This window comes from Psittacula echo, assembly GCF_963264785.1.
Source record: "Psittacula echo genome assembly, chromosome: 4".
NCBI classification, from domain to species: Eukaryota; Metazoa; Chordata; class Aves; order Psittaciformes; family Psittacidae; genus Psittacula; species Psittacula echo.
In genome coordinates, this window is record NC_137738.1 from 17699048 (window position 1) to 17771136 (window position 72089).

Genomic DNA, 72089 nt, shown 5'->3' on the forward strand with positions numbered 1-72089 from the left:
ATTTCAACAGTTCATGATCTTTACTTCAAAAATGTTTAATTTGGCTTTTCCTTGTTGCAGTCTGGGATTTTTTATTTGTCTTCTATTTGTGACTGAATGAGGTTTCCTCTCAGTGTCAGACATGTTGCATGTCTCCCTTCAGTCTGCTTATTTCTGGTTTGACAGGATTCAGCTCATTCCATGCTTCTCATAGGCCATGATAACTAAGCCTCTAAACACCCTTACTGCATGCCTATGAAATCTCTCCAGCCTGTAGGTTTTCTCAAATGAGGTAACATGAGTTGTCAGACACCTTAGCTGTCCCTAAGACAGGAAGAGGGACAATCCCACTGTCTTTACTGTTTTGTTTTGCCATTAAAGTGCATTTCCTTGAGGCAGAAGGACACCAGGGAATTTGAACCTCACCACCACATTTAGTTCAAGTAAAACCCAATCCATACCAATTTAATCTTCTTCTTTGCTTATATGTCTGTGTAGGTCTTTCCTTCAAAGACCAATTCACAGCTGGTGAAAGAAAAACAAAGATGGAGATAAAAAAAAGCAAAGGAGCTTATAAATATTGTTTCTGGATGGTTTATGTTGGATAAATTCCTTGATAAATAATCAAACCTTATGATCTTGATCCTTTGATAATTATTTATGAATGTGATTTGTTGACATTAGTTGTTTGAGCATTGCTGTTTGAAATGCTGGCTCAGGCTGCTGCTCAATGAGCCAGTTGTAAGAATTTGAGACTACAAGCTGTGCTCCCAAATATGTTCCCAAATTTGCTGAGACAAAAGAGCATTATTTGATTCACATTTATGTATTTCATATATGTTTCCCTCTGAGTCTGTACTGCAAACGACAAGGCCTCTGAAGACTATTAAGAGATGTGATGGAACTGGAAGTCAGATAATTAATTGTCCACTTGAACAGTTTGCTGCCATCTGAATTAAACAGTTTGTTTAATCCCAGTGAGAAAGAAAGAGTAAAGTATGAACTGATGGCAGAATGCTTGCAACAGCAAGCAAGGTCTGGTCAATGCTGTATGATCCAAGCTCTGTTTTAGGCTGCAACACTGACTTAACTCACCATACCATGTAAGGCCTCTCTTCTTCTGCTATCCCCCCCGTAGAAGATAAAAATAATACACTACTTCAATGAGTCACAATCCATCAACTCTACCAGCGAATGCAACTTTCCCCAACATTTGGGAATGCATTAAGACACAGAACTGTCAACTAAAACTACAAATTCTGTCATGGAAGGAAGAAATCTATACAGCCATAAAAAGTAAAGCTGGAAAAGGTAACAAAAGGTCCTCCAGTCTGTCTTACTTTCCTGAGGATGGCTTAATACCTATTTAAACTGTTCCTGGCATGTGTTTGTCTAGGCTGTTCTTAAAATATTTGAGGACACAGACACTGCTATCTCCTTCTGCAGTTTGTTTAGGATTTTGCTTGAATTTTGCATTTTGGAATTTGTCTTAATATTGTGAATAAACTCCTCCTTCCTCCAATTTAATCCTTTTTATTCTCATCCTATGCATGGCCACCAGAAGTAATTTATGTCATGTGATAGCATATATGGTCATTGCACATGAGAAAATAAAATACCATTTTGCAATAATAAGTGAATTCACATGTATACTTAGGAATGATTTACTGTAGGTTTCTGCTTTAACTGTAGTCTTGTTTGTGAAAAAAGTTATATATAAAAGATTATAATTTAGGGGCAATGCAATGGCTGCTGAAATCAGTGGAGATGTTTTACACTGATATTCCTTTTGCCATGCAGCTGAAATATGAGTTAACTTTCAAATTAAGAGGTGATTTAATCCTCTCTTCTACCATGAAAGTCTACCTCTACCCTTTCACTTGGGAATTATGTCTTGTGTTTTCTAGGTGCTTTTCTAAGTCAGAATTGGCCTTCCTTTTCATCAAAGGGAGAAGGAAGTCTTCCATTGATTTAAACCAAAATCAATACTTTGATATTAATTTTCCTGAAATCAATAGGTCATTTCTGAATGAAAATGTTATTTGTCATGAAAATATAGGCCTGGATGTACATAATGGACCTACTCTTCATGGCCCTTGGGTTTCATGGAAGTGTGACATCACTGATATTTTTCTTGCTCTAGAGTGTGTAAGTAGAGCAAAGACATGTATCTCCTTATCCCTGCCCTTGAGAATCCCAGATGTTAGGTTCACCATACAAGGAGCAAATAATCAGAGAAGTCCAATGTAAAAGCCACACATGCAGGTAAATTTTTTCTGACCTTACAGACTAGAAATAAAACATCTGTGGCTCAAACAACATTTTTACACTTAGCCACTTGTGGGAAGAATGAGTGCAGTCAGTTGATATGTATCATCTTCTCTCATAGCTGGAGTTTCAAAATCAGAATGAGACTAGAAACAAACATGAACAAATCAGCAGTACCAGTTAATGTACTGGTGTTTTCTGCTTTCTCACTGTTGTGGTTTAAGCCCAGCCGGCAACCCAGAACCACGCAGCCTCTCTCACTCCCCCCTCTTCCTCCACCAGCTCCCAGAGGGATGGGGAGGAGAATCGAAAGAATGTCACTCTCACGGGTTGAGATAAGAACAGTCCAGTAACTAAGGTATAACACAAATCACTACTGCTACCACCAATAATAATAATGATAAGGGAAATAACAAGGGAAGAGAGTACAACCGCTCACCACCCGCTGGCCGATACCGAGCCCAACCTGAGCAGAGATCTAGCTAGCTCTTCTGGGTAACTGCCCCCAGTTTATATACTGAGCATGATGTGCTGTGATATGGAATACCTCTTCGGCTAGTTTGGGTCAGGTGTCCTGTCGCTGCTTCCTCCCGGCTTTGCCATCTCCCTGGCAGAGCCTGAGACTCAGAAAGTCCTTGGTCAGAGTAAACATTACTGAGCACCAACTAAAAACGTTGGTGTTATCAGTGTTCCCAGGCTGAAAGTCAAAAACACAGCGCTGCACCAGTTACTAAGAAGGAGAAAAATGACTGCTACTGCTGAACCCAGGACACCCACAGCAGAGATGTAAGTTATAAAAAGAGATTCTGTTAACTGAAATGATCTCAGTACAACTTGGGCAAACCCAATTTCAGGTGAGTGCTGTTGGTACCGTTGCGAGTGATCACAATTACCACAGATCACAACAATTTCAGTTTCTATATCCCTATGTACATGGATTGTATCCAGGGTATTACTTCCCAAATATCCATGCCAGGGGAAAGATGTAGACAGCTTCTTCTGTGCTGTGCTTCACAATTCTTTCTTAGATACTCTACCCCTCAGTCTTCTGCCACTGTAAGTTGTGGATCTTACTCTCTGATCTGCCCTCACTCAAAATGACATTTTTGTGCTTCTGTATAAGTGCATGAGAGGTGTGTGTCACAACTCCCAAACCAACTTCCTGTGATTCTGAAGAGTGTATTTAAAGTGCAGTACCCAAATTTATTTTCCAGAGACTTTGTGTTAAACATCCTTGAAAACATCCTTGCATCCACATGGGAGGATATCTGATCCCTTGGGGAGAAGTCACAAGTCTTTCATGGTCTGCCTTCATCCTTCTCTAGCACAAAATGTTTGGCACTGTCATAGAATCATAGAATAGTTAGGGTTGGAAAGGAACTTAAGATCATCTAGTTCCAAAACCCCTGCCATGGGCAGGGACACCTCACAGTAGCCCATGCCACCCAAGTCCTGCACAACATCCTTGTTTCTAAGTTGGAGAGACATCAATTTGATAGATGGACCACTCAGTGGATAAAGAACTGGCTGGATGGCTGCAGGCAACGAGTTGTGGTCAATGGTTCAATGTCCAGCTGGAGACCAGTAATGAGTGGTGTCCCTCAGGAACCGATGTTGGGACTGGTCTTGTTCAACATCTTTGTTGGTGACATGGACAGTGGGATCGAGTGCACCCTCAGCAAGGGTGAGTTTCCTGATGTCACCAAGCTGTGTGGTTCGATTGATACTCTAGAGGAAAGGGATGCCATCCAGAGGGACCTCGACACGCTTGTGAGGTGAGCTGATGCCATCCTTATGAAGTTTAACCAAGCCAAGTGCAAGGTCCAACGCTTGGGTCAGGGCAATCCCAGGCACAGCTACAGGTTGGGCAGAGAAGAGATTCAGAGCAGCCCCGCAGAGAAGGACTTGGGGGTGTTGGTCAATGAGAAACTGAACATGAGCCAGCAGTCTGCGCTTGCACCAGAAAGCCAGCCATATCCTGGGCTGCCTCAAAAGGAGTGTGACCAGCAGGTCAAAGGAGGTGATCCTGCACCTTTGCTTTCTTGGAGTATTGTGTGCAGTTCTGGTGTCCTCAACATAAAAAGGATGTGGAACTGTTGGAACAAGTCCAGAGGAGGGCTGTGAGGATGATCAGGGGACTGGAGCACTTCCTGTATGCAGACAGGCTGAGAAAGTTGGGGCTGTTCAGCCTGGAGAAGAGAAGGCTGCGTGGAGACCTCATAGCAGCCTTCCAGTATCTGAAGGGGGGCTATAGGGATGCTGGGGAGGGACTCTTCATTAGGGACTGTAGCGATAGGACAAGGGATAACGGGTTAAAACTTAAACAGGGGAAGTTTAGATTGGATATAAGGAAGAAATTCTTTACTGTAAGTATGGCACTGGAATGGGTTGCCCAGGGAGGTTGTGAATGCTCCATCCCTGGCGGTGTTTAAGGCCAGGTTGGACAGAGCCTTGGGTGACATGGTTTAGTGGGACGAGACCCTGCCCATGGCGGGGGGGTTGGAACTAGATGATCTTGAGGTCCTTTCCAGCCCCAATTATTCTACTATTGTATGCACAAAGAAAGTAAACTTCTTAATTCAAGTTATTAGAATCTCTATGTAAAAATGCCAGTGGCAGAACTAATTGTCTACTTGAACGAGAAAAATATAAGGTTGACAAATCAAAATACGTCAATAAAAAGACTTTTAGTTAAATGCTGTAGACTAACAAACACAAAACTAAGGACAGGTTGCTCCCTGAATTCATTTTACAAAAAGTGCATGCTTAATGGCCATCTTTTGGGACCAGAGTATTTCTTGATGGCTCCAGTTTTGTAAAGAAAGATAATTTGAAAAAGACCACTGCACCTACAGGGCACAGAGAGCAGCCTTCATTAGTCTGGAGGGACTGCTCAACTGAATGCATTTTAGCCTTTGTCTCTGGGTTGAGATCTCTTTTCTAAAAATTTGCAATGATCTGCCGAAAGGGATGAGCAGATGACAATTATGGATGAGCATCCTGAAGAGGAGCTGTGAAGAGGAATTTATACAACCACACAACAGAATGAGAAAGGAGGTGACACAAAGATTCACAGATGGAAGCAACCAGTCTGGCACTTTCCCACCATCACTAATTTACCTTTAAACTTTCTAAAACACTAGCTGGTAAGCAGTACATGATGTCTTAAGGGTGCTGAAGAGTGTGTAGCTCTATCAGCTCTAAGGAAGTGCAAATTGCAATAGTTTTCCCTAGTCAAGTTGAAGTTTGGACTTGCTTGAACTCCCTGCTCCATGTCCCACCCTTGGCATGTGCTGTCTTTGCAATGTATAAGTTAAACGTACTTGGGAATTGCAAAGGTTGCCCTCAGATTATCTTGTAATAAGTACTTTTGCTGGTACTGAACATGCATGTCTGATAGCCTATTAGCACAATTTCTGTTTCCTTCCTGTGCAGGCATGCTGAACGCAGACTCTGCTGTTTCTACACTACTTCCCCTTAGGTGTCATGCTCTCTTCTTGTATCTCAAAATGTTAATAACTGTTGTTCAGGAGCTGCTTAGCAATAGTACTACCAAAGCCTCAGATTGGTTTCCAGTATACTGATTCAGGGAGGAAGAAAAACCAAAGAAAGAGTAGAATATTTGTTCAGGATCAGTGAAAAACCGTTGACTCTTCCTAGGCATTAGGTCCACATTCCCAGATGGTTTTAGCACTAATGTAAATCTAAAATCAGTTTGAATTAGGTCTGTTTTTAAATTCAGTCTTTAGAAAGTAAGCACTTCACAGCAGTGATCAGTAGTTTCAGACACCCTAAACTTATGCAGAGTTGCTGCAGGAAGATAACTATAGTTATCGTTGGGGCTGTTACAGAGAAGTTATAAATTAAAAACCTTCTGTCACTGACAGAGCGACAGGGTTCTCTCTTGGTTTCATTAATGTCTCATTTGATTTCATATCAGTCCCAAGAAAGTCAAAACACAAAGATCCATTATGGGTATTTTTTCAGAGACATGAGAGAGCAATAGAAAGGTGGATGTAATCAAAATACCAGACAAGAAAAATAACCCAATTTGTCAGAAGACTAAGCATCTGAAGCCATATAATCAATCAGATGTTTCTGTTGAGATGCCACACATCCAGTAACATTAATTTTCCAGGTTGCAAATTATGTTAAACTCTTTGCATTTCCTTCATTTAGCTCCTGAACTTTAAAAAGCCCTATTGCTGGTTTTGGGAAAAGGCTAGGGCTGAATTCCCAGAGCTGCTATGTTGTTCTGCTGAGTATCGAAGTACCAAATAAACAAAAACTATGGAGAAAAGCCATGTATGAACAGGAAAGTGTTGGTAAGGCTTGGGTCATAAAGTGATACTAGAAATAAACATAAGGCAAAAAAGTATTTGTCACACATTAAATTCAGGATTATTAACTACTACAATGCTGGAGATTGAAGGATTCTTGTCTTCTTACTATTCTGAAGTCCCCAGAAGAAGAGCACTCACATTTTCTCCTCAGTTCTGACCTACTCTGAATGCTAACACTAACACAAAGGCTGGATCTGAAAGAGAATATCTGTTCTTCTCCTCCTTCAGAGATAAAATATTCACAAGATAAAAGGAGACAGCAGAATACGTTCATCTTGTCAAATTACACTTTAACTGGAGTACAACTTCTTAACTGCTTTGTTTGTACAAATTTAGCATATAGAGTGATACTGGCAAGCACACCTGGAAATTTTCTGAGCTCTATCATGTGTGGAATATCTTTATCCTCCCAACATGCTCTTGTGCAATCTTTCTGCAGTAAGAAGCACGACAAAAAGATTTTAACAGCATGGCTTGAGTCTTTAATTTATTACACTGCTGGCTAGAGGTGGCAGGAGTCATAATCAGCCTGCATGTGTTCCATGCAAAGCAAAGTAAGCACCACTGTGCCATATATAATTGCCAAAGAGGCATTTGAAGAAAGGATGGGAGGAGTGGACCTATGGCATGGAGCCTTGGCTGCTTACACATATCAAATCTACTGAAATTGCTGTGAGCTTATTTACACAGATATGTTCTTTATACTATTTAGATCCTAATTCATTTGCAGCCTGTATTCCTAAAGTCATCATGATCACCTTGCAGTATTTTCTATCTCCTTTTTCAACACCCTAGACAACAACACATGGAAATTAAATATAATGGCACAGTATTTCAGACAAAACTTCAGATTAGAGTCAGTGAATACATGCAACCTGTTCTCACTGCATAAGCCTTTATTCCCTCAGGCAATTCCATAAATATCAGCCTGTTTATTTCTCATTTAGCCCAATGTCACTGGAAGTGAATCAGACACTTAATATTGTTCCTTATATTTATTTATGCTGACCACTACACTCACCAGTCTGACTTTCAGAGAAAGACAGACAGGATCTTTCTTACTGCCAGAGCTATAACATGAGAAACGTAGAGTCAGGAGGACATGTTATTACGAAGACTTGGCATTCACATAGCCTTCTTCTTGAAATGAATCTTGTGGTATTTGTAAACTTTACATGTCTTTGTAACACACTGTATAGTAGATTGACTCACCATTTTAACTGAGGTATATAGTCTGCATAGTCTGTTGGCACAAGCCATGTCATACACTTGTTTAGAATTATATCAAAGCAGCTAATTGTTTATTATCAACTCTATAATGTGGACACCCCAGCAAACCTACACAGCAGCAGCAAATAAGATGCCAAACAGAAACAGACCCCTAAATGTTTGTGGTTGAAAGGTAGCAGTGTCCTGTGTGAACCATGAGAGCAGATTGCTGCTTCTTCTTTTAGCTCTAACAAAAAAAAAAAAAAAACAACCACAAACCCAAACCTCTTGTGTCAGAGCTTCACAGCGTAGTGTACAACCCAAACTACCTGTATACATGACAACAAATGTGTTTTTTCCCTAATAAGCTTCAGTCTTTGCTTAGCACAGCCTTTTATAAGAGGCAGAGAGCTGTACTTTGATAGCTTTGGCCTGCTAAAAGTTTCACAAGGTAAGGCATTGCTGAAGAAATAAAATGTTAAATCTAATGCTCTACAGTCCTTAAAAGGGTTCAAAAACCAAGTGTTGTATAAGGAAAGGGTTGCAGACTTTGAAAAGCAACATACCTGAAAACCAAGACTGTGATACCGGAGGCTGCTGCTCCTGAGGATTGTTTTTGGCAAAGACGTGTGCAGATGCAGAGCTTGAATAACCTGAGTGATACAGAGCAACGTAGAGACACTTGCTTCAGCAAGACACACTAAATTTTGAACTCATTTCAGACAAAACTCAATAGATTGCTGCATACTACACACACAGAGACATGTGCACACAGAATATTGATGGCTCTGCCTAAATCTGTATATGTCTATAGCTACCTCTGTCACATATCCACCGTATAACCATTCTCCCAGTTAATGCCCTACTTTCTCACAATGTCTATAAAAGGAATGAAATATCTTGGATGTCTGTCAGTATTTTGCTTTATTTATTCACACATACAGAATTTCCCATGCTTTAAACTCACTGATTCAAAAATATGAGAACTTGTTCTCTTCTGATCATTTATTGAAATGGTTCTTCAAAATTCTTGCAGTATTTTGCTTCTCTTTGTAACAAGGTAATGACATGACAGGAAGTTTTATTTCAGAAAGGCCATCTTAAAAGAAAAGATGCTCTTTCCCTAGGCAAATAAAATATGTTTGTTCTATGACTATTCTAGAAGTCAGTAAAAATGAAAGAGGTGGACCAGGCCTATTGGCTTAAACACTCCTCTTATTCAGGAGATATTTCACTAAATAAATTATGCAGTGGTTCTGAAGATGTTCTTTCCTCTGCCTCTTTCTCCAACACGATTTATCAGACACTTTGGCTATGGCTGAGGTTTTGGGGAAGTGGGTCATATTGCAGTTCACTTATTTATTCAGAACAAAGTCTTTTGTTTAGCTTTAATAAAATACAATTATTACACTGTCCTTGTGATTAGTTCAGACAATGTTTACAGACAAGGTGCTCAGCAAATCTCTGGTGTTATTGCTGTCCAATGAATTAAACCATGTTCTTCTGCTAGTTGTAATTACAGATCCATATCTTATCTCTCTCTTCTCTTCTTCCTTCTAGTTTGTCTGCATTACCCCAAACAGATTTTAAACATGATTCCTAATGGTGTGGCGTTGTCTTTGCTTGCAGAAAAATTGTCTCCAGCATCAGTTCATCTGTGCTATGAACTGAATTCAAGAAGCTCATCTGCAGTGCATAACAATTACAGCATTATTGAATCTATGAATATAGGAACAATGGCACATTTTATACTCGAAGATGGCATTCCTTGTATTAAATGCGTTTTAAGTACACCCCTTTATATATCTCTGTCTTCCATACAGACTGAGCTTATTGATGGTGGTAACTGCTCACAACAGATTATTTTCCCCAGGCTCATTTGGGTAGTGGTAGAGAATACATGTCAGAACAGACTTTACCAGGTCTGCTCATGTGAATAAAGACTTTCTCCAAAGAGTCAGTCAGAAAATGTCTGTATCTGAAAGAGACGTGATGCAAGGTTTGCTAGGGGAAATTATTTAGCTGCCAGAAGTCAGGCACAAATGTCAAATTATATCTTCTTGCCTTTAAATGCAACAGTTTTAATAAAAATAAAATATAAATAAGTCAAAGTCAATGAAATGATGTGTTGTAATGGGACTTGTACTACGCATTCTGCAGTGTGCCACCACTGCCACTCTTTCTTCTTTTTCTGATTACCATTTAATAATACCATGCTCAGGCCTGATCCAGCTGGTTTGGTTTTTTTACAGGCAAACAGCCTCGTATCAGAAAAACAAGCAGATTCGGACACCAGCAAATTCTTACGAGGGCCTAGTTTTAAGCATCCTGATGATGAAAAGTCAAGGAAAATAACCCTGCCACTTCATCCCAATGAGCCAGCTTTCCAGTGTTGTTCAGACTCGTACCCAAAGTATGAGACTGAGAGCCCCTGTCAATTCTTGCCTTAGAGTACACTTTAGAGAGATGTGCAAAGAGAGGGTGAATGAGCTCTGCTTGTGCTCTGAACAGGTCAGGTTGAAGCCAGTTACCATGAAAAAAACATGCTGCCATGACACTTGTTCTTGAGCTTATAAGACCAACTGTTCAACAGCGTATAGTAAGTGAAATTCAGGAAATATCTTCATATAGCCTTTATATGAGAATATTTCAGCCTTTGGCTGAAACTGGATGACATGCATCATCTTCAAAACATGAAAAAAGGACAATTTCTCTACTTGAATCAGCTGTATATCCATGCTTTTGGTAACACTCCAAACATTGTGTTCAATAATGTGATTACGGCAATATTTTTCATCTTTGATTCATCAGGATTTTTTGCTTCTGTGTTTAAAGTTGTCTTCTCCATTTTATCTGGTCTTAGGTTTTGCAAGTATTGATGTTCTGAAAACGTGTTGCTTTGGTTTTTACTCTCTGGTATTTCTGTTCTGCAATGCTACCACAATTATGCCTCATAGGAGTTGTAGTTCAGTTGTCCCATACACCTGTCCTGCTCTTCAGGGTGCACATTCTGCTTAGAGAGCATCTCCAACCATCAGTTGCAAGCTTGTCTTCTTTTCAGGAGGAAATGTACCTAACCATACAGAACCAGGGGACCATTTTGTGACTAGTGGACAAACTCAAGTTCTTCCTACTATCTGAATTCCATTTTCCCCTAATCTCTAAAAATTGAGATAAATTTGCTTTTGTAATGTTTGGGTTTTTTCTTCCTTAAATGTCTTGTAATTACAATATATGAAGTTCAAAACTTCTGTGTATTTCCTCTGTTTCCCCTATAAATCTTAGACATAAGGTTGCAACAGCAGGTTCAGAATAAAGGGAGAAGCAGGCAGTTTAAGAAGAAGAATGGATTGCATGCAAATTTCTCTAAGTATATTAAAGTTTCATATATGCATGTTATGTTTGAATTTAGGAGAAAACCCCAGAAAATATGATATATACCAGCAAATTTCATTCCAATTAAAGGAGTGCTTAGACCATCAATTTTTTTCATCATTACAATTTATTTCAATTTTTAACAAACTGCAGTTATATCCTTAGAGTGGCACCTTGTCTTGTGGCCACGTAGGACAGGAGTTGCAGTGCAGAGTGTAGTGTGTGGGCTCCAGATAGCCCAGTGCAGCCTGAAGTCTGGCTTATAACCTTGCTGTCCTTGTAACTGCAGGGCAAGGGCAAACCTGACCAACTGTAATTTTTTTTATTATTATTTTCCGTAATCTTCAGAAAGCAATTTCTATTCAGCTAGCAGCTGACAGTCAGGTACAAGTAAACATGATGGTTGTGGAGTTTTATTTCACAGTTAAGCCTTTATTACCGAAGGCACAAGTCTGTAAGCATTGCATGCATTAAACCCAAGCCAATTCCTTGAGCAGCTATTTGACTGCTCGTAGTCACTGGTGAGAACTGGGGGTTGAGAGCTTGGACTTCTGGTTTCTTATTTTCAGATGAATTGCTGAGTGATCCTGGAAAGCTTTACTTCACAGTATCTCAGTTTCCCCAGCTGCAAAATGATGATAAGAATTAGATATTATGAGTGGAGGGACAGATTCTGACACCTTTATTCAGAACTGAGTAGTGCAATCGATTTCAGCCTGAGGAAAGGGTAACAGCATCTGGCCATTAGTGTTTATAAAGCAAATAGACTCCTGGCTGATGGATTAGATTAGATTTCAGTGCTGAGATGTTGCCATGAAGGGTTCTTCAACACTTCAAAAATAAGTTTAAAATAGATTAAAAATTAAATTTAAAATAGATTAAAGAAAGCTTTTTGAAAGACTTAGATAAACAAGATGTGGAGAATCCTGATGATGGTGGGAAGAACAGATCCAAGGACAAATAATAAACAAAACCCTACCCAGGATGAGACAGAAAATATGGTGTTTGTGGAGGTTTTTTTCCCCTTGATGTTTGAACTGGAAGAAAAGATAAAGGGTTAAGGCATAGTCTAGGTAAAGTAAAAACATGATATGGGTTGCTTTTCTTTACCTCAGTATGATTTAGAAAAAAAAAAAGTTTTTATTTTTCCTTTAGTTTTGAGATATCTAGCCCTTTTATATAATATTTTATTCTTTCTTAGAGTGTTCTGTTATTTTTTAATAGCCCTTTAAAATGGAAAGTTGAGAAATTTCTCAAATTCTAAAAATAAATATTTTGGCATTTTTCAAAATTGATGGCATGCAAAGAGAATTTTTAATGATCCTTTTAATTTTTAACTGAATTTATGCTTAATTTACTATTTATTCTTTGTGGAAAAAAAAGAAAATGCCCTGTTCTGTTCAGGTACCCCTCCCCAGGAGCACACATACTCTGTCAGCAGCCATCTCCTGCCAGGTTCTGCGTTATATGTTCTCCAAAAACAATTGTAAAGGGTTGTGACTTAGGGATGAAGAGGGAAAGAAAAATGTAGACAACAGTCTGTCTTACTGAGAGAAGTCCAATGAGGTTTTCTGCTCAGTCTCTAGGCAGCACAAGGAGAAAGGTCTCTGAGAGACTTTCTCAGCCGGCCCAGACTGATCCAGTCCAGCTTGTGTATTATAGCTTAAAGCACCTTTAAGCCATTAGTACTACAGAAATTGTAATTTTTTCCAGGTCTGCACAAGCCAGATCATTCTGTCTGATCTGTTTCTTTCCAGAATGCTGAAGCCAAGAAGATTTCACTGAAAGATACCTACTGTTTTCCTAAAGACTTCAGGGGACAATGAGATGTCCCTTTCTCTTGTATACTCCCTTGTGTTTAGCTAACTTTGCTGCTAGGAAAATTTATCTTTTACAGTCACTGGCTCATCTAATAATTTTCTCTGAATGACTGAGAAGTTCATTATGAGCATCTGTTTTGAAAACATTATAAATTATGTCAAGTGATTATGTCACCCCTCTGAAAGTCCTTCTACCATGAAACTCGCAGGGATTTTCATTTGCTTCTCAAAAAAGATGAGGAAGAGACATAAGCAGGAGGAAAAACAGAACTAACCCAGCACCATACAGTGGCCACTAGAGCTGCACTGCCATGGAGGAGTGAAGCCTTTTGGGGTGCTTGGCCCCTCTCTGTCTTTTCCTGTGCGAAGTAGGGCCCAGAGTAGTTACTTGGTGTTGAGTAAGAGCAGCGTTTTTCATTCAATCAAATTCCAGTAAGTCCTTCAGGAATCTAGACCTGTAAAGAGATATGTGACTGCTGCCTAAGCAATTTGTGTCTATTTCCTAATTTTAAGTAATCAACAAGCATAAAGGCAAAGGTGTTTGAACATTGCAACCTCTGAGGAAGGCAGTGATCCTTCTTACCAGCAGCTGCTTCTCAGCTGCATATCTCCATTCATCATTCATTTAAAAAAAAAAAATCAGTGTGAATGCTTCACATTCACTTGATCAAAGCCTCACAAACAGTAGGCTAAGCATTTCACATAGGGAAATTATTATGTTGTGTGGAGGGTGGGAGATTGATGGCTGTTCAATGGCCACTGAGACCATGCAAGCCTCAATGTTTTTCCAAATCCATCAAAAAATATTCCCCTGAAAGCTCTCTGCTATTCAGGGACTTATTTTTCTTCAGTTTGAGGAGGTCTTAAGAAGGTTTGTAGGAATTGCAAGAATGGGCAAGGGTGGAGTGGATAGAGATGAATTGCTCATGGTGGAAATGGGCATCCAAAGACCTAGTGCCATGATGCCAGAAGCTTAAAAGGGATAGAGGCAGTTTGAAAAAGGGTGGCAAACATAGAATAAGAGCACAGAATAGATACGTGTCCTGGAGCTATTCAGTCTATAACAGACCTCTTGCGAGGCAAGGTTGCGGGAGCTACCGTTAGACTAGCAGTGAAGAAAGTCCAGGTCTCCTCATCCACCCAGGTTCCTCAATGGGAGGAAAGCCCTTGCTAACAGTCAAGGCTTGTGAGACACATCCTGAAGAACGTTGGATTTCTGCCGGCAGAGCATGGTAATTGCTCTCCATCTTACCCACACTCACCATTCTCCCCAGACTGATTGCCATAACAGTTAAGGGGGAAGAAAAAAGAGACCATTTGCAAGATATAGTTTAACCTGAAAGTTCAGCACTTGGTATCCTGGAGGCATGACACAAGCCCCTCTTCATCTTCCAGCCACCTCCCTGAGGGGAACAGTGCTAGCTCCAATTTACAGGTCCAGAAGCAGACACAAATTGGGGTGCCGTAACTTTGTTCAAGCTATGCTCTGAAGATCACATTGTCCTCTGGAAATAAATCTAATTTACAAACTTTCTCCTCAGATTATTTCATTTTTCATTTTGTCCACAGGGAAAAAAGCATAATGAAAAGTTTCAACTAAATTAAGGAAAGAGTGACAATAACTTCAACCATTTCTTTTACTGTCTTCACTAAGAGAATAGGAAGGATGGAAACCAAGTGCATTTTCCAAACTCTTTTATTTTGACATTTGTCAGAAATATTTTGAAACAAAATAAATGTTTGCTTTAGAAACGTCTCTTGGCTGAAGCAAATGGGGTTTTTTTTAATTAAGTGGGAAATTCTGTATGAGATTTCCTTTTGTCTCTAACAGAAATGGTATTGCCAGTATCAAAATCTAATTGGCTCTCTTTCCATCTAATAGAGGCTTTGCAAATCCATCTGTAAACTCTACTTGGGTCCTTGTCCTGGTTTAGCAGTAGCAGTCACTTTTTCTCCTTCTTAGTAGCTGGTGCAGCGCTGTGTTTTTGACTTTCGGCCTGGGGACAGTACTGATAAAAACCGATGTTTTCAGTTGCTGGTCAGAATGTTTAGTCTAACCAAGGACTTTGTGAGTCTCATGCTCTGCCAGGGAGGAGGAGAAGCCAGGAAGAAGCAGGGACAGGACACCTGACCCAAACTAGCCAAAGAGGTATTCCATACCACAGCATGTCATGCCCAGGATGTAGAACTGAGAGTCACCCGTAAGGGCTGGAACACTGCTGGGTGGGGGAGTTATCGGTTGGCAGGTGGTGAGGTGTTGTATTCTCTTGCCTTGTTATTTCCTTTATCATTATTATTATTGGTGGTAGCAGTAGTGATTTGTGTTATACCTTAGTTACTAAATTGTTCTTACCTTAACCTGTGGAAGTTGCATTCTTTCGATTCTTCTCCCATCCCTCCAGGAGGGGGAAGAAAGGGGAGGGGAGGGGGGAAGTAGACTGCGTGGTTCTAATTTATGGCCTGGGCTTAAACCACGACAGTCCTAAAAAGGGAAGCCTAGAGTATCCAGTTAATTTCTTTGTGGCTTTGACATTGCTGTTCTTTTTCCATGGAAGCCACCACAATGATAGATGTAAAAGCCAACACCCTGGAACTAACAAAGAATGACAAACATCCCCAATGCTCATGCTGATCCTTTGATATGCTCCTGTTTGTTTGGTATTTGATGTCCATGATTTGCTCTGGTCTTCCACAAAACTTCTTCTCTTCCCCACAAGGCCCTGGTGCTGCATCCAAAGCCCACTGCTCATCTTTGCTCTTCACAGTGTTGTTTGTGGGAGGGGGTGAGAAATCATCTCAGACATGCTGTGAAAGGGAAAATCATAGCCCAACCCTGCTTTCTTTGTATAATCTCTTTGTTCAAATTCCAATCAGTTCAGCATACCACTGACAGTAGGTGAAAACTGGGCAAAGAGACTCAAAACATCCTGTCTTGGTTTTCTTTCCCATGTAAGCTGATCAGAACCAAACATGGGCTAATATACGAAAACACTCACATGATGTCTGGCTGCATAAAAACTGTAGGTAGTGAAATTAGTTTAGGCAGACTGAGTGTGGGCCAGAATACAAACAGATGAATTTTAAGCGGCTAGCAATTCATCTACATTAAACAGCTCATTGATATCCTACACCTATAGTGACTGAGTACCTGCAATGGTTCATTAGCTTCTATCAACAGTCATTATGAAATCATTGCTCTGCTTTCATATTTCACAGGGACATTACTGTTGACCCCCAGAAAAACAATAAGGGATCAGAGGAGCAATGATAGGGAGTATTCTGTAGGCACTGCCTTGGAGCTGAGGAGGGAACAGGGATAGGTGAAGGTGCTGGGGGTAAGGACACATCTCTGCTGGGTCAGATGGCAGAAAGATTTGTGAAGGCTCCAGAACTGAGAAGGATGATAGATAGCTTATTTGTTCATTGGTCTGAGCTTGTGAAAAAGTGTCATTCTTCATATTGATCTGTATCATGGCTGCCTTGCTCTGGATTAAAATCCCCACCTTACTCTCTGCTCCACCAAAGCACTTCACACCCCACGAGCTTTCAGTAACCCTTGTTTTCCAGTCCTCCCAAGACACCTTACTTTGCCATGCCTTGCTATTTCATATATTTCAGAGCCTGATTCCAAGTATTAAAAGCACAGCCCTTACAACCTGCATTTATGTGCAACTATCAAGCACAAATGACAACTTTTACATTAGATACACAACACAGATGCTCTGGCAAGCAGATGTATAAAAGTTACTTCTTTACCCAAATCTTCTGTAAACAAGAAAAAATAGTTTAAAAATTAACCTTTTAAAAATTATCCAGCTGATTTATTAGTATTTTAAGCCATTAAACTGCAACCTGTCCTGTAAAGCAAGCCAGCGCTTGGAAATGTAATTTGCTTTCATTGTTAACTTGAGACGTAATTTTAACTCAAGTCCTGAGGCACAAATCAAGGAGAAGGCTAACTGATAAACCTGGAGCACCCTCAATCCCTTCACACTACATGTACATATGACACACTAGCCTTTCACTGAGAACAAAAATTAGCATTGTCCAGATTTTGATGTCAGTGTCTTTTCTATAGGCTTGTGCTGATTTATTCCTGGTTGAGAGGACAACCTTGCAACATCTTTTTTTTATAGCTGTCATGAAATAAAGAAAGAAAACTCCAAACCTTCCAGATACATTGAGCCCACAGAATTTTGTTCCTAATTTGCAGAATTTATTTTAAAGCTTATTGAAGTCAGCCACAACATCTTTCTGTTTTTGTTCTAAAAAAGCACATTTCTTCAGTGGAACATTTTAAAAAAGTGACAACCATTAAAAAATTTTCTTTGGAAAATCTTCTCACCTGTGACATGGACTGCTTCAGAAGTGGGTGATGGCAATGCAGGTAACTGCAATAATGAAATCTTTTGGGTTTTTGTTGTGTTTTTTTTAATTCAAAATGGGTATTTGAAATAAAATTCACAAGCTGAAATCTGATCCTGTTTTGTCATTTTAGGAAAGTTATCAGAAAAGAACAGTTCTGAAAACCTTGTATTAAATATCTTTCAAAAAATTAAGATATCTTCCATAACAGAAAAAAAAAAAAAATCAGTATTTTACATAAAGCTGAACATCTACATCTTAACCAATTCTACTCCATCCTTCAGAGAAAAACATAGCTGGAGAAAGAAATGATCCTTCCTTCATAAACGTTAGGATAAAATTCAAATTACTCTAATTGACAAAATTGCCATGTGAATAAGGAGCAAAATTAAAATAAACCACAACATCAGCTAAAACAGAACCAGAATAAATATGCAGCAGGAGAAAATACAAAAGCTTTCTTATTTAGCTCATACTTGTGCATATTTATTTCACTGAAATTGTGAAGAAAACCATTAAAAATGCTGAACTCCATAATATTTATAAAAAATGCAGAGCGTTTTCTGAGCTTTGGAAGTAAGTTCTGATCTGTCATGGTGTTGTGCCCATCACAATATGGAAGAAGCTTTCAGGGGGACAATACAGGCTTTTGTCTCTAATGGAAAAATATGATTTGATGTCCTTCTTTAGGTAGTAGCACAGCTGGGGATAATTACACATTTCTGTCACATTCTCTGAGTGCTCTCTGCTCTGTGGGAGGGTAGGAGGTGTGAACAGAGTGGCCTGATCACTGTAATGGAATATTAAAACTGAGAGGGAAATACTTCTGGCTCGTGGACTGCATTATGGACTCTGTTTTGTCCCCTTATACCTTCTGCTCTGCAGCCTCTGCAGACCTTACACAGCTCCCTGCCACTGCCCGCACCTCCAGTGTGAAACACACATCCTTAAGTGCTGAGTGCTCCTCTCCCCCAGGAAGCCCTGTTACCTTTCCCTTTACCCAGACCTTTGCAAGCTCATGACCTTCCCAACACAAAGCTCGCCTGAATACTCCACCTCATTCCTTTTCTGGGTCTTTGCAAACAGCTTTGAGTTTGCACATTGTTGGTTAATAATATATGAATGTATACATTTACTCAGGCTGTTTGACTTGGTGTGTTTGTTTTATGTATAATGAGACACAGCTAATGTGTTTACGTTCATGGTTCAGCATCTCAAACAGGTCATCAAAATGTCCACCTTTACTGCACTGATTTATTAAATGGCTCATGGAAATGTCCTCTCTTAGTCCATTTTCTCCTGTATGGTAATAAAATCAAAGCATACAAATGTCAAAATATATACAGGTATACTAAAATCCAAACATAAACCAAAATAAAGTAATTTTGTGTGTATGCCTGAGCATAAGCACAGAAAACTGAGTAATCCTACTTGACAAAACCAATATACTTAAAAAAAAAAAAGCCCCAAACCCCTTAAATAATACCTTGGTGCACGATTGAGCTTATGCCCTCATGCATTTGATTTATTTCTTTGAATACTTTCTCTAGCTCTTCAGGAAAAGTCCTTCTCCTTGCCTTTCACCCATACAGTGAAGACATATAAAACAATTAGTGACCAGAACCAGGGGCACATTTGTCCCATCAGTGTCCAACTTCAGCAGCTTCCTCTGGTTTTCTTCCCCGTAATTTTCTGGGCCATTTTATTCTCACTGTGCAGCCACTTCAGTATCCTAATATTACATTCTTTTCCTACAAGGTGCTGTCAAAATAGTCTGCTAAAAATGAGAAAGAAATAGGTGAGTTAAGTATTGAAGATGGACTGAGGAAAAAGTGATGCCATTTTAATCTAAAAAGACCATGACCCTAGATTATCATAGGTGAAAAAGAAGACAAAGCTGGCATTATTGCAATGGGCTGAAATCCTGCTCACTTGGTAAACTTCAGGGTTTTGTGTAGACAAATTACCAATACTCAAGTCACATTTATGGCCCAATCCAATATACTTGGGAGTTGTAACCATACCTACTCATAAATAATATTTTATATATTGTCTGATCCTCTCGATCAATAAGACTGCACATTTCTTGTAGTCAGTGCAGGATTTTTCTTTTTGCAACTGCTGTCTGTGATTGAATTAGCACCACTGAGCTGGTTAGCTATTGATAGCAGTGAGCAGATGAGTTTTCAGACTGCAGTAGCTGTAGATGTGTCATTACCAGGATCTGGACAGGCTGGATCTATGGGGCAAGGCCAGTTGTATGAGGTTCAACAAGGCAAATTGCCAAGTCCTGCACTTGGGCCATGATAACCCCATGCAATGCTACAGGCTTGGGGTAGAGTGGCTGGAAAGCTGCCCAGTGGAAAAGGACCTGGGGCTGCTGGTCAACAGCCAGTTGAATATGAGCCAGCTTGTGCCCAGGCAGCCAGGAAGGCCAATGGCATCCTTGCCTGTATCAGTAATAGTGCAGCTAGCAGGGCTAGGGCAGTGATCATCCCCTTGTACTGGGCACCGGTGAGGCCGCAACTCAAATACTGTGTTCAGTTCTGGCCTCTCATTTCAAGAAAGACATGGAGGTGCTGGAGTTGGTCCATAGAAGGGTAATGAAGCTGGTGAAATGTCTATGAAACAAATCGTATGTGGAGTAGCTGAGCGAACTGGGGCTGTTTAGTCTGAAGAAGAGAAGGCTCAGGGGGGACCTTATTGCTCTCTACAACTACCTGAAAGGAGGCTGTAGCAAGGTGAGTGTCAGTCTCCCAAATATCAAGTGATAAGACAAGAGGTAACAGCCTCAAGCTGCCCCAGGGGAGGTTTAGATTGGACATTAGGAAAAATTTCTTCACCAAAAGTGTTGTCAAGCACTGGAACAGGCTGCCCAGGGAAGTGGGTTGAGTCACCACCCCTGGAGGTATTTAAAAGAGGTGTAGATGTGGCACTTTAGGGTCATGGTTTAGTGGTGGACTTGACAGTGCTAGCTTAATGGTGGGACTCGATTATTTTAAAAGCAATTTCCAACCTAGATGGTTCCATGAGTCTACTAGAGATTGCAAAAGCTTATCATGTAAAGCTTTCACAGCACAGCTCCAGATGAGGCCTTCCTTTACATCTAGGTAAGAACCAGATAACATCTCAATACTCTGCTGTCATTTCTGGTCACACCAGATATGTAGCATGGATATGGTCCATGGTGATAGCTGGATGAGTTTACCAAAAGCAAGTCTGACTAAATGAACACACTCTGGAAAAAATAAAATAAGTAAAACTAAGGGAATATCTATGAGTTTTAACCTCCGCATCCTCTTCAAATACAAATACTACTCTAGAACCAAAGTCATGATGTGACAATATATGATTGCAACGGTCCAGTCATACATACCTATAAGGACTACAGAGCTCTTTGACTGTCAGAAAACGCTGAGAAAATTGTCCATTTTTGAAAAATGTTGCAAAGATGATGGATCAAGAAAAACTTTTTTATTTATTTACAGCATATTTTTATTTATTTTTCAGCAAATTCCTCTGTCTTGATGTTAGTGGTTCAGAACAGACAGCAAGAAAATTTACCAATACCTAGGATAAGTTTATGCCGTTTAATTCTCAGGGTTTCTACTTCAGCCCTTAGGATTTCAGCCAAGAAATTATCTGCTTGGCCATGGGGTTGATAGTCACTGATTTAAATTGTGCCAAATCTGTAGCAAATTTCAAGAACAGGCAAAGGAACAGAGTGTGCCAGCATTTGGCTGTGGATAAGATAAAGATTCATAAGAATCCTCAGCAGTAATGTTGCCATTTTGCCTTCTCTTGAGAAATCAGGACTCATCCTCTTTTGTTTTGCTACTTACTATGTGACCTATAACTGAAGTCATTCACTTTCTCTGGAATAGCAAGTCTCTAAGTGAGGCAGAATAATATTTTATTTGCCAGCTACAGCTTTGCTTTATATGTTTGATTGTAAATAAGCAAACATTTACTTTGGAGAATGACATTCAAGTTCAATGAGTTAGTGAATGAAAGAAGTTTAGTATGCGCTATGCTCAGCTTTTGTTTCTTGTCAGGGACACACATACAGAAAAAGTAAACTAAGCAGTTCATGGGCAGAAGTATACACTTGCACCTACAGGCATCTGCATGTTTTTTTCCCCCTCTTTATATTCTAAAAATTCCCTCCAACATAAATATTATATCCAGGACTTTCAGACTGATCACAGGCTTTCCCAACAGGTCTCAGCTGATGCTGGTGATGGCTGTTTCCATGTTATCAGCTGTGTTGCAGACCGACTGTACCAGAGAGATCAGCTCAGCTGTGACACTTGCACAGGTTCAGTGGCTATAGTGTGGGACTCAAAAGGAAGGCAGACCTAGCCCAGATCCTTCAAAGGATTTTGACATTTACCTGACACTGACTCTGAAGTGCAAGGGCAGCTGCAATAGGAACAGAGATGGCCTCACCATCACTTCCCTACAGTGTCATCAAGGAATACTACTACACAACCCAGAGGTTTACAGTTTGTAGCCTCCTTCACTGCCATTCCTGCTTCTGACTGCAATTTAAGTCTCCTGATACAACTGAGACATCTATAAATATTTATGGTTGCAGGCTGACATGAGTTTCTCAAAGTCACAGAGGACTTGCATCATGGAGCAGAAAGCTCATTTTGTTTTAATCACAGGCTCATCCTTCCTTGTTAAACAGGGATGCCCAGTACACCCCTCCACACAGCAGACCCGTGGAGGAATACGGCTCTGTGGCAGTCCCTTCATAGCCAGTCCTGCCCCGGCTGTGAGAGTCCCAGTCTTTACCACTGAACTGGTGCCCACCTGCTCCTGCCCCTTAATCCTTGGATTCGCAAATGCAGGCTGAGCACCGAGCCCCTGCCAGGGCTGCTCTTCAGGCTGCCTGGCTCATGCAGAGGAGCAATAAAGAATTGTAAAAGAACTGTAAATGCTCTTAAGGCACACTGACTTTCAGAACTCGTAGACAGTAATTTTTCATTTATTTATTTATTTGTTGGGAATAGCTTCTTTTGTGTGTAGAATGTTTTCTTCCTTTTCTGGCAAGAGATTGCAAGGTAAATTAGAAATATATGATGAATAGGAGACTTTTTTATTGTTAAAGAATACAAACAAAAAACCCAACCCCAAAATCAAAACAGTTTATGAAAGTGAATCAGGAAATATACATATTGGAGGGATTATCCCTGTCTTGGCAGAAGATGATAGCTGAAGACAGGGCAATGACAAAGACGTGGCTCTGAGATACCTTGCCTGAATAAGGATCTGGAAAATGTCTTCCACAACACTTCTCATCCTTCCAGTAGCAAAGAGTGATGTCCTTTTACTGTCTGTCTCAATATGGAGGGAACTTGACTCAGTTAATTCACGGTTGAGCATTCACTGATGTCTGGCTGCTGCTATCTTCTTGCTTATCCAGCTGCTGCAAAGTGCAAGAAATCTCCATGCAAACACTTTCTCTTCAAGGTCTGCCATATATTTAGATAGGGATAAGGCACAGAACTGAATAAAACCAACTTCAATGCAAGTTCTGAAAATCTGACATTGAAAAAGAGATATATTTACACTATAGTTGAGCAGCCTTTGCTAGTCTCTCTTTTTTTTTTTTTTTTTCCCAAGCCTTTATTTGAACATCTTTAGAGAAATATATTCTTTGGCAGTGCAAATTAAAATGAAACTTGAGAAAAAAAAAATCTAATGCTACAGAGCTGAGCATTGTGTATGGATAGATTAGAGTTAAGGCTCATTTGCAGGAGAAAAACAAGCACAATTAAAAAAAGAGAAAAGATCTTGCCCTCAGTCTTTTGTTTAATAGAGGTGGTTTGGGGAAAATTTCTAATGCATCCTATCAAACCATAAAATCATGTAGAAAATTAATCGTATCTGACAATAAAAGTGAACAAAACTACAAGGTTTCTATATGCCCAGGACAAATTAATTTCATGTTTGGAATACTAATTTTTCACTGCAGGGCCCACAGATTTTGTTTTCATTGCTTCATTTGTGCAACTCTGCATGTGCGAAAAAACTTGCACATGCAGAATTTTATGGTTTTGGTTGTAGCATCAAAAAGTAAGGGAACAAAGTCTCTTAGAGCAGAAGGGGAACTTCCTGTGTGCCACCCCTTCTGCTTCCAGAGACAGCTTCTGGAAAGGCTTTTGAGCAATGTGTCATTTGTCCTTTGAAGTTGGAGGTAGGAAGAAAGAAAATCTTGATGGGGTTTGTAATTGGCCCTGAAGGACATCATCTGACGTACATTCCCCAAACTCCTCACGGAAGGAAGATGGAGCAGACATGGCCAGGGAGCCCTGTGACTTGGAGGAGCCCGGTTTTCTCCCTACAGATAGCATACACTTAAGATCTAAGAGGCAGCTGTCACTTGATAATAGCTTCAAGGACCAACTGGAAAGCTGCAGAGAGACTCAAGTTGTTCAAAGGAGACACCATGAGAGAAAAAAATGTGTTTGTACCACAACAAATTATAGTAAAAGAATAAAAATAAATAGAACACCTTCCACAAAACCAAGAAGATTTTAAAAAATATACAATAAAAGTTTTTTAACTATGTGAAGGCTGTGTGTACACATAGTTAACAGATGTTTTTAATAAAAAATCACATTGAACTTATAAAGTAGCTTAAATAAGAGCTAATTCTGTGAGGAAGTTTGAATGCTCAATTCCATGAGGACTTATGTTAATATAATTGTTTCTAGGAGAGAGAAATGAGAATTTATTGTACTCAATGGGGATCTTAAAGCAATCATTTTTCCTGAAGAGTTCATTTTGAAATGCAAGGCTTCTCCTGACCTGCCAACGGCTTCCTATATCTCCTAAAAATTTGGGTATGTTACTGACAGGTCTAATGGACTGCTGTTCTTGATACCAAAGCCACCAGATATTTTAATTCAGTTCAGAGTTGCTTGACTGTCTCCATCCTTCTAGCTGTACTCTCTCCACTCTTGAATTCTTCTTTGTGGCAAAGTTAACCAAAAAAAGAAAGTCTGCCCATGTGACATGCAAGTGGATCCTAAGCTCCTCCTGCAGCCATATACATCCAGCATGCTCTTTTTTCACTAGAAGTTCAATTCGCCCGCAGGGAGATGGATGAGCTGCCCCGGAACTCCTAAGAGAGAAAAAAAAAGTTATTGAGTTTTCAGAAGTAAGGATTTTTTTAACAGATGAGAGAGAGCTCCTTCTGAAATGGGAACAGAAGGCATGCAGAAGTAATGCAAGATGACTTAGGAAAACAACTACTGAAATTCCTGGGAAGTGCTAAATTATTACAGAGAAATCATTTCAGATTGAAGGGGATGAGAAGATCAAACCTAGACTGAGATGGGTAGAAAAGAGAAATGTTGCATGGAGCAGTGACATCTTCCTGCATTTTGTTTGAATGAATTTGACCCTCCACACCCGAAGCACTTAGGCTCTGAAAATTTTCTTAGAATAAGAAAAAGGAAAATCTTCCTTTGCCTTCACAGAGCAGAGAAGCAAAGTCCCTTTCATACTTGCACTGAAGAAGAATATAGTGTTCTTACTCAACTCTTCAGTCTTTGCAACAATAGCACACTCTAAGGAGTTTGCCAAGCATGAAAAGAAGGATGTACAAATAGAGACAGGACCTTTACAGAAGAACATATTGCTGTAAATCTAGAGAAAAGAGTGGAAGATGTAGGGAGAGAAAAGAACAGGAAATGAAGGAGAAAGAGATCAGGACTTTGTTAGAAGGGATTTCACCTAAAATTTCTATAAGTGTGACAAGGTATCTGTCCTCCAAAGTATTCAGACATATTTTAATGTGTTATCAGTGCTCTTATATTGCCACTGAAGCCTAATAATGATTCCTTCTGAAATTTCATTTCTGTTTTTCCCTGAATTGAGATGCTATTAGACAGCTCAGCAAAATATCAGTTGATAGCTGAAAATATTATCTTTTTAATAGATAAGTTTACATTATTATGCCTATCAGATAATGATCTTGGTGATGGTGTTCTGTGCTCTTCACCCAGCCGCCAGAAGTCAAATAAAACATAAACCACTCTGTGAAGTACATATGTAAGACTCTTTCTGCCAAAGACCATCCATAGACATAGACAGCTTGTTGCGGATGTGGTCAATGCTGTGGATTAGCAGCCTGCTAACAAACTATCATCTCCAGAGGCCTGGCACAACAACTGATTGAAAACCTCCATTGGATTCTTGCTGGAGGAATGGAAAACCCTGCCTCTGCTGGAAACAAAACAATTTACCTTTGCCAGAGACAGCCTAGCTCCCTAATACAGCTGAGCCCAGAACTCAACAGTAACCAGCACAAAGTACTTCTGCATACAGAAAATATACCTCTATTCATGTCATCAGGCAACCAACAGCAGCTCCCCCAGAGAGGCCATATACCATTTGCTGATCAGTGGTCTCTGTTTTCTTCATAAGACAAAAGTTCAGAACCATGTTGCCAACCCAAGTCTGAATGTGTTGGTGATGTGAACATATTCCCTGCACAGCCGTGCTGATATGAGGTGGAAGATCTTTTACCTTACCACAGGAGGAGTGCAGCAGCAGTTAATGCTACACACTAACCCATTCACTGTGCTGCAAGGATATTTTCACTGTTGACCACCAGGTCACTCTCAACAGGAACCAATGTTTCTGTGGCTCTGACATGTTAAAGCATGTGCTGTGTCAGTTGCTTTCCCTGGTGAAGACAAATGTTTTTGGTGGTGTGAACTGAGATCACAAGACACTTAGCACACCCTCTGGCAGCTTCTTGTGAGCAAAGGGTGGAATAAGCTTTACTCCTACAATGGAAAAAGAAAAAGCCACATGATCTCTTATTTAGCCAGTTTGCCAGCAAACAAGTATTTATGGAGCAACACCCACAAGTATTCAAAAAGATAAACTCAATACCTTTAGCTAAAATTAAGGAATAGGAATTTTTTTTTTTTGTATCGACACTCAAAACTCCTATTTTACTATGATAATAATCACAATCATTTAAAATGTGCCCTGTACACTTGAGGTTACAAAGGAGGAAAAATATGCATTGAAACATTGCGTCTTGAAACCCAGTGCAAATAAAAAGGAGTTTTATACCATAATTACATTCCCATTAATATGTTAATCTCTTATATACAGACATAGAGAAACAAATACATTACTTTAAACAATTAACTCTGTAGTGAGGTTTTATTGGTGGGAAAGAAGATTTCTCTATAGAAGAGTATTTACCATTTTAATTAAACTATTTTTGATAGATGTTTACTGTTGTTTCTGTTTCTGCTTAAAACAAAACCATATAATTAAGAGAAAATGTAATTTTATCATAAGAAAGGAATTATTTTCTTTTGAAGGAAGGATGAAGGTTCCCTCTTCTTTGTTGTCCAATCAATGTACAGAAATGCTATAGTGTGTTTCAAGAGATGCATTTCTTATGAGAAGGTTCCATTTTTCTTTCTTTTTTCCTTTCAGTAATTTATTTCTTTTTGTGCCACTGAGCACTGCCATTGTGTTTGACCTTCCACTAGAAGGTAGCTTATGCTTTGGCGAAAGAAGAGAACCCAAGAAGGATGCAAAAAATTATCAGATGATTCTCAGATAAAAGCTGCTGAAGGAACAAATAACATGGGAAAAGCATCCTTAAAGAATTGCAGAATCACAGGATCTAGGCAGGAGAAATGGAAAAATAGACAAAAGAAAAAAAAAAAACAAAAACAAAAACCAAACAAAAAAAAACCAGCGCTGAAAGACATAAAGAAATGAAAGATCTAGTAAGGGTTGCCAGGCAGGGAATCTGGACAATGTACTGCTCTGAAAACAAGTAAGCAAAGTTTATGCACTAACTGACATTTGAGGTTGATACAAAAACTGGAAATTGAAATGATTTGCATATGCACACCTGCTTTCCAGACCTGAAAAGGTGGATGCAGAAAAGCTGCACTGACTTTCTCTGGTAAGCTTGAGCGTGACTCTAGGAAAAAAACATCTGAGTGAGAAAAAGCATATGGTTTCTACTGTTCATAGACATTACTTGAAGCTGCCAACTGGAAGGGTTAGGTATGGCAACTGCTTGCATCAGAGTAGAACTTGGCCCCACTAGAAACAGTCCTGCACTTCATTTCATACTGGTTTCTGGATAGCCAATGTATGGAACACAGGCTGATTGAAACTCAGGCAGCATGTGAGATAAACAACAGATCACCTGAAAAGGTTTAGAAGCCATGGCAGTGATTTCAGAACAAATCTATAGACATAATTTTGAAAAAGTACGAAAAGTCCTGCAGAGGATCAGCATAGAGCTCCTCTGTGAGCCATCTAGACATCATATGCAAAAGATTTGAATTATTTACATGGGAAAATGCCTTTCAGGCACTTGTAAACAGCTTTATGTTCTATTCAGTGACAAGGAGAGATGAGCAGTAGGGCTACCTGATTTAAAGAGAATTCAATAAATACAGGAAAGATCTGTTATAGTAGCATTTGAAATGCTTTATTGTAAAAAATAAATGAAGACAGAAGTCTAGGCCACTCTGCCCACTTACTGATAGTGATTCCAGGCACTGAAAAATAGACAAATGCTAAAGCGAACACCCCAGTCTCAGCAGAGCTGTCCTTTGAAAAACCATAGGGCTCTGGAGCTTGCCTAATTCTGGCATCCCTCAGGTTATGGTGTGAGACAGCTCATTTAGGCTCTCATTGAACACATAAACTCTGTGGCATTGGTAAACATGGCAGTTATTACCCATACACTACACATCCACCTCCTGAGGCTGGACAAGAATGAGCAGCATGACTTGAACTGACACAAAAGCTTGAACTGACTTGAACTGACACATTTTGAAATTTACTTCTAATGCACATTTATGAGTTCAATGGATGAGGAGAGGATGGGAAATCACAGAGGGTACGTTTCTTTATCCTGAGGAGAAACAACAATATGGGCCCACACTGGAGACTGCAGGACAGCACGACAGAGGAGTCTCCTGTATCACCTGCCTGTGAGCATCCTGATGAGCTCCATGCACATGTCAGGTTATCCACATTAGCCTACAGACAGCAAGGAGGATTAGGCTTCATAAAACATTTTTTTCTGAGTCTACCAGTAAGGGAGGAGGAGATGGGAGAAGGTGGTCACTTTGGGCAAGACCACAGTGAGACAGGTCATTGGTGATTCAGTCTGATGAAGTGGCAAGGTGGAGCAAGGACTATAAACAACACTGTCCTTGCACCTGCATGTCAGGCTCTGCAGCTTTCAGCTCACCTTTGAAAGAGGCAGCGGGCAGGGGGTCTCAGGAAACACAGGCTTCAGGTTTGATTGGTATTCTCCTGCTAACTATTCCTTTCTAATCTGTAAGTCACAGAGAGATTGGTGAGATCTGTACATGCTTGTGTTATCTGTCATAATGTATCTTCCTGAGGCAGAGCAGACATGATCCCAAGGCTACTAAAACGCTGCCACAGGCTAAAGTTAACATCATGAGAAAATGATTACAAGGTAGTATCTGTGTGACCAGGTAGTCTTTTTGTTGACACAGAAGACAGGAGCTATATCTGAAAATTAAAGCTTTGACCATCAATACTGACAATACTTTACAAGGATAGCAAGATGGTCTTTAGACTAAAATCACTTATTGAGACAAGAAGTCCAACGATACCTTTTCTTGTCACTCTTTACCTTTCCACCATTCATTCAAGGCAGATTTCCCTACCCTTCCTCCTATTGGGTAGTACGTTGCTGCAATTGAGTGGGATTACTTGCAGATGTAGGATGCATTTCCCTCTCTATTTACTTATTTTCTCTTCTTCAGACATCATCATGGGGGATTCTGATACCTTTGAGTAGCATGAAACTTCAAATCCCTGTCTTAATTTTACAGGATGGTCTGGACCTTTATAGCTGCAAGTGTAACGCACAAAACTGCAAACACTTTATCTGAAGAAAGCCAAGCAAAACAAAGCCGTATTTCACTGCCAGAATGCTTTTAACCAATTCTTCCAAGGAAGAATTTCCTCTGCCTGTAATAAGATCCTTAATAAGGAAATTATAAGGCAGTTATTTAAGAATAAGACAGGCTTTTTACTTTTTATTTGGAGAGCACAAAAACCAAGAACAAACAAAAGCCAAGTCACCACAAAAGAACAGTGTGTCTTCTCTGTGAGGTACAGAGGTGGAAATGGCTGCCAGCAGATATTTCAGTGATCTCAGGGTACAATACAAAAAAAACCCCAACCTTATGAGCCAGACATCGCAGCAGTTAAGCCCATTGTTGTGCCTTCACATCATCCATGAGTCCCCTTCAGGACTGGCTGCCCTGTACGTGTTGCACTAGCCCTCTTGTTCTTAAAGGTCTGTGCCCATCTTTCCCATACCTGGATGTAAGTGCTACCACTGGCAAACTAAGGAAAAGAGTGTCTTTGCTTTGTGCTGGGCTTGAAGCTAGAACAGGATATGATAGCTATGCCCCCAGCATGTGGGAGGGAGGACACTAGGTTTACTTTCTCCATAGCGAGAGCTGTGGTCCTTCGGGTGACCCCCTCCTCTGCCTGTTCCTTTTCCTTTTCCCTTCTGAAAGACGATGAAAGCTCTTGCTCAGGAATTATTTAAATACAGTAGCTGCACCCTGTGCTGTGGAAGTATCATGAAAGAGTGTACAAAACCCTCTGTGGCCTCGTGAAATGCTGAAGAGAGGGAGACATTTTAGTAGTGTAATATCATCACTCCCCTTCTGAGCTCTGTTTGTGAGGGTGACACTATGTGAGCCTTTTGTTGTTACAGAGGAATTCCATAACACTCATTTTAAATAAATTCTAACATGTCTTTATGACAAGGAAAAACAAAAATGGAATCCTGCTGGTGTGATGAACTCTAATTTTTCAGAGATAACAACAGGCAATTTTCAGGGAAGGCCAAGTGACTTTACTCTCATTCAACAGATGCCGGTAAATGGGCAAAGGGGTGCAGTTTCCTGACATTATCTGGACAAATAATGATAGGAGGTCGATTATTCTGGTCCATAAAGTAAATAGTCCTATTAACAGACTGTGGCAGAAGGAAAAAAAAAAAATGGGTATTTGGTTGCAATGAATCTGAAGAGCAATAACTAATTAGCAACATATCCTTGGGTCCCATAGCAGCTCTCCTACGCTCCTGCAACCTTGGTCACATCCTATCCATTGTGTCTTAACTCTTCTACCTCCAAAGCGAGGATGAGCTGGTAGCAGCATCACTACCAGACGTGAGTATTTCTGAAGCTCTTTGAGAAACTCGAGTGCAAGAGATGGACTGAAGTGAAGGATTGCTAATTATTTTAAAGCCCTTCTAGTTCATATTCATCAAAGTTTAAAGCTGATTTTTTCTCATCTAACTAAAGAAGACAGAGCTTTCACAGTGGGAAAAGCTTTAAAAGTTCACCATGCTTACACGACAAATTTACTTTATGCTTCCTGTTTGCTAGCTCTGTGTGTGCCTGTGTGAATTTCATTTGCTGTTTCTACTACTTGTCACAACTACTTCCAGTGGCTTTAAAATATGTTGACTCAGTCCTGCTGTGACATCTCAAAGCTGAATGTTTGCTATCACAGTTTGCTAGGAGACACAGATATAGGGATAAAATGTTACTCAAGATCCTACCTGATTGGTGCAGACTGGGGCTATGAAGACACAACCTGACCCAGAAAATGTGTTTAATAGACTGAAAAGGAAGCTTTTAAAAAATGCATAAATTCTTGCATAAGTGAATCTAAACTTCGCGTTTGTAAGAGCCAAAACAAGCTATTCCTAGAGAGAATGGTCCTGTCTCCTGGGAAAACATTACATGTTTCATAACCTTCCATGGATGGTTTACTTTTGCTTTAGAAACCAGCAAGAAATTCAGTGCAAAAATAGATAAATCTACATTTCATTTACACATTGCCAGCGAAACAATTTGAAGCAAACTGACAAAAGCTAGGAGATTCCAAATGCCTTTCCCCTTCTCTTGCCCCTGAGTTCATGTCTTGTATGACAGTATACATTTTGTGGCAGCAGGCAGTGTGTCAGCTGTATGTATGGAGTGTCAGCCATAACACAATGTTTCCTGAGCATTTTGTCATTTTGATCATGTCTCTCATTGCTGGGAACTGTTTGAACCAAAATACTAAGCCCAGACAGCCAAGCACAGAGCCATTACGCATTTTCATCTCTGTCACTACATCCTTTCACTGGTTGTGCTGGTCCCCAGAAGGGAGCCAGGCTTTGTTGAGCAAGGGGCTATCCAAAGCAGAAGATAGACAAGGTAATTGCAAAACATGGGGTCATTGCAACATAGCAGTAATCGTGATATTAAAAACTGACAGTCGTAACTTATTGTTAGCCTCAGTGAGGACAAAATGGGTGGTGATAAGGGATTTCTTCTCTCTAACAAGATCCCCATTTGTCTCTGTCTGCATGATGAAGTGTATAATGCAGATGATGACCCTTAGTACATAGGGTGGTAAGAGCTGGAGTTTGAGCTGTACATAATTCTCTTTGTTTACCTAAAGCTGTAGATATTTTCACCAGTACTAGCTGGAGAAATATCCAGTGAATGGATCTGGTTTCTCTATTCTGTGCCAAGCTCCAAGACGGTGTTTTCATGTCAATTTTTTTTTCACTTGAAGGACCTTAGTCTTTTTTAGGAGAAAAAACCATAGGCCACCAAATACTGTGAGTGGAGTATCTGTCATTTGTAATGATAAAATGTTATTAAATTAAAAAACACACTTGATTTTATTCACTCCTCACTCCCACTCACTACCATTTTGTGGGGGGGAATTATTTGTGTGTTTCTCACAGCCATGTCAAATGTTGGCATCCTAATGGTCTACAGTATGAGGGTTTTAAAGCTCATTAGAAAATATAGCTACAAGCATGCCTATGAAGTACATCGGAGGCTGGATACAGAAAAAATATACCAAAATGAGTATGGTCTTTGTTTTAAATAAAACAGAGAACAATAGCAAAGCAAGGCAAGTGGATCCAACATTAAAGTCAGAAGTTTTGTGAATGTAAGAATTGTTATTGCTAGTTGCTCCCCTAAGATCACACCATGCAGTCCCAGCAGCTATGCTTTGCAGTAGTAAAGAGACAGAGGGGCAGAGGGCTGGACAGTGGTACCTGTCATTCAGCTCATGGTGCTCTGGAAGCTCCTGACTTTCCAAATTTCATCTGTCAGTGCAGAGCAGAGGGTAGGCCCTGGGAGGAAAGTCCTGCTGGTGGTGATCCACCTGCAGAAGATGCTTCGTTTTCCAGGATGGCAGTCTGGCTCATTGCACTGCCACTGGATTCACTTAGAGAAAAAGAAGCAACAGCAACGAAAGATGTGGGTTTTGTTATGAGCTGAGCCTCATCTCTTATGTAAGACTTCATAAGAAAATGCCAGACTCCTTAGGTGAAGCTGAGAAATAGCTGACATTAACTTGTAGTGCATCGGAGACATTTTGGGGATAAAATAAAGACGTGGGTTACATGGGAGCTCGTCAGTCAGGCCAAGAGAACAAATAGGGCTGAAGTGATTTAAGTTGGCTCAAAATCGTTTTGAATCAACAGTAGAAACAAATCTGTTCCAGAAAAAGGCAGTTTGTGGATTTCCATCCAGCAGATAGTGGGTGTTTCTTCATCGCATGACAGAGCCTGGAGGCTAGCCTGCACCTGTCTCTCTGTGACCTTTAAAGGAGGCTGAGAAAGGTAGTACTGCTGCAGGGTGAAGACTGCTGAGCAGCCCACAAGTGGTTGTGAGAGTGCCAGTGATGGCTGCTGGAGTGAGGAACATGTAACTTATGCCAGGTCTGCTGACATCTTTTTTCTAGCAGAGGTCAATAAAGATGGGAACTCTAAAGAAGAGAAAGGCAAGCATTCCCGAAAAATACATGTTTTGCTGAATTATTTTTCCTCTCTTCTTTCTCCACTATACATATGCATGCACACACAAGCACATCAGAGAGTCAAATGCCAAACATTTCCTGTTGGAGTTTCTACTGCTGGAAGAATGCTGTTATTCTGAGACTGGAAGAGGTTGTCCAGAGAAGCTGTGGCTGCCCCATCCAGTGTTCAAGGCCAGATTGGACGCAGGGGCTTGGAGCAACCTGGTCTAGTGGAAGGTGTCCCTGCCCATGGCAGGGGGTTGGAATTTTCCTCCCAGCCCAAACCAGTCTGTGATTCTATGATTCTGTGAAAACGTAGTTATGTGTTTCAAATAACTCTGCTCTTTCCAAAACTGGGTTTGTCCTGGAAATGTTTCTTACTTGTTATTCTTGTTATTTTCCTATTTCCATTGTTATTGTTGGGAATACAGAAAATGTCTTCCCTAAGGAAAAAAAAAAAAAATCTGTGGCAGAGCTAGGCATGGTGCAGAGAGGTTTAAGAGCAGTAATGAAACCAGTCATCTCTGATGACTTCCTGTTCTCTTTAATAGTGTGGGTTGTAGGCTGTATTTTTTGCTGTATTTTTGCACTGCTACAAAGCTGGGTAGTTCATCCCAGTTTCTCACAGGCCACTCACTTAGTTCATGGCTAGGTCTGGTCTCTGTCTCTGGCTCCCCAGCAGTCTCTCTCATTTGTCCCTGCTCCGGAGTGCCAGTCTATCAGAGGCTGCTGACAAAGTCATATTCACTGATCTGGGCTTCTCTACAAAATAAATTGAGTACATCCCCATGTCAGCAGGTCAAAGGATTACACATTATAATTTGAGATATGAATGAAGAAAAAACAACTGGTTTTGTTGTTTTGTTTTGTTTTTTCTTGTCTAATATTATCCCTGTACTCCACCTGTCCACTGAGGTACCTACTTTACCAAGAGCATCTAAATAAAGCCAAAAGGTCAAGTCAAATGTTTGCTATTGGAATCCATAATCACCAAAAATCTCCACTGAGACATGGATTTTGATCTACAGTTTGAAATAGCCACAGGTTAAATTGAGACCTTGGATCAGATTGTGTCTGGGATGCAGGCTTTCCAGAAACTGAATTCAGCCTTAGAAATGCAAAATATCACCAATGGATATCTATAAAGACAGAAAGAATAAAACCTACTAAACCCAGGTGTCAGGACTCAACCTGCTTTCATTTAGTAATGAAATACCATCCTCTATATGCTGGGAGGAGACCAGCCAGCGCTTGTGCAGCTTCCCTGAAGACAAGATGGAAAGGCTGGCTCATACTAGAGAGGGCTCTGTCTTTCCATTTTCACATCCAGCCACATTTTCCTCTGAAAGTACAAACCTGTTTCTGCCTCCTGGTATATAAAAAAATCACCATTGTGCTTTATAACTTCAGCAAAGTGTAAATATGTGTCTATTCAGTTAATGCTTAGTGTTGAGTTGAGACAATGTATAAGAAGATGGTACTACTGTGTGAACATCTATGGTCTGTGGAAATTGGGCAGAACTTTGTAAAATCTGTCAGATTAACTGTTCTTCCTTGATACTCATAGTAGTGATAATAATCATGGTGAACTCTTAGTTGATGCTTGCATGGACGCTGTAGGGGAGCTGTGTGGGAAGTCCAACCCTCTTCAGCAGGCACTAGTGTTCAAACCCCAGATTCATTAAGAGGCAGTCCGGACCCACCTCTCCTGCAAACAGTTCCAAATCACACATAGATCTTAGGTCGCAAGAGTGGATGTGACTGCCTATGACAAGCTAAGTTTAATAAAATTAACCTGTCTGTTGTATAGGTTTCAGAGGAAGCATGTCATTGTACAGATTAAGGGAGACACACTCTTTAAAAGTTACTTTAGTGGGGAAATTCCCCAGACTATCCAATGTTTAATATAGAAATAAATTCAAGAAAATCTTGCTTCAAAGGGATGTATGTGTATGTTTCATTCTACAACTAAGGGAACCAAAGGGATTTGCAATTTATAATCATGCTAGATTAAAAATTATAATCAACATATTCATCATAATGGTCTGAAACTCTGAGGACACTTACTTATGCAATAAGAAACCAATAGCTTGCTCCAACTTCTTATTTTGAAAGAAAGAATACCTTGTAAATCTGAAAGTTAGATAATGGGTAGGTGGACTCAGGAATGCATTGGGGAAGATAACCTCAATTTGGTATTGTTAGTTGGATATACATGACTTCTGCTCATCCTGATCTCTTCATCCACTCTCAGTGAAATTCACCCCTCTTTAGACTATCAGCTCAAAGTCTTGGATCATTTATATTATCAGAGATAAGGTCTAACTAAGTATTTGAATGACTTGCTGTTATGGTTTAAGCCCAGCTGGCAACTCAGAACCACGCAGCCACTTGCACACTCACCCCCCTTCTTCCTACCCCCGCTCCCAGATGGATGGGGAGGAGAATGGAAAGAATGCAATTCCCATGGACTGAGATAATAACGGTCCAGTAACTGAGGTATAACACAAAACCACTACTGCTGCCACCAATAATAATAATAATGATAAGGAAAATACCAAGGGAAAAGAATACAACCACTCACCACCCATCAACCGATACCGAGCCCGACCGAGCAGTGATCTAACCCTTCTTGGTAACTGTCCCCAGTTTATATAGTGGGCATGACGTACTGTGGTATGGAATAACTCTTTGGTTAGTTTGGATCAGGTATCCTGTCTCTACTTCCTCCCGGCTTCCCCTTCTCCCTGGCAGAGCATGAGACTCAGAAAGTCCTTGGTCAGAGTAAACATTACTGAGCACCAGCTATAAACATCGGTGTTATCAGCATTGTTCCCAGGCCGAAAGTCAAAAACACAGCACTGCACCAGCTACTAAGAAGCAGAAAAATGACCGCTACTGCTGAACCCAGGACACTGTCTTATAACATTCCTCATTTATGCGAATATAAAATGTTAGGAAATTATTTCAAGCATAAAAGAAATAGGAAAAACAGCCTAGCAGTGGTCCAGTCCAATTCTGTAATCTTGTAGGTAAGACAATGGAGACCTAAGTCTTAAGTTAAAAAATATAGAACACTTTAACATAAGTAAAGAATTAAAATAATGGATATACTACATGGATTTCTATGTTTAACTGGATGTGAAACTTATTTTTTTAACTAGGTATAAATTAATGTCCCTAATAGTAGAAGCATTTCTGTTTATAATTTGCAATACCTCATATCACTCGTGTCCTAATAATTACTCATTTCTCAGTGTTGAAGTCATTTAATAACACTTTTGTCAAATTAGAAGTTTAATGTAAAAGGAGTCTTATTATCAGCACACAAGCACTTGTTTCCCAAAAATGCATGCTCATTTACTTTACTGAGGCAATATGCTAGAAGAGCTAAAAGGAAAGAGAAAGAGATGAAATGAAAAAATTGCATGTAATTGGACATCATGTCTGGGATTAAAACCCAGGTTTCCTGCTGTTTTTTTGTAGTTCTGTTGCCAGCTTCCTGTTGGATACAAGATTTCCCATCTGTAAAATAGCGATGTCACTGAAACACTAGTAATGAAAAGCACTGTTTGTAGGACTGGCATGCACTTAACACTCATGAGCAGTTCCTCTGATACCAGCATGACACTACAAGTGGAGAGCTAAACACAAGATCACTTCAAGGACTTACATATAGAGATTTCTGTCAGAAGTCCTTTAAATATATTAAATGTTTTAAATCTGCAGTATTTATTGACAAGATTCAGTTTTCTGATTTAAGTGTAACAATGAAATATTCATAAACCTTCACAGAAAAATGACACAGTGAAGAAAACAAAGGCTAGGTATCTAACCAGTATACACTGTTTTAAACAAAACAACAAAAGCCACAACTCAGCACAGAAACCTTATGCTGCCAAGTGGCATGAAATAACAAACATAGGAAAAAATTCCTATTTTTTCCAGACCTTTTCACTCATCTCTGTCAAAGATGGAGAGAAGTTAACAAGTTTAAGGAAAACTTAAAATTTGGCTATAAAAAGTATTTTATTGTTGTTATTATAATATCACCTAAAACCCCTGATGGAACAAAAGGTGAGCCTGTACCCAAAGTTCTTGCAGTCCAACTAGTATTTTGCCAATATTAATTGCAAAGATTTCTATGCTATATTTTGAAGATGGCTTTTTAGGATTTAAATGTCACAATCCCATTAAGACAAAACCATGCTGGAGCAGGAAAAGCCCAGTCAAGCCTCTTGGCCTCTTTTCATTGCCTGAGAAAACAGCTGGAAGAAAAGAGATGACAGAAGAAACGGAAAAAAAAAAAAAAAAAGAACCAAACAAAAAAAAAAAAAAAAAACCAAAAAAAAAAAAAAAAAAAAAAACAAAACCAAAAAAACCCCTTGACTTTTAAAGTCCTATTTCAGGTTTAATGATTGAAGGTGTTAAGTCAAGTAAGGATTTATACATGTAATTTTTAAACTGGCATCTGTAATTAACTAATAATTTTGCAGAGCTTATATATTCCGTAAGGAAAGTGTAAACTCTGCAAGTTTCATGGATGAAAGAAACTGCAAAACAACAGCCTAAAGGAGTTAATTGCAAGAGCGAAGGCAAGACTTGGACTGTCCTTCTCCTGGCAAAGCACTGGCCAGCACCACTTGAGCTCAAAGGGAATTATTTATAGCCACTGGCAATAGGGTCCAGGTGACTTTCCTCTGATGAGTGGATTTTTAGGTTGTGGATTAATTATGTCACAGATCCAAGGATACCTGTGATGTCTATATTCAGAACCAGCTGAGCTTGAGTAGGCTTCATGCTCAGGCAGAGCACTACAGGAATAAAGCTGTATTATTTTGGGGCCAGCTCATGTCCAAATGTTTTCTTTGCATCAGTTTGTGCTGGCTCCCCTGCTCGACCCAAGCTGGTCCCTTGCAGAGCCAGCATCTACAGCAAGGCTTGCTAACACCAAATGATCTCTTGCTTTGGCTTGATGTCACAGAAACTCCCCAAGGCTTCATCTATGCTAGTAAGCTAAATGGGGAAGGTCACAGGCTTATGTATGGTCTTATGGTCACATCTGCTGTACAAGCATTGGCATGCTTCTTGATGCATTCAAGCTAATAAAGATTTTCCCAAATAATGCTCATTACAATGTAGGGATTCTTATGGATGAGTAAATAGTTATAACAGGCATTTTGGAGTTGATCGCCCTGTGTTTGGGATGAGGTATGCCCTATGGAGGCTAGCATTACTGTGACATTTGTCCTTAGTTCCTAAGATCAATCCATGGATATTTTTTTCCTAGTATAGATGTTGCATGAACAGCTATGTGCTCCACTTTTCAGAGCAACTCTGCTTGGAAGGGCAGATCCAGTGCTCCGTAAGTTCTCAGGAGTGCAGGGTTCATCATTGTGCTTAACGCAAGCCTTCCAGAATGGGGAGCACTGGGAGGTGAGATGTAGAAATGGGTCAGCTCCTGGAGAGCTGCTTAAATCTGGAAGTGAAAGCATGAACACAGACCTATAAAAACCTATGTACCCGTGGGACTACAGGTACATAGATATTTTCACATCACACTGCAGTGGGTCCCATAGTATTTCTTGATGTGGCATTACAAAGGCAGGTGTAGCAGGACCTTGTTAAAAGAAACTAAATATGGTAGAGTCAAGGTCTGGGGAATTTTTCCTCCTTGGTCTTGTTTGCTTGGCAGATACAGATAGCAGCAAGGCTGAGTGTGAACTGGAAAAATGAAAAAAGCACCAAGCAATACACACACAGCCAAGCACACACACCAAAGTGAACAGAGTAGATGCCTTTGTCAGCACCCACACAAGCACAGAACACAAGCACTTCCTATCAACAACAGCAGCACAAGAGTCTGATCCTGCTGGTGCTAGCCAGCTCCCCAGGCCTAGACTTTCCAACTGGGCATGCAGACATACTTCTCTTTTGATTTAAAGACACAGGATCTCTTCACCACAATCCGGCCTGTTTATTCCAACTTGAGCCTTGGCTTTTCAGTTTCTGGCGTCCAAATCGCCGGCTAATCCAGCCTGAAGTTTGGTAGCAAATCACATACATGCTGCCCTATGCATATCCATAAAAGAGAACAAAGTCAGGAAAATTACATGCATTGACTAGCATCTCGGTTACATGCCTGGTCACTTTTCCCTCCCTTTTTCCCACACTTGTTCTTCCCCAGCCTACCTTGATGCTTCACTTTGTTAATCCCCTAAGCATCCCAGACTAAGCTTTGCACAATTCCCAAAGCCCCATAAATAACCACAATAAGTTTTATCTCTCCCTGAAGAATTTTTTTCCCTTCTTACCAGCCACAAAGTCCTGGTTGACTGTCCCCAAGGTTACACCTGCACAGCCACTAACCAGGTATCCTCACAGCCCGGGTGCCTTTGTTGTCCACATATGCTTGCAAACCTCACTTCCCTGTGGTGGAACACAGTCCCAGGACATGAATGCTCTGTTTTACCTGGTAGCTGACTGTGACATGCATGCTGATCATAAAGGAGAAAAGGCTGCCATTTTGGAGATGAGGTTACTGTGACAAAGAAAAAATTCATTAGGAAGCTGCTTGTCGTGGTTTAAGCCCAGGCTGTAAATTAGAACCACGCAGTCTACTTCCCCCTCCCCCACCCTTTCTTCCCCCCACTCCTGGAGGGACGGGGAGGAGAATCAAAAGAATGCAATTCCCACGGGTTGAGATAAGAACAGTTTAATAACTAAGGTATAACACAAATCACTACTGCTACCACTAATAGTAATAATGATAAAGGAAATAACAAGGCAAGAGAATACAACCGCTCACCAACCGGTACCTCACCCCCACCCCGCCCTGATCCAGTCCTTCCGGGTAAATCTCAGTTCCATCCTGGGCATGACATGCTGTGGTATGGAATACCTCTTTGGCTAGTTTGGGTCAGGTGTCCTGTCTCTGCTTCCTCCCGCTTCCCCTCCTCCCTGGCAGAGCATGAGACTCAGAAAGTCCTCGGTTAGACTAAACATTCTGACCAGCAACTGAAAACATCAGTTTTATCAGTACTGTCCCAAGCCAAAAGGCAAAAACACAGCGCTGCACCAGCTAAGAAGGAAAAAAAAGTGACTGCTATTGCTAAATCAGGACACTGCTCAATAGTTTTTGCGGTTTACATTTTAAGCCATGGTGTATTACTGAGGAAAAATGGACATGACATTATGCACAGTTCATTAGAAATTATTGTTGTCTGAACTAATCTAGGATGGACAGTGCTAGACCATGCTGTGTTAGGTAGAGAGATTATTATCTTTTTTCCTATTGTTTAATGCTAAACAGAGCTATTAATTAAAGTAAGACAAGGCATGTGTAGAACCATTTGCATATTCTTTTGAAAAGTGAAATAATTCTACATTGAATTTCCACCAGCTGGCAAACCAGAAAAGTGTCAATATTAACAACACTGTTAAGCCACCATGGAAGGAATTACAGAGACAAAAGTGATGGAGGCAGCACCATTATCACTTGCTGGGAAGCTTTACTACTGAGTAGAAAAGAGATGGCTTGCCTGAAGTGAGAACTCACATGTCAGGGACTCTGGAAAAGCAGTATCAGTTTAAAACAGAAAAGTGATACAGAGGCATATTTGTTGGTGTTTTTGTTGGACATAGAAGACAATATTGCAAAGATGCCCAATTGATTCACAAGATTTTCTGACCTTTCTTCAGCTTATATGCCTTATACAGGATCAGGGAAATTTTTGCTGTAGGTGTTTCCTCCTCTTAGTCATAAAAAGATTCTTAGAAACACATGAGTGTGGATGATTTTCTGGCAAAGAACAGCCACATACCCAGATCAGCAAGTGCCTACGTGGAGTTCGACATGAACCAAGGAACAACAAAAGGTGAAGGAGGATGGGAGCGAGACACTGGGAGTGAGAATCCCAGCAAGATAAGAAGGAGCTGGAATTTACTGAGTTGCTAAATTGAGGACTGTTGGAAAACTTTGACGGTCAGGTTCTCACACCTGTGCTTAACCAATTATATGCTAGTTGTTAAGGGCCTCACAGATATGTATCCAATCACAACGTGCCAAGTTAGTGCAAACAACTTTAAGAAATAGTATATAAAGAGTTAGTTTTCAATAATAAATGGCTTTGTCTGATCACATTGATCTCCGACTGAGTCCATTCCGCAACACATGAGGACATGAATGATCATATTGAAAAAGACATAATACTGCTAACATTTTTATCACTTTAGTTGTGTTAGAAGAATATTAAGCATACTAATTGAGACATTCTACAGAGAAGCTGTAAAACAACCCAGTGCACTTACGGCCCGTTTTATTTCAGTTATACAGTGGGTCAACCAGATAGATGATAAACAAGGAAAGATCAATTGTAGCTGCTATGGTTATTGGGTAAGAGCTACATTCAGACTTGGATGAAATTCTGAGGCAATGATGCTTTTCCATAAATTTACTAGGTTAAGTTCCATGTGAGAGTGGACTTGTATTAGTAGCAGTCAATGAAGAGAACTGAAGCCAGGGAATACAGAATCATAGAATCATAGAATAGTTAGGGTTGGAAAGGACCTTAAGATCATCTAGTTCCAACCCCCCTGCCATGGGCAGGGTCTCCTCCCACTAAACCATGTCACCCAAGGCCTCATCCAACCTGGCCTTGAACACCGCCAAGGATGGAACATTCACAACCTCCCTGGGCAACCCATTCCAGTGCCTCACCACCCTCTCAGTAAAGGATTTCTTCCTTATACCCAATCTAAACTTCCCCTGTTTAAGTTTGAACCCATTACACCTTGTCCTGTCACTACAGTCCCTAATGAAGAGTCCCTCCCCAGCATCCTTGTAGGCCCCCTTCAGATACTGGAAGGCCGCTATGAGGTCTCCACACAGCCTTCTCTTCTCCAGGCTGAACAGCCCCAACTTTCTCAGCCTGTCTTCATATGGGAGGTGCTCCAGTCCCCTGATCATCCTCGTGGCCCTCCTCTGGACTTGTTCCAACAGTTCCGCATCCTTTTTATGTTGAGGACACCAGAACTGTACACAATACTCCAAGTGAGGTCTCACGAGAGCAGAGTAGAGGGGCAGGATCACCTCCTTCGACCTGCTGGTCACACTCCTTTTGATGCAGCCCAGGATATGGTTGGCTTTCTGGGCTGCGAGTGCACACTGCCGGCTCATGTTCATTTTTTTCATCGACCAACACCCCCAAGTCCTTCTCCGCAGGGCTGCTCTGAATCTCTTCTCTGTCCAACCTGTAGCTGTACCTGGGATTGCTCCGACCCAGGCGTAGGACCTTGCACTTGGCATGGTTAAACTTCATAAGGTTGGCATCAGCCCACTTCACAAGCATGTCAAGGTCCCTCTGGATGGCACTCCTTCCCTCCAGCCTATCAACGGAACCACACAGCTTGGTGTCATCTGCAAACTTGCTGAGGGCGCGCTCAATCCCACTGTCCATGTCACCGACAAAGATGTTGAACAAGACTGGTCTCAACACCGATCCCTGAGGGACACCACTCGTTACTGGTCTCCAGCAGGACATTGAGCCATTGACCACAACTCTTTGCGTGCGGCCATCCAGCCAGTTCTTTATCCACCGAGTGGTCCATCCATCAAATTGATGTCTCTCCAATTTAGAGACAAGGATGTCATGCAGGAGAGTGTCCAACGCTTTGCACAAGTCCAGGTAGATGACATCAACTGCTCTGCCCCTGTCCATCAGTTTCGTAGCCCCATCATAGAAGGCCACCAAATTGGTCAGGCAGGATTTCCCTTTAGTGAAGCCATGCTGGCTGTCACCAACCACCTCCTTGTTTTTCATGTGCTTTAGCATTTCTTCCAGGAGAATCTGCTCCAAGATTTTGCCAGGCACAGAGATGAGACTGTAATTCCCCAGGTCATCCATTTTCCCCTTCTTGAAAATGGGGGTTATATTTCCCTTTTTCCAGTCGTCGGGAACTTCACCTGACTGCCATGATTTTTCAAATATGATGGACAGTGGCTTAGCAACTTCATTCGCCAGCTCCTTCAGGACCCGTGGATGGATGTCGCCAGGTCCCATGGACTTGTGTACATTTAGGTTTTTAAGATGGTCTCAAACCCAATGAACCTCCAGTTTAAAAGTGCCCTTAACTACTGGGTCTAGGACTGTAGTAATCAGATGGTGCCACAGGAAAGAAGGATGCCTGTAACTAGTGCTTTTAATAATAGTTTTTCTGGGCAGCCAGTTGGTAAAAAGGTGTGCAGTGATGTTTCTGTATTTATGTCTTGTATTATGAGCATGGTTGAGGACATGTGGTGGGGGTCATGAAAGAGTTGGTAGTGTATGCCTAGGCACTGTGCTTTAGCTAGAGAACTGCTACAGGCTCTAAGCAATGAGGGAACACCAGTGTATTCTCTAGGAATGTGTAGAAAAAGATATCAAGTAGCTTAATCAACTGACTGACAGGATGTAAAGAGCATTAGCCTTTACATTAGTTGAACATGTGAGGTTGACTTGTCAATTGCAAGTTTTGCTTTTTTAAGGAAACAAAAGTCAGTGTACTTGTACTAAATGTGAGCTCAGACCTTCTGTGATTTAAGCTCACCAGGGAATGGTGAGTAAGTGTGATAGGGAGTAGTAGGCTCAAGGCCCTAAACTGAATTTGAAATAAAATGAAAGAAAATAGAGCTTTCTCCGCTCCAGAAGCCTTGTGGATGATACTGATTCCCATAGTGTGTCATACACACACAGAGATGCAGACCGTGGGCAAAATTCCCAATTAAGCTGGCACCAAGGCACACCAGAATCCCATGCAGGGCAGCAGTCTGAAAAAGCCTAGCCCTTGTTTGCTCCTGGGATGATTTGTGTGCCTGTTCTGTGAACAAACAGTTGTTGGAAACTGAACTGGAATAACTTTGGCTTTTCTGAGGGGAAATGGTGGGGAGGCAAGTTTTATTATTTTTTCAGGTCAGCTCATAGTGAAGTTTGCTATTTTGACATTTTCTTAGAGCTTTAGGTTTGCCTAAGAAAGATGAATGCGGGGAGGAGGATAGTGGTTAACTCACTTGCTTCTTGACCAGCCAAACAAGCACTTTTCCCTAGTTCTTAAGCTAGGCAGAGCCCAGGTTATTCTTAAAATAGCCAGACCTTTGGCTATTGACCCTTTCTGTAAATTGTAAGAGAGGATAGGAGAGTTAATGCTTTTGGGGAAGAAGTAGAGGAGTAGAAAAACATGCTTTCATCTAGAAAGTTATCCGAATAATCAATTAATCAATCTGTCCCTCACTTTCTTACATCCAAGTGCAGCTTCTTTATGCAGTCCCCTCCAGGCTACTAAAGGTTTGCAGCAAGTCTTCAACGGATAGCTTGCGGTTGTGGCCGTTTGTGATATTACTTTAAAATGAAACGTCTTTCAAAGGGTTGGGTTAAAACGCTAAAGTTCCTCAGTCTTTTCCCCTCCTCCCTGCTGTGACGGTCAAGGGACACTGTGTGTGTCTCAAAACAACTCCAGGTAGAAGGACCTGAGGGAGACTGAGCGCTTGTTGATGGTGAGCAATGACCGCAGGGCGGAGCAGGAATCCTGCTCCACCGAAGTGGGGGATGCTTCCCTGTGTTGCCTGCCCTGAGGCCGTGAAGATCAATTGCCGAGCAACAAAGTTTGCGAAGACAACGGTACATACACTGTGGCGACTGTCAGGGCACAATGCGAACTGTGGATGGGGTTCACCAGGTACCCTGGAGATAAGTCTCCACCTGTGGGATGATCCAAGAGACCCTGACCTTATAAAAAGGCAGAACCTCCTGCAGCCGCGTGATGAATCTCTCCTCGCTGGGCCCTTGAGGAGTCACTGATTACAAGGGCTACAACTAAAAGGATTTAAACTAGATTCGAAGGGGGATGGGGTTGTAACTGGGCTTGCCCCAGTGGGGCAGCACTCTAGAATTGATGAAGACTGGGAGGCCTCCTATAATCCTAGGGTTAAATTGGTGAGCTCAGCTCCCTCCTTGAAATGCCTATACACCAATGCGTGCAGCATGGGAAATAAGCAGGAGGAGTTGGAGACCTGTGTTAAGTCAGGAGATCATGATCTGGTGGCAATTACAGAGACGTGGTGGGACAGCTCACATGACTGGAATATACTCATGGAGGGCTATGTCCTTTTCAGGAAAGACAGGCCAGCCAGGCGGGGTGGTGGGGTTGCTCTTTATGTGCGAGAGCAGCTGCAATGTACTGAGTTCTGTCCAGGGACAGGGGACGAGCAAGTTGAGAGTCTGTGGGTGAGAATTAAGGGGCAGGCTGGCAGGGGCGATACTGTTGTGGGTGTCTGTTACAGGCCACCAGATCAGGGTGAGGAAGTTGACGAGGCCTTCTACAGGCAGCTGAGAGCGGCCTCACAGTCACAGGACGTGGTCGTCGTGGGGGATTTTAATTTCACTGATGTTTGCTGGAAGGACTACTCAGCAACCCAGCCACAGACCAGGAGGTTCCTCCAGTGTATGGATGATAACTTCCTCATCCAAATGGTGGATGAGCCAACCAGGAGAGGAGCGCTGCTGGATCTCATCCTCACTAACAAGGAGGGTCTGGTCGAAGCAGTAAAGGTTGAGGGTTGCCTTGGTTGCAGCGACCACGAGATGGTGGAATTCAGGATCTTGTGTGGTAGGACCAGTACAATAGCAAGTAGAATTGCAACCCTGGACTTTAGCAGAGCAAACTTTGGCCTTTTCAAACAATTGCTAGGGGAAATCCCATGGGCAAGGCTGCTTGAAGGTAAAGGGGCCCAAGATTGTTGGTTGACATTCAAGGATTGCTTATTCCGAGCTCAAGAGCAGAGCATCCCGACATGTAGGAAGTCAAGGAAGAGGGCCAGGAGACCTGCGTGGCTAAATAAGGAACTGCTGGGTATGCTCAAGTGGAAGGGGAGAGTTTACAGGTCATGGAAGGAGGGGCTGGCCACTCGGGAGGAATATAAGGCTACTGCTAGAGGATGCAGGAAGGCAGCTAGGATGGCTAAGGCCTCCTCAGAATTAAATCTGGCCAGAGGGGTCAAGGACAGCAGAAAGAGCTTTTTCAAATACATGGCAGATAAAACTAACACCAGAGGCAATGTTGGCCCACTGGTGAACGGGATGGGTGCCCTGGTGACAGAGGATACAGAGATGGCAGAGTTATTGAATGCCTTCTTTGTCTCAGTCTACTCTGCCGGAGGCAGTCCTCAAGAGCCCTGTACTCCTGAGACCTCAGATGAAGTCAGGTCAACGGAGCAGTTTGCCTTAGTCGATGAGGAATGGGTTAGGGACCAGTTGAGCAATCTGGACATCCATAAATCCATGGGTCCAGATGGGATGCACCCGCGGGTGCTGAGGGAACTGGCAGAAGTCATTGCTAGACCACTCTCCATCATCTTTACCAAGTCTTGGGAAACGGGAGAGGTGCCTGAGGACTGGAGGAAAGCAAATGTCACTCCAGTCTTCAAAAAGGGCAAGAAGGAGGACCCGGGTAACTATAGACCGGTCAGCCTCACCTCCATCCCTGGGAAAGTGATGGAACACCTTATCCTTGATGCCATCTTAAGGCATGTCAAGGATAAGAGGGTTATGAGGGGCAGTCAACATGGCTTTACCAAGGGGAAGTCATGCTTGACCAACCTCATAGCCTTTTATGAGGAAATAACATTGTGGATGGATGATGGCAGAGCAGTGGACGTGGTCTACCTTGACTTCAGCAAAGCATTTGACACAGTCTCCCACAGCATCCTCATAGCTAAATTGAGGAAGTGTGGCCTGGATGATCAGGTAGTGAGGTGGACTGCGAACTGGCTGAAGGACAGAAGCCAGAGAGTTGTAGTCTATGGGGCGGAGTCTAGTTGGAGGCCTGTATCTAGTGGAGTGCCTCAAGGGTCAGTACTGGGACCAGTATTATTTAATATATTCATCAGCGATTTAGATGAGGGAATTGAGTGTACTATCAGCAAGTTTGCTGATGACACTAAGCTGGGAGGAGTGGCTGACACGCCAGAAGGCTGTGCTGCCATCCAGCGGGACCTGGACAGGCTGGAGAGTTGGGCAGGGAGAAACTTGATGAAATATAACAAGGGAAAGTGTAGAGTCCTGCATCTGGGCAGGAACAACCCCAGGTTCCAATATAGGTTGGGGAACGACCTGTTAGAGAGTAGTGTAGGGGAGAGGGACCTGGGGGTCCTAGTGGATGGCAGGATGACCATGAGCCAACACTGTGCCCTTGTGGCCAAGAAGGCCAATGGCATCCTAGGGTGTATTAGAAGGGGGGTGGTCAGTAGGTCGAGAGAGGTCCTCCTTCCCCTCTACTCTGCCCTGGTGAGACCGCACCTGGAATATTGTGTCCAGTTCTGGGCCCCTCAGTTCAAGAAGGACAGGGACCTGCTGGAGAGAGTCCAGCGCAGGGTAACTAAGATGATTAAGGGAGTGGAGCATCTCCCTTATGAGGAAAGGCTGAGGGAGCTGGGTCTCTATAGTTTGGAGAAGAGGAGACTGCGGAGGAACCTCTTCTCAATGGCGAACAATGATAGAACAAGGGGTAATGGGTACAAACTGGAACACAAGAGGTTCCACTTAAACTTGAGAAGAAACTTCTTCTCAGTGAGGGTGACAGAACACTGGAACAGGCTGCCCAGAGAGGTTGTGGAGTCTCCTTCTCTGGAGACATTCAAAACCCACCTGGACACATTCCTATGTAACCTTATCTAGGTATTCCTGCTCTGGCAGGGGGATTGGACTAGATGATCTTTTGAGGTCCCTTCCAATCTCTAACCTACTGTGATACTGTGATACTGTGATTTCCTCTCGCTGATTGAGAAGACATGGCTGGATCCATGGGGTGATGATCCTGTTTCTGTCTTCTTTCCTTTCTTTTCTCCTTCTGCTTCGGATCCTTTAAAACAATAAGACCTTGTCAAGACTTTCGTTTCTCCTGACAGTTTTAGGGAAGTTAACAATAAAATTCGCTGTTGTTTCGTTTTCAACCTCTGGAGGGCCTGAGGTTTCTCCTGTGAACCTTGCAGTGTGGTAAAAGATCACCTTCCCCTGGACCTACAGAGAGGGACAGGACACCTCCTCAAGCACTGTGAAGAATATAATTGTAAGGAATTTCAGCTACCAGGGAATAATCTACTCACTTCTCCACTTGCCCCGTTCTGCTACAGTGTTTCTGGTCATTAATTTTTCTGCCCCACTACGTTGCAGCAAAGCAGTAGAAGAGAAAGAAAAGTAGAAGTATGCTGTATGCTTGGAATGAGGTGATTTCTGGTTCCAGTCAAGAGAAGACAGAATTCTGAACAGAAGTAATTTTTGTAGCAAAGCAAAGTAATGGGTGAGGGTATATTCTCTGGGTTGCTACTAATCAGGAAGAAGAACAGTTCTGTCACTGCAGATAATTTGTAGGAAGGAAGAGAATTGGATCTGGAGTTACTTGCTCAGGCAACAGCTGTATGCAGTGTCCCAGATAGGAGCTGATACTGTTGGCCAATGGCCACAGGGCAAAGGGAAGACTGAAAGCTAAGGAACTAAAGTATGTCTCTACTTTTAGTTGTGAAACCAGCACTTCTCACCCAGCATTTTGTCACTTGTTGGAATATTACACAGAGTGATTGAGGTTGAAGGGACCTCTGGAGGTAGGTCCTGGTCTAGCTTTGTCCTGCTAAAGCAGGGCCACATATGGCAGTCTGCCCAGGAATCTCTAGATGGTTTTTAGATATTTCCAGAGATAGAGACTCCACAACCTTTCAGGGCAGCAGTACAGTCACCCTCACAGTGAAAAAGTGCTTCTTGATGGGCAGATGAAGCTTTCTGTGTTTCAGTTCATGCCCACTGCTTTTTGTCCAGTCCACTGAAAGTGTGGCACACTCAGAACATTGTCTTCTCTGAATTCAATTACAAAAAACAGTTGAGTAAGATGCTCTAGAGAATAACTTAATCTGAAACAGAAGACTCAAGTTGTTCAGTGGGACTTGTCTTAAAATCCCTTGCCCAAGAGAAGATGGTTCTGTATGGCAGGAAGGCTTCATGATATTATTTCAGTACCCTCTACTTGTACTATCATTAACGAACAGGATTTATAATCTCTTCAAAATAACCACCATTAAGAAATACAATAATATTGCCTGCAAGATAGGCTTGTCATCTCCTAAAAAGCTTCTAATTCTCTCTCATACTCAAAAAGCTTGGTGTAAGCAATGCCTGTTCACAGCAGCTGTGGGATGTCAAACCTTTTTTTGAACAGGCTTTTGCCTGCTCTCACAGTGAGTATATTAAATTGTTTTGTGTTATGAATATGCACCTTGAGGTTTGAACCATTTCTTGCTTTGCAAGAACTGGCCAGGGACTGGGTCCTACTTGGCTTTTTCCTTTTGTGATATCCTGCCTCAGTTCTGTGCACTCCTCATTCTGAGTGGCTTGGACCTGGCATCTCTCATCGCTGGCCTGTGCTTGGTGTTTGTTTCAGGCAAGATATGTTTTTCTATCAAAATCACTGTGCACTGCTAGCCATCGTGAAATGCCAAGGTCTAACCCCTCCTCTTTCCATATATTTCATCTATCATGTAATCCCTCTTTTGAGAAAACACTATTGCACTAATTAAAGGGTTATACAATGCTCATAAGTCTTCCAGTTCTCAGTTTGCAGTTGATAAATTTGGGTTGGCCATAGCTGGAGAGGTAGATGATTACCAAGTGCAAAATAGCCATTCTAAGGCAGCATTTAGGGAATGCAGTTGAAGGTGGCCAAAATCATAATTCATGCAGAATAATCTTCTTGGATGCTCCAGTTCCTGTAGCTAACTCCTACAATATTGCCAGGTTGTTTAACTGTAAATAGCAATGCACTTCTCACTAAATCAAGTTTCAGACAAGGCAGCCTTCTGGGGCTGGAGGAAATCTCTAATGTGTATCTTTCTCTGGCGGTCCTGTAAGCATCCCAGCCAGGCTGACACTAGACCAGCAAATTTGCTTACTGTTGTATGTATACACCACAAATAAAATGTGTTGTAGTACTCCTGAAAGAGGATAATCTGGTCTGTATATCCTTCTCCTTTTTGACCCCAGTGAGCACGATGCCAGCCAGAGCAAACAACTTCACTGTTTTTTCCTCAAAGGCAGAAAATTAGAAGATCCCAGAATATTGAGGGTGACATGAAAAGTTGGTGTTTGTTTTGCTTTTTTTTTTTATGACCCTTTCTCATGAATTACAAAACTGATAATTTAGTAAATAAATCTAACCTTATTCATAGTCTCTTTCTGGAACTCACTTATTTAGGTGAAAGCAGCATTTTTCATGAAGCACTTTAAGAACATCTTTCCTCTTGCAATAGTATAGGTGTGAGGCCAGATCCTCCACAAAATATCTCAGGACAATGAATCAGGTCTCTTATCTAGTGACTAGCCTTCTCTGAGCCTTTGTATGTTCTCTTTAACGCTAAGATTTGTATGTAGTGCTTATCCAAATACTTCCCTTGTCCAAATCTTACTGCTGGATGGCTGTCCCTCATGAGGGATCCTCCCAGCAGTTTCATAGAGGTCTATAGCTCTGTGCTCTCACAGAGCTGAGCCCTGCAGGTTGCCATTAATAAAGTCAGAAATGGAAGAGCTCTTGCAATAGCAGAGATGTGGTCAATACCTTTAAGAAGTGAAAGTCTTATGCTTCCCTTGTCTTCTGCTGAACTCCTTTTATAAACCAAATGCACTATGCAAAACTGCGCTTTGAGGTGAAAGCAGCACCATCCTTCCAGAAGAGAACCTGAGAACAGAGCACAGTCCCGTTCCCAGGCAAATGTTGTGCTTCTAGCCGTTGTTTAGGCTTGCCTGTTGACAGGGGTTTGCGCTGAAAGCAAAGGAAGAAGTGGTGCATGCAGTTCTTTGTTGGCTTGCTGTGTTAATATCTGCAGCAGTGACTAATGTCTGTTGTCACATATTCACACAAGGAGTAACATCCCAGCCAGTGAACTCTGAGGAAGTGCCAGGAAGCCTTTGGCACTCTCGTTCAAACAGTTTGGCATTTTCTCTACTAGCAATGAACACAACAGCCGCAGATTTCATTTCTGCCCAGCTTGGAGAAAGTGAAATGGACCCCAAATGCCTGACCGTTTCCAGGCTTGCACTTTGTTCCCAAGTGCTATCAGTCTCCTGAGATTTGAGGTTGCTGTGAATGGTTCTGTCATCATGTTCAGCTGAGAGGGACGTGAACTGGATCTATTGAAGGCAGTATTAGTGATCTATTTTGTCAGAGTTGATCCAAGCTCCAAAGGTGACATAGAATAACCAGTGTTTTCCCCTTAGTTTGCATAGGCTGCTTATGTAAATAGTCAGTAAGGAAATTTCCATGCTTTCTTCCTCAGAAATTTAAACCCCATCTTATCATCCAGCTTTCAAATTTCCCTCACATTAGCATTGTGTGTCATGGTTCCTCCTAATTCAAGCATGTGGCCTGCTTCAAGCTTAGGACACTGTTCACATGCTGCAGGGTGCAGAACAGGTCACTTTATCTTTACTTTACTAGCTCTGGTTCCTAATGAAGCTTGCTGTGCCAGAGAACAGCATGTACTCAGGAAGGATGTGCAAGGTAGATTAATTCATGGGGAGAAATATGTATGCTTTAGTGCAAGGCTTCCCACTCTTCCATTAGTCACCCTTAAAGAGATTTCCTAAGCTTTTGAAACCTATTTATCCTATCAAGCTTATTTTATTATTATTTTTGTATGTTGTTATTACAGATTATTAAAAGGTTTTGTTACATTGTAAGGTCCCTCATCTGGGTCAGAGGCAATCCCAAGCACAAATACAGGCTTCATGGAGAATGGATTTAGCTCAGCTCTAAGGAGAGAAGCTCAACATGACCTGGCCGTGTACACTTGCAGCCCAGAAAGCCAACTCTATGCTGGACTGCATCAAAAAGAGTGTGACCAGCAGGCCAAGGGAGGGGATTTTCCCCCTCTGCTCTGCTTCACTTTCATGTGACCCCACCTGGAGTACTGCATTCAGCTCTGGAGCCCCCAGCACAAGACCTGTTGAAGTGTGTCCAGAGGAGGGCCACAAAGATACTGTGAGGGTTGGAGTACCTTTCTTATGGAGACAGGCTGACAGAGTTAGAGAGTTGGGCTTGTTCAGCCTGGAAAAGAGAAGGCTCCGGGGAGACCTTACAGCAGCTCCAGTGCCTAAAGGAGCTACAAGAAATGTGGAGAGGGACTTTTTACAAGGGCTTGTAAGGACAGGATATGAGGGAATGGTTTTAAACTGACAGAGAGGAGATTTAGACTGGATATTAGGAAGAAGGTTTTTTTTATTGTGAGCATGGTGAAGCACTGGCACAGGTTGCCCAGAGAAGCTGTGGCTGCCCCTTCCCTGGCAGTGTTCAAGGCCAGGCTGGACAGGCTTGGAGCAACCTGGTCTAGTGGAAGGTGTCCCTGCCTGTGGCAGGGGTTTGGAACTGGATGAGCTTTAAGGTCCCTTCCAACCCAAACCGTTCTGTTTCCAGGACATTTAAGTCAAAGAAAGAGGTTCATATGTAAGTTCAGAATAAGGCAGGGCAGTCCTTCATCTTTGTTTTTGAAACAGTGTTACCTGTCAGCACTTTTCTGATGCTTATGTCTTACCATGACAAAGCTTAAGTGAGCCCGTGGTTGTGCTCAGGTCTGCCGGGATGGATACAAAATAGAGATGCATGATTCTTCTTTCAAAAAAAGAGTGGAATCACGGTGGTCAACAGTTATTGTTCTCCTCTGTAAAAAATGGCTGTGCTGAGAATAAATTTAGGATATAACATTAATATAGAGTTTCAAACAAATTAATTTAACCTTGTTGATCATATCATTAAATTGAGGAAAATTTCAGTCTTTTCCCCCACAGGTGTTATTTCAAAACATCTGTATAGCCCTGTAACATTTACACAGTGCTTTGCACTGCTGACATACTTCTTACCTGGTTGAGTGGAGACAAGAGAAATACATGGATGATGAGCCATGTCGTGGTTTAAGCCCCGGCTGTAAATTAGAACCACGCAGTCTACTTCCCCCCCACACTCCCCAGAGGGATGGGGAGGAGAATCGAAAGAATGTAACTCCCACGGGTTGAGATAAAAACAGTCCAGTAACTCAGGTATAACACAAATCGCTACTGCTGCCACCAATAATAATAATGATAAGAGAAATAACAAGGGAAGAAAATATGATACCGCTCGCCGGAAAAGAGCCCGACCGAAAAGGGGACGTGCCCGTCCGGGTAGCTCCCAGTTACATCCCCGGGCATGACGTGCTGTGGTATGGAATACCTCTTTGGCTAGTTTGGGTCAGGCGTCCTGTCCCTGCTTCCTCCCGGCCCCTCCTCCTCCCTGGCAGAGCATGAGACTCACAAAGTCCTTGGTCAGTCTAAACATCGGTGTTATCAGCTGTTCTCAGGCCAAAAGTCAAAAACACAGTGCTGCAACAGCTACTAAGAAGGAGAAAAACTGACTGCTCCTGCTGAACCCAGGACAGTATCCACCCCTTATTCCATACCATTCACGTCATGCTCAGATCCCACATTTTCCATACACCCTCACTCTCATTTCAGTGCACTGTTGTCTTAGTGCACGGACCAATTCCTATAAAGCTACTGAGTCCATTCGGTTCATGATGTTGGGCTCCATCTCTTGGAACAGTCTTTCAGGGCAGAAGAAGCTCTGTGTGCAGTGTTGGATCGTTGTCTGCTGATGCTGATCATTCCTTTACTGTAGAACTCGTCCGGTTCTATCAAAGTTCATTCTCTGTTGGGATGATGGTCGGAGGGAAGTCAGGGCCAGTCGCTGGTGCCCTGCAGACTTCTAGTTGATGGCTATAGCAGGCAACAGCGTACAATTGAGTTCATTGTCTGTTTTCCTCTAAAATCAAATCCCCTTGAGGTACGCATCGGACTTCCCCATCTTCCTGCATTACCCACCAAGTATATCCAGGTCCCCGAGCAAAAGCAATCCCACGAGTGGGTTTGCCTTTACCTGAAGCAGGAATAACCCAGACTGTCTTCCCCAGCAAATTCTTCATGTGCACCACAGGAACTTTGTCCCCCTCTACAATATGTAAAAGTTCTGACTGTGCTGGGCCAGCCCTGTTGGCAGATCCTCTGGTGTTGACCAACCAGGTGGCCTTTGGTAAGTGTGTATCCCAATGCTTGAAAGTTCCCCCACCCATTGCTCTCAGTGTAGTTTTTAACAGCCCATTGTACCGTTCGATTTTCCCAGAGGCTGGTGCATGGTAGGGGATGTGATAGACCCACTCAATGCCATGCTCTTTGGCCCAAGTGTCTATAAGTTTATTCCGGAAATGAGTCCCAATGTCTGATTCAATTCTTTCTGGGGTGCCATGTCGCCACAAAATCTGGTTCTCAAGGCCCAGGATAGTGTTCCGGGCAGTGGCGTGGGGCACAGCGTATGTTTCCAGCCATCCGGTGGTTGCTTCTACCATGGTAAGCACATGGCGCTTGCCTTGGCGGGTTGGTGGGAGTGTGATATAATCAATTTGCCAGGCCTCCCCATATTTATACTTCAGCCATCGTCCTCCATACCAAAGAGGCTTTAACCGTTTGGCTTGTTTAATTGCAGCACATGTTTCACACTCGTGAATAACCTGGGCAATAGTGTCCATTGTTAAGTCCACCCCTCGATCACGGGCCCATCTGTATGTTGCATCTCTGCCCTGATGACCTGAAGTGTCATGGGCCCACCGGGCCAAAAATAATTCACCTTTATGTTGCCAATCTAAGTCCATCTGAGCCACTTCAATCTTAGCAGCTTTGTCCACTTGTTGGTTGTTCTGGTGTTCCTCAGTGGCCCGACTCTTGGGTACATGGGCGTCTACATGGCGTACCTTCACCACCAGGTTCTGCACCCGGGCAGCGATATCTTGCCACAGTGTAGCAGCCCAGATGGGTTTACCTCTGCGTTGCCAGTTGCTCTGCTTCCATTGCTGCAACCACCCCCACAGGGCATTTGCCACCATCCATGAGTCAGTATAGAGATAAAGTACTGGCCACTTTCCTCATTCAGCAATGTCCAAGGCCAGCTGGATGGCTTTCACCTCGGCAAACTGACTCGATTCACCCTCTCCTTCAGCAGTTTCTGCAACTTGTCGTTGAGGACTCCATACGGCTGCCTTCCATCTCCGATGCTTTCCCACAATACGGCAGGACCCATCAGTAAGCAAGGCATACTGCTTTTCACTTTCTGACAGTTTATTATATGGTGGGGCCTCTTCAGCACGCATCACCTCCTCCTCTGGTGACATTCCAAAATCTTTGCCCTCTGGCCAGTCCATGATGACTTCTAGAATGCCTGGACAACTGGGATTTCCTATTCGAGCTCGTTGTGTAATTAGTGCATCCCACTTACTCCATGTAGGATCGTTTGCATGATGTGTAGAGGAGACCCTGCCTTCGAACATCCAGCCCAGAACGGGCAACCGGGGTGCCAGGAGGAGCTGTGCTTCAGTGCCAATCACCTCCGAAGCAGCTCGAACCCCTTCATAGGCTGCCAGTATCTCTTTCTCAGTTGGGGTATAGCTGGCCTCAGATCCTTTGTATCCCAGACTCCAAAAGCCGAGGGGTTGACCTCGAGCCTCCCCTGGAGCTTTCTGCCAGAGGCTCCAGGTAGGACCATTCTCCCCAGCTGCGGTGTACAGTACATTTTTTACATCTGACCCAGTCCGGACTCGTCCAAGGGCCACTGCATGAACTATCTCACGTTTAATTTGCTCAAAGGCTTGTTGTTGCTCAGGGCCCCATTTAAAATCGTTCTTCTTCCAGGTCACATGATAGAGAGGGCTTACAATCCAACTGTAATTTGGGATGTGCATTCTCCAGAACCCCACAGCACCCAAGAAAGCTTGTGTTTCTTTCTTATTAGTTGGTGGAGACATTGCTGTTATTTTGTTGATCACATCTGTAGGGATCTGGCGACGTCCATCTTGCCATTTTATTCCCAAAAACTGAATCTCCTGTGCAGGTCCCTTGACCTTACTCCGTTTTATGGCAAAACCAGCTTTCAGCAGGATTTGGATTGTTTTCCTCCCTTTCTCAAAGACTTCTTCCGCTGTATCACCACACACAATAATGTCATCAATGTACTGCAGGTGTTCTGGAGCTTGCCCCTGTTCCAGTGCATTCTGGATCAGTCCATGGCAGATGGTAGGGCTGTGTTTCCATCCCTGGGGCAGTCGGTTCCAAGTGTACTGGACGCCCCTCCAAGTAAAAGCAAACTGTGGCCTGCACTCTGCTGCCAAAGGAATTGAGAAGAATGCATTGGCAATATCAATCGTGGCATACCACTTGGCTGCCTTTGACTCCAGTTCATACTGAAGGTCTAGCATGTCTGGTACAGCAGCACCCAATGGTGGTGTGACTTCATTCAGGCCACGATAGTCTACTGTTAGTCTCCACTCTCTGTTGGACTTTCGCACTGGCCATATGGGGCTATTAAAGGGTGAGCGGGTCCTGCTGATCGCTCCCTGACTCTCCAGTTTACGGATCAGCTTATGGATGGGAATCAGGGAGTCTCGGTTGGTGCGATATTGCCGCCGGTGCACTGTTGTGGTTGTGATTGGCACTTGTTGTTCTTCGACCTTCAACAGCCCCACAACAGAAGGATCCTCTGAGAGACCAGGCAGGGTGGAGAGCTGCTCATTTTCCTCAGTCTCCAAAGCAGCAATACCAAAAGCCCATCGGTACCCTTTTGGGTCTTTGAAGTACCCTCTCCTGAGGTAATCTATGCCGAGGATGCATGGAGCCTCTGGACCAGTCACAATGGGGTGCTTTTGCCATTTCCTTCCAGTCAGGCTGATCTCAGCCTCCAGTACAGTCAACTCTTGGGATCCTCCTGTCACTCCAGAGATATAGATGGGTTCCACCCCTTGACAGCTTGACGGCATCAGGGTACACTGTGCACCGGTATCTACTAGAGCTTTCTACTTCTGTGGGACTGATGTGCCAGGCCATCTGACCCACACAGTCCAGTAAATCCGATTATCCCCTACCTCCACCTGGCTGGAGGCAGGGCCCCTCTAACAGTCATCACAACGTTGGACACCTAAGTTGTATTGAAAGGGATTATTCTTCGTTATCATAGGAGCTGGAGTAAAATCAGCTCTTCCACTCCATCTGGGAACCTGCTCACCAGAGACTGAAGCCGCAGCTCTCATGGGATGATTAGTCTTGACCCTTCTTCCTATTTTCAATTCATGCACCTGTTCCTCCAAAGCTGAAGTAGGTTTTCCATCCCACTTCGTCATGTCTTCTCCATGATCCCGCAGGTAAAACCATAGGGTGGCCCGTGGTGTTTGCCTTCTATATCTCTGTCTCGAACAATAGGACGTCTTTTGTTAACAGCTGAGATGTGTGTTGGTACACGTGAGGAGCTGGATAAATCAGATAGATTGTCCCTCAATTGTTTGACATCCTGGGACAGTTTTTCCACAGCTGAGATGATGGAAGGGGTGAGATTGTCTTCGAACTCTCGGAGTTTATGAATCATTTCATCCACTGTTGGTGTTACTATGTCACCCCAGGTTACTGTTGCCAATGAATGGGCATATGATGACGGTGCATTCCGTGTAAGTTTTCACCACATGGGTCGTGTACATTCGACTTCATCTGGGTCTATGGGTATATCTCCGTTATTCGGTTTGATGTGATAGATCATCTCTACGATGGCTGATTCCCTCAGAGACTGGATGCCTTTGTCTAAAGTAGTCCACTTGGCCGAACGACTCGTAACATCGTCCTTGTATGGAAACCTTTCTTTCACAGCTGCCAAGAGCCACCTCCAAAGACTGAGGGACTTTTTTCTCTCTTGCAATTGCTTTGTCAATTCCCCCTTCTCTAGCAAGTGATCCCAGCTGCTTGGCTTCCGTACCTCCTAGTTCGTGACCATCGGCCCCATTGTCCCAGCATCGGAGCAACCAGGTGATGATGTGCTCCCCTGGTTGACGGGTAAAATCTTTTCGCATATTCCGTAGCTCGGTTGAGGTCCGAGGTCGAGAAGTCACCTCTTCTTCTTCTTCGTCATGTGATGATGACTCCTGATCAGATGGTGGCCCGGGTGGTGAATACATTGTTTCTTCATCTTGCTTCACCCTTCTTGCCTCTTTTTTGCTTTTTCTCTTGCGTAGAGGGGCAATCGATATTGGTACGAATTGGTCCTCTGGTTTAGCTGCAGTCATCACTGTGGTTTGAGTAGCAACAGTACTTGTCGCTGGAGGTGGTGTAGCTGCTGTGGTTGGAGCTGGGGTAGCTTCGCTGTCTGTTGCAGTCGAAGTTTGAGTAGTGGCTGTACTTGTCGCTGGGGTAGCTGCACTGTCTGTTGCAGTCGAAGTTTGAGTAGCGGCTGTACTTGTCGCTGGGGGTGGTGTAGCTGCTGTGCTCGGAGCTGGAGTAGCTGCGCTGTCTGTTGCTTCGCCCTCAGATCCAGGGACATTTTTTCCCTTTTGAAGGTGCTGGATAGTGTTGAACAAGGCCCGGTAAGCATAGGCCAAGCCCCAGCACGTTGACATGATTTGTCCCTCTCTGGTATGACCAGGATGACAACACACCTCATTTAAGTGTTTTACTAATTCTTCTGGATTTTGCAGTTGTTCGGTGGTGAAATTCCAAAACACTGGAGGGGCCCACTGACCTAGATACTTGCCCATACTATCCCACACACCCTGCCACTCATGGCTATACAACCTCGGGGAAAATCTCTCGGTCCCCCTATATTGTCGTCTAACCCCAGACAAGACCCAAACCCGACTCTGCTTAACTCTTGAGATCAGACGTAATGGTTGTGAACAAAACACACTCTGTATGCGTGCCAACATGGTGACCCCCATCACAATCAGCAAACAGGTCTCAACAATATTAAAAGGCCACTCAAAAATTTCAAAACTCTCAAACGATGCTGCAAACGGTCTGGGAGGGGCACTGGGAGGGTAAAAGAATATCTCCTTCATAGGTTGACCACCCAGGAAGGAGAAAAAAGATGTATAGTTGCTAAGCATTTGTATTATATACCTCCCAAAGTATAAAGGTGGTGACCACACTGGGAACACAAGCCAGATCAGTTTCATGATCAATCCTTCTATTGTATTACAAGTCATTGCCACAAAATACAACGAGACAACAACCTTAGCCCAAGCCCCACACTTGAAAAACACCAACACAGCAAATACCGGCTCTAAGTAACCTATGGCATATTGAGACTGTGAGATCAAAAACAACTTTGAGAGCCAATAAATCAGCATTGTGACGAGTGACTATTAATCCAAAACACTGAATGCTTATCACAAACAAAACAAAATTAGACACACTCTAAAAACACAAACAAAATTAGACACACTCCGGTCAGATCTGTCGTTATCTCAACCATTCATGCCCCACGTTGGGTGCCAAAAAAGAACTGTCGTGGTTTAAGCCCCGGCTGTAAATTAGAACCACGAAGTCTACTTCCCCCCCACACTCCCCAGAGGGATGGGGAGGAGAATCGAAAGAATGTAACTCCCACGGGTTGAGATAAAAACAGTCCAGTAACTCAGGTATAACACAAATCACTACTGCTGCCACCAATAATAATAATGATAAGAGAAATAACAAGGGAAGAAAATATGATACCGCTCGCCGGAAAAGAGCCCGACCGAAAAGAGGACGTGCCCTTCCGGGTAGCTCCCAGTTACATCCCCGGGCATGACGTGCTGTGGTATGGAATACCTCTTTGGCCAGTTTGGGTCAGGCGTCCTGTCCCTGCTTCCTCCTGGCCCCTCCTCCTCCCTGGCAGAGCATGAAACTCACAAAGAACTTGGTCAGTCTAAACATCAGTGTTATCAGCTGTTCTCAGGCCAAAAGTCAAAAACACAGTGCTGCAACAGCTACTAAGAAGGAGAAAAACTGACTGCTACTGCTGAACCCAGGACAGCCATTACTGATGAAAAGGAAAGAGAGAAATGAAGCAGAAGGATTTAAGAGAAGCACTGGGCTATGAGCAAACAGGGCCTGAATTAGAGCGAAGTTATTGCAGAACATAAGAGAGCACAGTTAAATTATTTGTATGTGCCAATACTATGAGAAAGAATTAGAAAGCAGATCAACAAAGCAGCATAAACAGGGGGAAGAGCAGATGTCTAATTAATAAAGTATTTTTTTTAGAGTAAAATCATTCCTAAATGTCCCTGCAGAAGTGTAAGCCATTTGACAGGAAGCACTGGTAGTTAAATTAATGTAGCAGTGATGTTATGTTTAGAGACAATAGAGGCCCGGTTATCTTCTCACATACACCCACCTAAATCAGCTGAAATCAGAATTAGATGCTATGGTAAAATCTGTATAAGTAAGGAATGCAAACCTTAGGTTTGTGCTGCTGATGGATTATTTCCACTATGCAAGGATAAAAAAAGTGTAGCCTCTGCTACATATAGACTAAGTGCAAGAGGATCTCCCTCATCCTGTAACTGATCTGCTGTTACACCTGAAACTACAAAAGCATTTTAAGCCTAAACTAAATTGGAAGCCTGTTTTATCACATGTGGATACTCTCTAGAGTAAAGAATTACTAGAGAGCATTTTATATATATGACTTTGCACATTTCCAATATATAGCATAATTTGAAAATTATAATGTGGGTTCTTTGGCCATTTTCACACAGAAAAGTCAAACTAAACCTTGAATCATAGAATCATAAAATGGATGGAGATGGAAAGGAGCTTAAGATCATTGAGTTCCAACTCCCCTGCCATGGACAGGGACACCTCACACTAGACCATGTCACCCAAGGCTCTGTCCAGCCTGGCCTTGAACACTGCCAGGGATGATGCATTTACCACTTCTTTGGGCAACCTATTCCAGCGCCTCACCACCCTCACAGTAAAAAGCTTCTTCCTTGTATCTAACCTGAACCTATTTAAGTTTGAACCTATTACCCCTTGTCCTAGCTCCTCTTCTGATGAGGAGTCATTCTTTGGTATATTTGTAGGCCCCCTTCAGATACTGGAAGGCTGCTATGAGGTCTCCAAGCACCCTTCTCTTCTCCAGGCTTAACCGCCCCAACTTTCTCAGCCTGTCTTCATATGGGAGGTGCTCCAGTCCCCTGATCATCCTCATGGCCCTCCTCTGGACTTGTTCCAACAGTTCCACGTCCTTCTTTTGTTGCAGACACCAGAACTGTACACTATACTCCAAGTGAGGTCTCACGAGAGCAGAGTAGAGGGGCAGGATCACCTCCTTCAACCTGCTGGTCACGCTCCTTTTGATGCAGCTTAGAATACAGTTGGCTTTCTGGGCTGCGAGTGCACACTGAAGCCAGCTCATATTGAGTTTCTCATCAACCAACATCCCCAAGTCCTTCTCCACAGGACTGCTCTGAATCTCTTCTGTGTCCAACCTGTAGCTGTGCCTGGGATTGCTCTGACCCAGGTGTAGGACCTTGCACTTAGTTTGGTTGAACTTCATGAGGTTGTCATTGGCCCACCTCTCAAGTGTATCAAAGTCCCTCTGAATGGCATTCCTTCCCTCCAGCGTATCAACCAAACCACACAGCTCAGTGCCATTGACAATCTTGTCTTCTTGCTGAGTCGCATTCAGTTTCAGATAAAATTCATGATCTGATTTGCTTTCCTCAGTCTAAGGGGTTGCAATGAAAGGCCTCCATATCAGGATCCAAAAAGAATGAAGGAGGAAGTGAATCTACAGAAAGAATATCTGCCTCATTAGGGATGATTAATGTGAAGGAAGATCTCATTTGTCTGGAAAGCACAGCTCTGGAGTAGATGCTGTGGGCAGTAGGGGAAAATGGCTGGAGCAAAATCTGTCACCATAGGAGGAAAAGAGGAGATAAACAATCTTTCATAGTTAGCAAAAGATGCGGGAAGATCAGGGACCTTTCTGTACCCTGCAGGAGAATTGTCTAAAAAAAAAGGAGAATATATTTTCATTGTAAGCCTTAAAGCTTTGTGACTCCTTTTGTGTTCATCTCTGGCTGAATAAATGCGGTCCGTCTTCCTTCTCTGCTACAGGAGTTAGGTGAAAGAGATATTCTGCACCCACTGCTTCCTGGTGTTACCTCACCTGCATTTGAACCTGTCCAGTTTTTCAATAAGCTTGTAGTATGTACTGTTAGCTGTGGGGGTTTGACAGCCCCTTTGCTATTGGAAACCATAGAATATCAGGTTGAAAGGGACCTCAAAGATCATCTGGTCTGATCTTCCTAAGCAAAGCATGGACTAGAGTAGTTCTCCTAGCATCCTGTCCACCAGAATCTTTAAAGTGTCCAGCGCTGGGGAATCCACCACTTCCATAGGGAGGTTATTCCAGTGGCTGATTGTTCTTATTGAGAAAAATTTTCTTCTTGTGTTCAGTTACATTTTCCCCAAGAGTAACTTGTGCCCGTCACCCCTTGCCTTTTCCATGTCACTCCTTGTAGAAGGGAGTTTCCATCTTTGAAAACACTCATTAGATACCAGAAAATGTAATAAGGTCTTCCCCCAACCTTCTTTTCTCAAGGTTGAACCAATCCAGTTCTCTCAGGCTTTCCTCATATGGCAGGTTTCACAGTCCTTTGATCATCTTTGTGGCCCTTCTCTGGACCCTTTCCAGCTTGTCCACATATTCTTTTTATATAGTGGGGACCCAAATTGAACACTGCATTCCAGATGTGGCCTGCCAAGTGCTGAGTGGGATAAAATATAAATATATAACTATATAATGACAAATTATTAATAAATACATTAAAACTATACATAAAATAAAAATACAGAAATAAGATACAGAAGAGGAAGTGACCATTGTCTTTGTATATCTGAATTCATCTGATGTCACTGATATTTAGAAACCAATTCATTTGGCAGATTTAGTTGAAAAAGAATGCTCTATCCTGGCAGTCCCTCAGTTGTTCTTTCTAAAATATTACTGGGGCTGTCTGGGCTAACGCTCTTCATGTATCCTGGAGTATAGCATTACAATGATTATTCTAACCTTTACTTCTGAGAAGTCTCATAGATCTCATGATCTCTGATTTCTTATAGAAGTCTCAGTCATTCATGATCTCTGAATGCTCAGCAGCAAATAAGCTATGATGATGAATCCAAGAGCTATCTACAGAGCACTTTATCTTTGATATCTGTCTTTACAGTGCTTTTTTGCTGAGCTGTTGATGGATTGTTTAAATAAGTGTTGCTGATGGAGGTGAAGTCAAGCCACTGCTTTCTTGAACAGAAGCACATTAGTATTTTCTTTCCTACATGGTGGCTCATGGCTGAATAAAGTTGCTTCATTGAAATGGTTGAATGATTTAGTCAAATGAATTGGAATAACCCCAGGTAATTTTCAGAGGAGAATAGAACTAATCTGTATTAATGTGACCAAGACGGTCTTATGTAGAGTGTCGTATAACTGAAATGAGTCCAAAGTCAGTCAGTGTTGTCTTGGGTATCTGTAAACATCATGACACATTCGTTCCTTGGGAAGTTTTGACACAAGCACAGTTTTCTTTAAATGCCCAGGGTACAAGATTCCAGAAACAATTCAGGCAGATTCATCATAAGGGGAGTCAGGGTGAATCTGACCAGGCTACTCCAGAAATGAATCTGATCTCATTTGTTCGGGTTACTTTTAGGAAAACAAAATCAGGGTGAGTGAAATTTGCAATGTTGTTGCTATACAAATCTTTTGCTAGTATATTCAATATCTTACCATCTCTCATCTGGAAGAGATCAAAAGAGTAACTTGAAAAAAAAATTGAGAGAAGCATTTTGTGATGAGAAAAACATGGTTACTGAGGGCTTTTTTTAGCTTTAGGTTTTGTTTTCATACAAGGATTTTAAAATTAAAAAAAAAGCAGCTAATTATTTTATAAAATCTTTAATGCAAATGTGTAAAAAACCTGTTCAAACACCCAAAACAAAACGTTCTGATGGGAAACAAATTATAAAGTAGGCTTGACCCTGCTAACTTAGGTTTCAAATGCCTGTCTTTTTCAGTTTGTAATCTCAATAATATTGCAGTAAAGGTAGACCAATCCTACAGTTGACTGAGGACTGCTAGAACAGAGGTGAGTTGAAGAGACTTGAAGATATCAGGGTGAATTGCAAATTCTGCCCAAGCAGCTCAGAGATAGCTGCCTAGGACAAAGCCTGTCAAGTGGTTGTAAATTTGTCTGAATACCTCAGGTAAATACTAAGTTTAGAAGCACTCTTCTGAAGCCCAGTATGGGACAAGTGTATTAGAAACATCATAGTATAGCCATTGCTTTCAGTTTAATCATACCTAGACTTGTGACAGTGAGGGCTGGTTTTTACATGCTGGATCATGTCTGGACAATGTGGAGTCTTAGAGCTGGGGCTAGATGTTCCCCTCATGCTTCTGAAATACTTCTGCAGAGCTGTGGGACTGTGGCTGGGAGTATTTTATGTATGAGGGCTGAGAAGCTATATGCTGGGAGGAACCATTTGGTACGAGATGACATCTGTCCTGTGTAAAGGACACTAGCAGAGAGGATACATAGGATAAGAGAGATGTCCTATACCTGGGTTGGAACAATCCCAGGCACAGCTACAGGTTGGGCAGAGGAGAGATTCATAGAATCTGCATAGCCCTGCAGAGAAGGACTTGAGGTTTTGGTTGATGAGAAACTTAACATGAGCCAGCAGTGTGCTCGCAGCCCAGAAAGCCAACTGTATCCTAAGCTGCATCAGAAGGAGCGTGACCAGCAGGTCAAAGGAGGTGATCCTGCCCCTCTACCCTGCTCTCGTGAGACCTCACTTGGAGTATTGTGTGCAGTTCTGGTGTCCTCAACATAAAAAGGACATGGAACTGTTGGAACAAGTCCAGAGGAGGGCCACGAGGATGATCAGGGGACTGGAGCACCTCCCGTATGAAGACAGGCTGAGAAAGTTGGGGCTGTTCAGCCTGGAGAAGAGAAGGCTGCATGGAGACCTCATAGCAGCCTTCCAGTATCTGATGGGAGCTTATGAGAATGCTGGGCAGGGACTCTTTATTAGGGACTGTTGTGAAAGTACAAGGTGTAACGGGTTCAAACTTAAACAGGGGAAATTTAGATTGGATATAAAAAAGTTCTTTACTGAGAGGGTGGTGAGGCACTGGAATGGGTTGCCCAGGGAGGTTGTGAATGCTCCATCCCTGATGGTGTTCAAGGCCAGGCTGGAACCTGAAACTTGAACCACCAGAGCCTTGGGTGGCATGGTTTAGTGTGAGGTGCCCCTGCCCATGGCAGAGGGGTTGAAACTAGATGATCTTAAGGTCCTTTCCAACCCTAACTATTCTATGATTCTATGATACACTAAAGGGCTGGTCTTTCCTTGATATACGTCTGTATTATGCTTAGTCTCAGGCATCTGCTTCTGTAAGGACTTGAGCTTTCATGAGCATCTGTCTCCACTAACTAAATCCTATTCCTATTTCTGGAGAAGATATTGGAGTGAGTGGAGTGATGGGGAGCACTGGTGATTTCAACAGGCCTTATCCAGCACCTGAGCCTGGCGGTCTTCTATGTGTGTTTTGCCCGCAGTTCTGGAGCTGAATCTTGCTGAGCCACTCTGTCTCCTGTACATGAGACCTGACAGCTGTTTTAATTTTTCCCTTCCATGTAGGCTGCTGCTCAATCTCTCTCCCTGCACTACTTTTGCTTTCGTATAGACAGCCAGGAAGGATGAGTGGGACAGGCAGAGTGTTACCTATGGAGCAGAAGAACCAGAACAGAGCTGACTAGAAGAAAAGCCTGCACATAAACAAAAGCAAAATCCTGCCATTTATAGTTCAGAGCAGACATAGTAGGGGCTTGTGTCTTAGTAATTAACTGTTCAGCACACAATCCCAAACTCAGTGCAGGTGGTACCTGTAAAACTCAAGAACCTGATGACTTCAAGGATTGTTTTGAAACTAAAGCCCATACTTACTGTAAGTTGTATGTCTCAAAGAACAGTTCCTAACAGGTTTTGGCTGTTGTCTGGGGTCTGGCTCCTCGGATGATGTCTCTGGTTGTAAAGGGTTTCCCTTCTTGGGGGGGATTTGGCAGTATCTGTGGCTTTGCCTGGGGACCACTGGCTAGAAAGGTTCTGCTTCTATTTCACTTGTCATTTCTCATTACTGTCCATGATATGACCGTTCAGTTATGGACAGCTGTGTGCAGGGCTTTCTGAGCACATTAAGCTGCCAAGCATTTTCCATGGCTGCATAAATTTTTCCACAACACAGCAACTGGTGTAAAAGAAAATAACATTGAAGTGCAAGCAAGTGAGGACATACCCTGTAGGTTTAAAAATATCGCTTACACTTCAACACTTCTAAACTCATGTTGAAAGATATTTGTTTTCCTTAGTCTTTCTGATCAGTTGCAGCATTTCAGTAAGTAGAGTGTGGAATCCAGATGTTCCAGTGTCTCCTCTCTGACACTGGGAAGCACTGGGAATTTTGGGAGAATTCCAGAAATCATGGAGATATGAGATGTTCTTGCACACCCTATAGTCTCCTGAACTTTTAGAAACCAACTTAAGCCTGAACGCAACAGAATTTTTTCATCTGCAGTTGCCTTTCCATTCTTCCTTCTACATGCATCTTTTAAAAAGTAGCTGCTATAATTCTGGATATTTTTGTTATGTATAGTTTCTCCTTCTGAATCCTGTCTGAATCCTGGCATGTTGGCAATGAGCTCCCCAGCCTGATTTCACACTGCATGACTGATGTTCTTTTCTCTCTTTCTACCTTTCAGCTTCCTTTTTTCTCATTCTGTAAGACAAGGAGACAGGATGCTCCCTGCCTTTTTTCTTCAGGCTGTGCTACATTCTGTAAATTCTTTCATTTTTTAACTAGTTTATTTCCCAGTTCAGATGTTTTCTATTTTTTATTGGATGATAGCTTTTTTCCTAAGCAGTTGCTTGTTTTTATCACTATTCTGATTCTCTTCTAGTTAAGTGATATCTTATTTGGATGGCTTGGCCATTATACACAGTACTCCAAGGAAGGCTGTGGTGTTACTTGCTGTTGTAAATTTCTCATCTAACAGAGACTTAATAGCCTATAGAAGATAAGTGTAGAATTAGATGTAGCCCAAAAAGCTGGATCTAAGCACCTTTAAGCTTCAGGGAAATTTGGATTCATATCAGAGGTTTTTTGGAGTCTAGTCAGCAATTACTTCCATGACTGCTGAACCGAAGCATAAATTTAGCAGACGGTGATGTATAGCTCCTTTAATCTGCTTTGGAAAACCTACTATCCCTGTGCTAGTCAAAGACTGAGGAATTGAAAAGGTGACCTAAAGCCACTTCTGTCTTAGCTCTTGCAAGGAAGACAACTAACTGCATCAGAACTATCCATTCACTTATCTTGTGTATTGCCCTACAGTGCCTGCGTTGTGCCAGTCCCCTTGATTTCTATGTGGTGCTAAAGGGTTACAGAGTACTCTTGAGTACCTTTGCCCAGCCCCCTGTGAAGAAATATCCTCTTTCTGAACCTCTGTATCACAATAATTATGTAAGTGAAATGGTCAAGAGGACCTCATGTTCAGATCTGGAGATGCTTTGTTTTCTTCATGAATAAAATTATCCAGAAGGAGCACGAAGAGCTTTTCATCTGGAACTGTTAGGCCTCCAGGAACAGGATATTGCAAAGGGAATGGTCTACTAGTCATGTTAGACTAGTACGAGATAGAAGATGTTGCAGATGGAAGCTCAAACATTACTGAAAAATATTTTTATTCCTTGCTAAGTTTTTCAGTTAAAGCCCTACAAGCCAGGGATGAGGGGAGGTGGTGAGCTGACCATGCTAGGACCTGTTAATAAGAGAACACCTACTTTTCAGTTCTGACTGAAATTCTGACAGAAATTTGGTTTTGCCTCCCTCCTCCTTTTTTTTTTATCTTCTCTGAAACACATGTACTCTGCCTACAAGTTGTGGTTACTTGCAGGATGTTCATATTCTTATTGCTGTCACTTTTCATTTAAGTAAGAACAAAGCATCATCTTTATAGCTGAGAGACTAATTTATACTGTAGTCTTCCCCCCCTACAATTTCAGTCAGAAAACTGTAATATGCATGGAAGTGTATGTTAAACAGTTACGGGATGTTGGTAGTTGAAGCTAGAGATTTTAGTATTGCCCGAAAACGTATGTTTTCTTAAGCAAAGGAATATTTATAAAGCTAGTACTATTTGTCTTCTTCTGGGAAGATCATAGAATCACTGAATGGTTTGGGTTGGAAATGACCTTAAGATCATCTAGTTCTAACCACCTTGCCATGGACAGGGACACCTTCCACTAGATCAGGTTGGCCAAGGCTCTGCCCAGCCTGGCCTCAAACACTGACAAGGATGGAGTATTTACTACTTCTGGGCAGCTGTTCCAGTGCCTTACCACCTTTCACAGTAAAGAACTTCCTCCTTATATCTAACACCCCCAAATCCTTCTCTGCAGGGCAGCTCTGAATTACTTCTCTGCCCACCTGTAGCTGTGAAAGTAGATGTGGAACTATCATTCCGAAGGATTAAAAGCTTGGATATTAGAATAATGTAAGGAAGACAAGAGTACAGCAAAAGGCAAAATGTGGTAAAAGCACTACATGTGCAGTGCTTGCACACAGGCTTCATATTGTAACACTTCTACACTGGCTAAAGTGTAGTTTCATTTCTGCCAGCTGATTTAGTAAAATAGCATTGGGTCTTCACCCCACCCTGCTTTTAGGTTACACAAGCCTTGGAGAGGGGAAGTAGTCTCATGCCACGTTTTCTACTGCATTCTCAATGGCTGCTACTACCCAAGCAGCTTACAAGGCTTCTGGTGATAATATTTTTCCTAAATACTTTTGAAAACTGAAATAATTTATTCTGGTGAAGCTAATATACTAATTATTCATAGAGGATTTAGGTAGGGGGAACATGGATGGATCAAGGAATAAAAGAGGTTAAAAAGGAAAGAAATTACTGCTGCCTTTTTCTATGCATTAAATCTCAGACTTAATCAAGGACAAAGTAAAAGAACAGAATTTATCACCCTCCTTAATGTTTCTTAGTGCTAAACTCTCCACTCCAAGTTATTGCTTGGTACAGATCAATTTTCCATTCCACAGAAATACCTTCCCTAGCCATTCTTTTGCATCAGGATGTCCCCTGGACTCCTGTTTTTCATGCCAATCTTCTGAGTACTTTCTACAAGCTTACATAATCCACATCAATATCGTTTGGGCTCAGAAGATTAAATCCCCTCCCTGCTGCTCCTTCCAAGTAAACACTTGGTTACACTGGTGACACTGGGTTAACTTTCTTTTGCTGGTCTTGCTTCCAAGATGTTGAGCATCTAATTTTTTTGCTGCAAGGGAAATACTTCTTCCATAGTTTCATTCTCAATGGAAGCTGAGGTGCCTGTGTAATTGCAATACATGTAGCTCTGATTCCGCTGAAGAGACCTTCTGAGGCATGGCTAAGGGTAACTTGGAAAAGTGGTAGCACCTGGCAAGTCTATGTCCTTGTTAGTAAGGTGTGAATTGGCTGTGATAGCTCTGGGCTGAAGCTGGACTATGGAAGAGAAAACTGCTGAAGGGCATGGTCTAAAAGCCCCCTAGTTTCCTCAATGCCCCTTACTCCACACCCAGCAATTTCTTTTGGCTAAGAGATTTTTCTGTTCATTTCTACTGAATCATTGTGTGACTCAAACCATTTTGGACTATTTGCACTGCATTTTATTGTGCGAATTAGCAGTAGAAACTGTAGGATCACAAAGTGGCTTCCAGGCATAACTAAATTTATCTTCTTTTATTTTTCCTCTTATTGTACTACCTTTCAGGAGTAGATATAAGGTTTGCAAACGTAGGGAAATCTCACAAGCATATGGAGTAAAATGCTGATAGTCAGGAATAGAACCATCAAATTCTGCTTCCTAGTCCTTTACAGTCTTCATAGTAAGACCTTGATATATAGTCTTGAGGGTAGATAGTGGTCTAGAGATGTTTTGTGTGATTTCCATTTTATATTAATAGAAACAGAATTAAAACATAATCCTTAGTAGCATTTCATCCATGTTAAATATGAACTTTTTCAAGTAGGTCACAGACACAGATAGACTATTCAGTTTTCAGTATGGGAAAGCATATTCACTTCATCTTTGAAATGGATGGCCATAAGAAATTGAGGAAAATGGCTCAGGAGGAATAAACTAGGAGACAAGATTAGTCATTTAGTACCTCCACAATTGCCCTATGGAGCACAATTGACTAAACTATTATTTTGAAATCATATTTGCAGGGGAATTCCTATTTTTACTTAGTTAAGTTCCGAATCTGCCACTGGTTCTATGTCAATGTGTTGATAGATAACCTACATGTAGATGTTTATACAGAAGTCTTTGGATGAATATTTTTTACTCTTTTTGCCTGTTAGATATTTCACTTCACTTCCTGGATATTTGGTAGCTCTGTTGCCTGGATGATTAACAAGAGATTGAATTGAAAAGTAAACTGTAAATTGCAGGTAGGAATTTGCAGATGAACAAAGAAGGTGAGAGAATGAATAAACTTTTTCATAGATTGCAACACTTATAAACTGGTACTTTATTTATAAGTTCTCATGCAATACAAAATAGTGTATTCATTATACCCTCAACTTTATTATTAACTAAACTTAGCTTAGTATTAACTATGTCAGCTATTTACTAAAAAACCCCAAAACAATCCACAACTTCAGCTGTCATATTTGAAGCCTTAAACATATTGCTTTATTTTTAAACTGAAGACTGTTTCCTATCCCTTCTCTTCTGATCTTTACTGGTCTTCATGAAGCATTGCACCACTGGGTTCCTGGTGGATAAATTCAACACTGTTTTCCAGATATAGGCATCCATGTGGACAATATATGCATCTGGTACCCGTGGAAGTGTAAATTAGGAGGTTTGTCTTAATTGCAGGCTGATGCAGAATGTTATCATGCAACTTAGCAATTTGGAATTGCTATTTGCAGATGACCTGTTGTCACTTTGCTGCCTCATGTCGATGACCTAAAGCAGATAGGCAAATGGTGCCTCCAGAATAGATGCAAGTTTTTTTGGCAATAAATCAGTTGTGGTGGTATTTCTTCACCTTTGGGCAAACTTCCTGAGCCCTACAGAACCTCTTTTTTTGCCATTCCCCTGCATAAGATGAATGGCTGCACACATTTTATATTCTGCAAATGTGTTTGCATTTTCAGTATTACCAATATTACACACAACCTATAAGATATTGTTTGCTACCAAGATGATGATGAAAGAATGAGATATTTATGTAACTTGATGGCTCTTTTCACTAATCAGAGACAAGCTTTTGGTGATTTATTGATATATAAGTGACAAAACGCATTAGTAATAATTTAGTTCTCTTCTCCATCTCTAAATCATCCCAGAAATAATTAGTGGTGTTTGGAGGGAAATCTACGCATATCAGTAAAAACATAATAATAATTTTAAAGGAAGGAATTTAGCAGTGCTCTGTGGCTTGCTGATACCGTATGGTTTTAATCTGAAATACCTCCTGGAAAAACACTCTTTGTGTGGGAACAGGTCCAACAGCAGTGATAGTCTGCAGTCTTGTTGGGGTTGTGAATTTATCCTGAAGTATGAAATTCAGAACCGAGCATGTGTGTTTCAGGTGCCTCATTGTGGTAAGAACTAAACACATTTCAGGCTTGAGATATTTCAGTTTATAATACTGCATTGTATGTATGATTATGCTATTTTTCTTAAGGATGGGGGACCTAAGACACCAATTATCACAAAAGTTGGTAACTGTATTTTTTTAAACAGCATTGTCAGGGTGAAAACAATGACCTTCTCTTTGTTGTGAAAATGTTTTCTTCAGTTCACTTTAGGGACAT